This window comes from Oryza sativa, chromosome 8 (assembly GCF_034140825.1).
Source record: "Oryza sativa Japonica Group chromosome 8, ASM3414082v1".
NCBI lineage: Eukaryota > Viridiplantae > Streptophyta > Magnoliopsida > Poales > Poaceae > Oryza > Oryza sativa.
In genome coordinates this window covers 26575929-26647369 of record NC_089042.1, presented here as the reverse complement: position 1 = coordinate 26647369, position 71441 = coordinate 26575929, and the positions used below count along the sequence as shown (strand labels likewise).

The 71441-nt window shown below is 40.6% G+C and overlaps 5 protein-coding genes and 3 long non-coding RNA genes across 8 annotated transcripts in view; 4 read left to right on the top strand and 4 right to left on the bottom strand.

The window, feature by feature from the left end:
- Positions 1 to 194, bottom strand: part of LOC4346133 (squamosa promoter-binding-like protein 16) — a 5704-nt gene extending 5510 nt beyond the window's left edge. The window contains 1 exon segment of the mRNA NM_001422652.1: positions 1 to 194. This exon segment is cut by the window's left edge and continues 1024 nt beyond it. The gene's annotated coding sequence lies outside the window, so the exon portion shown is untranslated.
- Positions 195 to 32892: 32698 nt separating this feature from the next.
- On the bottom strand, positions 32893 to 36219 carry LOC4346132 (uncharacterized). Its single transcript, XM_015794924.3, has 9 exons — positions 35966 to 36219; positions 35727 to 35848; positions 35155 to 35208; positions 35034 to 35058; positions 34781 to 34903; positions 34539 to 34702; positions 34099 to 34168; positions 33453 to 33551; positions 32893 to 33171 (listed from the first exon to the last, which is right to left on the bottom strand). The coding sequence occupies exons 1-9, from the start codon at positions 36170 to 36172 to the stop codon at positions 33094 to 33096; spliced, it is 942 nt and encodes a 313-aa protein (XP_015650410.1). The 5' UTR covers positions 36173 to 36219; the 3' UTR covers positions 32893 to 33093.
- Positions 36220 to 38123: 1904 nt separating this feature from the next.
- LOC9272726 (uncharacterized) lies at positions 38124 to 48433 on the top strand. The gene is made up of 21 exons (XM_015794920.3): positions 38124 to 38614; positions 39152 to 39400; positions 40710 to 40815; positions 40905 to 41001; positions 41093 to 41364; positions 41676 to 41897; positions 42182 to 42309; positions 42961 to 43035; positions 43242 to 43313; positions 43746 to 43811; positions 43913 to 44024; positions 44557 to 44653; positions 45489 to 45648; positions 45728 to 45776; positions 45865 to 45947; positions 46520 to 46728; positions 46919 to 47005; positions 47099 to 47174; positions 47256 to 47312; positions 47636 to 47738; positions 48161 to 48433. Exons 1-20 carry the CDS (start codon positions 38228 to 38230, stop codon positions 47708 to 47710), a joined length of 2679 nt encoding a protein of 892 aa, XP_015650406.1. The 5' UTR covers positions 38124 to 38227; the 3' UTR covers positions 47711 to 47738; positions 48161 to 48433.
- LOC4346130 (65-kDa microtubule-associated protein 8) lies at positions 47833 to 52218 on the bottom strand. The gene is given in 12 exon segments (XM_015794922.3): positions 47833 to 48341; positions 48422 to 48496; positions 49841 to 49855; positions 49857 to 49915; positions 49986 to 50073; positions 50149 to 50300; positions 50396 to 50555; positions 50640 to 50795; positions 51133 to 51351; positions 51448 to 51693; positions 51777 to 51980; positions 52069 to 52218. Coding segments are annotated over 12 exon segments (1779 nt in total). The 5' UTR covers positions 52153 to 52218; the 3' UTR covers positions 47833 to 48020.
- A 173-nt stretch (positions 52219 to 52391) lies between these two features.
- On the top strand, positions 52392 to 53279 carry LOC136351440 (uncharacterized). Its single transcript, XR_010734543.1, has 2 exons — positions 52392 to 52696; positions 53036 to 53279. It is a non-coding gene; the product is annotated as an uncharacterized lncRNA (long non-coding RNA).
- A 2032-nt stretch (positions 53280 to 55311) lies between these two features.
- LOC4346129 (nucleotide pyrophosphatase/phosphodiesterase) lies at positions 55312 to 61119 on the bottom strand. The gene is made up of 10 exons (XM_015795028.3): positions 60826 to 61119; positions 59286 to 59377; positions 59045 to 59111; positions 58810 to 58929; positions 58425 to 58656; positions 57842 to 57923; positions 57331 to 57463; positions 56911 to 57116; positions 56690 to 56815; positions 55312 to 56156 (listed from the first exon to the last, which is right to left on the bottom strand). Exons 1-10 carry the CDS (start codon positions 61021 to 61023, stop codon positions 55541 to 55543), a joined length of 1872 nt encoding a protein of 623 aa, XP_015650514.1. The 5' UTR covers positions 61024 to 61119; the 3' UTR covers positions 55312 to 55540.
- On the top strand, positions 57017 to 57456 carry LOC136351441 (uncharacterized). The gene is made up of 2 exons (XR_010734544.1): positions 57017 to 57150; positions 57297 to 57456. It is a non-coding gene; the product is annotated as an uncharacterized lncRNA (long non-coding RNA).
- A 7419-nt stretch (positions 61120 to 68538) lies between the features above and the next one.
- On the top strand, positions 68539 to 69971 carry LOC4346127 (uncharacterized). Its single transcript, XR_001547903.3, has 2 exons — positions 68539 to 69039; positions 69495 to 69971. It is a non-coding gene; the product is annotated as an uncharacterized lncRNA (long non-coding RNA).
- The last annotated feature ends 1470 nt before the right edge of the window (positions 69972 to 71441 follow it).

Sequence of the window (71441 nt, the reverse complement as noted above, 5' to 3'; positions counted from 1 at the left end):
TAGTGGAATAAGGAAAGTAGGAGTAGTGGCAAAGATCTTGGAGCAACAATACCAAGGCCCAAGAGGGCAGGAACTGGGGGTAGTCAGTTACTCAGTACTTGCAAGAAACAACTGGGGGCTGTAGTGAAGGATGGTGTAGGGGAGTAGTGTGTAACTGTGTACATGTAGTATTCATGTACTGTGCAGTGCTATTATTTGCTGGGTTTCTGCTTCCCTTGCAACCATTCAATCCCTGGCAGGCATTTTTGAAGGATGAGCAGTAGTAGTAAATGGTGAAGAAAGGGGGGGTTGGCCGGGCCCTGCAGGGACCATATGCATGCTTTGATCTTTTTGCACTGCCATGGAAGGGGGGCTTGTGGTGCTTTGTGCTACAATTATTGAGGTGAAAGGTTGTGTTTTTAAAGCTCAAGGCAATACCATCCATTCCATTATTAATTTGACCTTTTCTCAATTATACTCCCTCCGTCCAAAAAAAAATCAATCTAGAACCGAATGTTGGCAGCTAGATTTGTCTAGACTCATAGTACTAGAATATATGAACATTAGGTACTAAGTTGGTTTTTCGCGGGATAGAGAGAGTACTTGTTTACTCTCATTTCTTAATAACCAAGAATTTCTATTTTTCATTTAATTTTTGACCATTAATTGCTCTCAAATTGTTGGACTATAAGTGAATAAAAGTTTTACCTCGCTTTAATAACATGATATCATTTGTAGTGTTTGTAATATTAGGAAAAAAGATAAGTGGTTAAAGTTTAAAAGAGAATAGTATCAATGTCAGTTATTTTAAAACAGGTGGGGTATATTTTTTTTCCCTCAGGAATAGTAGCAGATTTTTTTTCCCTTCTTCTTCTGATGAATGCGTTATAATACTGTTGTTGAGTGCTGTATGAATAGAACAGGTTTAATTATCACCAAACACCGGTTGTTGTTGTTGTTGCTTCAGCAGCCTAACCACCTTTCTGCCTGAGAAAGCTTAAAATAATCCACACATCAACTAAAGCAAATCAAAGCCGACAGATTGTTTCCAAGTTTGGTCATGCCTGAACCACACATTCTGCCTCCCTCCATTTTAAAAATCTCAACTTTCTTAATTGCCAAACTTGCCTCTGCACTTGCACCCATTATTTTTTTAAGTCCAATATAGAAACAATCGCACTTGCACCCATTATCCGAAAAGGACGCAAAAAGATATAGAAAAGACTCTTGCTCCTAGTCTAGCTAGCGAGTTTTTCTTTGTTTAAGCTATGAGTTGGGAGGATATACATAAACGTGATATTAAGCTAGGAGTTACATGTACTGACTAGTCTAACCCCAAAAGTTATTAGTTGAGCTTGGTCTTATAGAAAATGAATGACAAAAATAATTTGAGATAGGACTCTTATAATTAAAATCAGCTCTAAAATTAAGATTTAAATTTTAAATTCAAGCTCTAGTTACAAGACAATTGAACAACGACCAGCCAAACAAGCGTCAACCGAAATTCCTCAAATCTTTTGATTTCGGATACAATATTGAGTTGTATGTGTCGACCAGTTCAATAAAAGGTAAAGCTGACAGAAGAATGGCAGAAAATTTATTTAAGCTCAGAGAATTCGGTTTCTTTTTCATGTACAGTAGGATGAAGAAAAAGATGAGAGAATGATTAATTTGATTTGGTTTGGTGTGGGCATGGGAGAGAAGGAAGGTGGTGGTTTGGATGGGAGGCAGGAAACAAGACCTTTGAGTGACATGGGGCTTGTTTGTTTGCTCTTTTTAGGCCTCCTTGCAGCCTTTTCATTTCAGTATAGTAGGCGATAATGGCTGACATTGCACTGCCGTGTGATTACACACAGGTCATCAGTCATGGGAGGATGATTGGCCATGTGAAGGTCATCTTTCCTGCTGCTAGCTCCTTTCCTTTTTTTTTCTTTGGATTGCATGCATGCTTCTCCCAACTTTCCCATGCTATAAGAGAATAATATTATTACTGTGGTAAAATGTTTTTATAGGATTTTTACTAGTAATATTTCTTACTGGTTACTAGATTAAATCTTCGAGATTGCGGCTTTTGTCGTCTGCTTGCTCAATTACCGACATCAGCAAACTTTCCAATTTAAAAACTCAAAATTAGAGTTAATTTTGTTATTTTATTATAGTATTTTTGTAACAATGTTTTAAATTGTTACTAATCTCGTAAATTATAATTGGTTGCTTCGCTCATCTACTATGACTTATCGGTCACTTAACCTGTGCAACTTTTGCATACCAATGGTTTTCTTTACCCCTTTGTGATTGGAGGGGAGAGGGGATTCGATAACAATGTTAGGTCATGTTCTTCATAAAAGGTTAGGAACTAATTCTTTTACACATAAAACGGAACGATTCATTAGTACATAATTAGTTAAAGGCATTATTTGAAAGCTAATTAAGGAGCTGATTTATCCTGAGACAGGGGGATATAGTGTGTTTGTGCATGATTTACTCTACTCGGGTGCGCATCCTCTGCCTTTGTGGACAAAGGCAAAGTTTGCCGTTGCCTCTATCCAGGCCATCCATCGCGAATTGACGGCTGCATGGCTTGGCCTCACTTCATTGACTAGCTAACAACCTAATTAGTAGATAAATTATCTAGAGTATTGATGAAATCGCATAGTAAATTTGCTGATGAGACAGGAATCAACATATCTCGGCGCTAGATCATGGGACAAGCTCAGTTGCTTCTTCATTAGATGTGGAGTGTATTGTATCTCTTTGATTTATAAGTGCAAGACTAATTACCACTTAACTAATAATATCATGAGCCAATTGCACATCTAAAGACTTATAGACTAATTACCACTTAACTAATAATATCATGAGCCAATTGCACATCTAAAGACTTATATATAAATTTACGTATTGTTAAAAACGTAAAAGGGAATCAGTGAAAAATCAGACCACAAATTAGGTGTATTAAGCGATTTGATCAATAGCATACAGTTGATTTTATCCGCTAATTAATTGTGTTGTTAACTAGCCAAAGAAGTGGTGCCAAGCAATTCAGCCGTTTGATCCACGGTGGATGGCCTGGATAGAGGCAACGGCAAACTTTGCCTTTATCCACAAAGGCAGAGGATGCACACCCGATTTACTCTTGCATTGTGGGCGTTACAATTGGCGTGCACGTACTACACCAAAACACGCCGACGTGCGAGACGAGTTACGATCGAGTACGTGCCCTTCCATGCGATCTATCACCATCAAATCAAACCGATCGCCGACCATAGACGTACGGATCCATGCGTGCATCCACAACCGATCGACCAGGCACCACACTACAACTATATATTACTCATGCTATATATGTACGACCAAACTGTACCACTAGCATCCGACCACGTCTCACACACCAATACTTACGCTCGGTTTAATTTTCTTTATGTGAGTGTAGGAAAACACTTTTGCTATACATTTATCAACAGATATAATATAATTGTAACGTAGCTAGATCGTAACCTGTATGTAACTACAATATAACTTGATGTAACTTTCAGAAATCTTGCGATAACATGCTATTTCTGCGAAGCGGAGGTCACAGGACCAAATCCCCTCACTTTTGTGTGCTTTGTGATTTTTTTTCATCCCCTATTTTAAAGCAAATCTAACGGTTTTAAAATTATATGAAATTTGCATACAAGTTACATTATAAATATATGCAAGCTAGAATATAATTACACTACTATTGTAATATATTTACATCTGATAAATTTCTAGAAGGAGTTTTATCAACAAATGTATAGATAGTTCCGTAGAAAAATAATAAATTTGTCTATACATTTGTTGAGTCGAAAACTAATGAGTGCTTCCTCCGTTTCATATTATAAAACTTTCTAGCATTGTCCGTATTCATACATATGTTAATGATTCTAGACATATATGTGTGTCTGGATTCATTAACACCTATATAAATGTGGACAATGCTAGAAAGTTTTATAATATAAAACGAAGGGAGTAATTAATATGACACTGGTCGTACGGAATTTTGTCGGTGTCACCGGCGACGGCAAGCCTTGCCGCCGGTGACCCCAAGCTTGTGCCGCCACCGCCACCGGCGGCCGGCCAGGTGTAGGGTACGTGAGGTGTTTGGTGTTTTGTCTCCGGCGACAGCCAGCCGCCGGCCACTGCGAGCGTGACGCGTGTCCATATCCCACAGCATCTCCGTACACATACGGGGTGACGTCATCCACAGCTAGCGCACCCGGTACCGGTAGTACTACCGCCGCGCGTACGTCGAGCCAAATAAAAACGAGAGGTGGTCCCGTGGATCGGATCCGGGCCGTCGATCGCGCCATCGACGGTGTCACGTGGATCTTCCAATCCTACTACTAGTATAGTACGTGTCGTGTCTGCGTGCTGCTGGATGTTTTCCTACTTTCCTTTGGTCCAATCGCTATCCAATTCAGCATCCAGCTAGCAGCTTAGCTTTTGCAACGACAAGGTATTATTTCGTCAACTTGTGTGCACGTTTGTAGCTATAGCTTTGGGCTCAATCGATCACGACGTACTCTACTACACTTTACATAAGGTGGCCAAAGAGAGTGGTACTGCTACACCAAAGTGCAGCTATAGCTATTTTTTGCTGCTGTTGGCCATGTTTGTATGCAGGGATGATTTCAGTAGGAAAAAAAGTTCACTTCTTGTAGTAGTTCAACATAGCTAGAAATGCTCTCACATTTCGTAGATGGGGCCTAGATGATGCTTGGAGCCTACATTTCATAGGTAGAGAAGAGAGAAGATTAAAAAAAAGAAAAAAGTATATATTTTTTTTGAAATTTTAAGGTAGAGATAATTAAGAAAAGATAAAACTAGAGAGAAAAAGATGTTTTTTAATTTTTTTTTCCTATTTGACTGACATGTAGATTCTTATGACACATACTCACTCCGTCCAAAAAAAAACTAAACCTAGGAGGGGGACAATGAATCTGGACTACCCTTTGTCCAGATTCGTTGTCCTTAAACTAGGAAGGATCAAATTCCCTCCTAGGTTGAGTTTTTTTTGGACGGAGAGAGTATGTGTCACCGTGGCATGTCACATCAGCGCACGGAGTGAGATGGAGCCTGTTTGAACATGTATGATATCCAAGAAAAGTTTCGGGATACGGATATGCATTTTAAGATTTCATGGATCTAAACGTAAAAGTTTAGAAACAGTTCATATACTTCACTCGAGATCAGATTCATTTGGTGCTACCTAATTAATTAGGCTGAGTAGTGCAGCTGGGCATTATATATGATCTCTGCACCAAGAAAAGTACTGGGTAGCTACATATGGGGTTATGGTTTGTCCTTAACGAATTAATTAGTTCGAGAAACCGAGTAACTGATCAGTGCGTACATCTCTGATATATGCAGGTTAGTTATTAACCTAGTTTCAATTCATTAAGGACAAACCATTCATGCAATTACATTTGCTGGGTTTGTACACTGTACTCACATGCAACAAGATATGCCAAGAGCTAGGGAGTACTACAGTACTCATTAGTGATCGCTAGCTAGGTAGAGACCATGCATTCTTGCATCAAACCACCATTCTTGCAATTACATGCATGCTCAATCATCAAACCATACTACCAACAACCCAACAAGAAGGACGAAGAGATGATTAACTAATTAATTGATTAACCCTTTTCTGAAAGGCCGGGGTCCAGTCACCGATCATCAGATGACACACACACACACACACACATATATACTACTACAGTAGCTGTAGCAACTAGCAAAGCAAGTGGAACAGAGATGAATCTTTCTGAAAAGGGTCATTCGATCACCTCGTCATCTAGCTAGCTTAGCTACCTCAGCTACTGAGTGACTGAAAGTGACGTCGTAGCCATCGATCGCTCGCTCGCCGGCGATCGACGACGGCGAGATCTACCGTCGGCGTCCGTCGCCAAGCTTGCGGTGGTCGTCGACGACGACGACGGCGACGGCGACGTTGATGGTGGCACATGGGCATCGACCGATCGATCGCTTTCACGGCGGCGCCGGCGACTATTCAACGCGGAATTGAAACATAATAATGCATCGGAGCAGATGAGATCAGAACGAGATCGCAGCAATAGCAACAATCTGACGGCGTCCTTGATGGCTCTGTTCCCCCGATCGATTTGCTCCTCCTTTTTGGTTTTTTTTGCCCAATCGTTGGATCGATCGATCGATCCTCATCAATGACGATATGCTCATGCATGGACCACGACAAGGGCCTAGCTACCCTAGCTATAGCTATAGCTACTGTTTTATTGAGCGGAATTCGCAATCAGTAAAAGCTAGCAGCGGAGATAGCTCAATGCGATAATTGGATTGATTTGTCAAAGTGAGGCAGTACATGTAAACACGGCTCTTTACAATATCCACTCAATTAATGGGTCGATCGATTTCTTAGAAATAGAATCTACTCCCTCCCTCTAAAAAAGACAAACCCTGAATTTCCATGCTCAACGTTTGACTGTCCATCTTATATGAAATTTTTTACAATTAGTATTTTCATGATTAATACTTTATGCGTGACTTATCTTTTTAATTTTTTATAATTTTTTTAAATAAGACGGACGATCAAACATTAAACACGGAAATCTAGGGTTTGTTTTTTTTAACAGAGAAAGTAGATAAGTACATACCACATACTACCTTTATTCGAGAATATAAGAGATTTTGCCTACGTGATTAATTGCATTAGCAAAATCCCTTATGTTTTCTGACAAAGATAGTAGTACGAAACCACCATATCCATCTCGCGATCTGTGCTGCCGCTGTGGAAACCGATCGATCGACAAAGAGTCGTTTTTATAAGTCGTGATTGCAACTGATGATCATGAATATAGGCAATTAGCAAAAGCTCATTTATCGGTTTATAAATGAGAGATCGACCTGACGAACTCAATTAAAGTAGAGAGATTAAATTACGAGCTACGGCTCATCATCGATCATGCAGTAGCTAAGACGGCCACCAGCCGCCGGCGATCGTCGTCGTCGTCGCCCGGCGACATTAACTGCTCCCGGGCGTCTACTGTTCCTGTGTTGCGTGGCCGCATCCAACACCATGGATGGATGGGTGTTTCGCTGGAGGGAGGGAGGGAGAGAGCTAGGAGTACTAACTCCATAAAAAAGAAAAAAAATTTATAGCATCCCAAGATAAATTTAGTGAGAGGTAAAAATAACCAAAATAACCCTCATCAATGGAAAATATAGTAATGATGATAGGTAAGTAAAGGATATTTAAGGGATAAAACTTCTCATTTTATGTGTTGAAACCTGAAGGTATGTAGGGTGATAGAAGTTGGTTTTCCGCGGGATAAAATTTAAACTCTATAAGGTCCCATTTGTTTCTCCAACAAAAGTTGGATGAAGATTAAGATTTTTCGTGACATGCTTTTCAAACTGCTAAACGGTGTGTTTCGTGCGAAAACTTTCCATATGAAAGTTGTTCTAAAATATCATATTAATCTATTTTTTCAAGTTTATAATAATTAAAAATCAATTAATCGTACGTTAATACCATCTCATTTTACGTAAAAAACTTAATTTCATCTTCAGGAGAAAAGAACACCACCTAAATTGAGTTTTTTTTTTATTTAGGGAGTAGCTAGCTAGCTACCAAGGTAGGGCTACTGTGCCGGGAAAACGATGCTTCACTCGGTCACTTTCGTGACCACGTCCCAGAACGCCGCAAGCACAAGCTAAGCTATGATCCACTAGCCAAGCTTCAATTAATGTTCTGGGTTGTTCAGCTAGCTGTCGAATGCGATGACGATTTTTACCTCCTTTCGTACCAAAATAACTACGATAAAAAATATTATTATTTTTTCGTTTAAATCGTTCTAGAAAATACAATGCACACACCTAATATGATTAGATATTTTGAGGATAAAGGATTTAAAGAAAAAAGATGGTTATGTCTTATATTTGATAGGGAGGGTTGTATCTACATACTAAGAGATTGGGCGTTTTACTGATATTTGTATTATACTGAAAAGAGAAAATATCTCAAGTCTAAATTTTACTTGCTTATTATTTTTTGAAAAAATAATTAAAATACTTGAAATATGTTAATATTATCAAGGTGCGCGGCGTCACATATATGACTTTCACTCATCCAATATAATCATTTATAGTAGTATGTGGTCAAAAAGTGGGACAGCCATAGTTAATTAAAAGTGGTAGTTAAAGAACGAAGGAAGTATTAAGGGCCTGTTTAGATCCTCCAAAATATAAAAGTTTTGCAGTTTTGGACCATTTTTTGGCAAAATGAATCTAAACACTAGTAGCAAAAAATAGGCAAGTTGGCATTTGTCATTTGGGAGTACATAGCAGCAAATTTGGCCAAAAAAGCATAGGGCCCCGTGTATGAGAGAGGCACCAGCAATTAATGGTAAAACTTTACCATGCATCTAAACGCCAACCAACTTGTAAAATTACAATGCCAAATCTTTTGCCACCAAAACTTTTGCCAAAAAAAATTTGCCGCATCAAATTGATCTAAACAGGCCCTATGTTGTATTTTATTGGAATCCGTACCACACGTATACTTTCTTAGCCTTAGAATAAATTCATTTTTGGCTCCTTTCGTTTATTCTAAAATAAGTTTATTTTTCAGTAATTATTATATCGGAGTTGATAAAAGTATAAAGGAAAATACATTGAGAGTAAATAAAGTGGAATAATTACATTAGTATTTGATAATGTGGGTGTATTCTAGTTTCTTTTATTTGTATGGTTTATGTGGAATTGGCTAAAAAGTAAAGTTATTTTGAGATGAAGGGAGAACTCAAAATAAATATAACTAAAGAGCGTAGGTGCACATATATTCACTTCGTTGCAAATTGATATTCCGTATGAAAAGGAGCATCCCAAGGTTTTTATAGGAGCGAATTTTAAATTAGGTTATTATATTGAATTTATCCCTTTTATTCTTAATGTGTGAGTTAAATTTAGGCTTAATTTCTCTCTGATTTTATAGACTGTCATACATATGTTGTATGAATATTTGCAACTTATTCTTAAAAAAACATAACTATTTGGATAATGTTTGAGGAAACAAGAGGACATCCTCTTTGAGAGTTTACAAGTGTGTTTTCCCATTGTAAAACTGCCCAAAACCCCTACATTATGCTGTAGGACTAGTAGGTGTGTTTGGGTACTTAATTTGGTGTGGTCTAATTAATTACACGCTCTAGGGAAGTTAATTGTTATGGTGAGCTAGCTAGCTCATTAATTGTCTCGTAACAAATCAATGTGCCATTGTTGAGGAAGAAAAGCAAACAGTACCTGCAGCAAGCAAAACCGATCGATATGTGTCCTGGTTTTCCACACTGACCAGTACACATTTTCAGTTGCCTCCTTGCTTGGGAAGAAATTAACTACTGTTCCTACTATCTGACATATATATATAAGGACAGCTGATTTTTCAACAAGTGTGAATTCACCGCGCAATCAATAGATGTGTTCTAATCCTACTACGGGTGTGTTTAGTTCATGCTAAAATTGAAAATTTGATTGAAATTAGAACAATGTGATGGAAAAGTTGGAAGTTTTTGTGTGTAGGGAAGTTTTGATGTGATGAAAAAGTTGTAAGTTGAAAGTTTGAAGAAAAAGTTTGGAAGTAAACAAGGCCTAATTAACATGATAACATCGGACTTTTCAGGCAATCAGGCTACAGGAGCAGGAAGACATCTGCAGGTATACGTATGTTGCTTCCCGTGGATATTATTAGTAGCTGAATCCTATGAAAAAAATATGATAAGCGACTAACATTAGGAACGATCTCATGGTAGAGGGGCGGGACTAGAATTTAATTTCTCAAACCTATAGCTGGTGTACTATTATAGTTTACACATAATTGTATATTTAATTATCTTCAAGCTTTTGAAGTGTACAGTATAATTCAATGGGTGTTTAGGCTGTGTTTAGTTCACACTGAAGTTTAAAAGTTTAGTTGAAATTGGTACGATGTGATAGAAAAGTTGTGTGTGTATGAAAGGTTTGGTGTTATGGAAAGTTAAAGTTTAGAAAAAAAAAACTTTAAAACTAAACAGGGCCTAATTAGGTTCATGATCGAGTAGGACTACTTACGGCGCCCTTAACTGTCTTATTAGCTAGGTTAAGCTAATTACGTTCCGTTGTAGCAGATAAAGAGAAGAAATCTCTCGTGTGTTATCCACATCTTATGGAGAGGCGAACATGGGAAACAAAAATCATGGTGGCTCACATGATGACGCGGATTTCAGGTCAAGTATACGTACTAGTATCGATGACGTTGTACGTGTACACACAATACAATATATCATAAGGGTAGAGTTTACGTACGTGTATTTATATAGGTGAGTGTGTACATTGTGAGTGTCTGCGTTGTACTGTGTATTTTTTTTAAAAAAAATTGGTGTATGTCACATTCTCTTTTAGTTTTTTTTTTTAACGGAGGAGAACAACGCCGTAATACGCACCTGGTCCATTGTGTATAGTACACGATCGACGACGTGGCATGCAGGGACCGCGTGTGCGTGCGTACGTACGTCGCATGTGGTGGCTGGCGTCCGTCCGTGCGTGTCTGTCTCGACCGCCCGCGCGCGCGTGGTCCACGTGCGGTGCGGACGGCGCAGCATCGGTCGGTCGGTCGATCGGTCCGTCCGTACACGTGTGGGTGGTGGTGGTGCTGGTCCAGTGAACGAACCAGTTGGGCTGGACCTGGTGGACCAGATCGAGCGCCTGTCACTTTGTCTGGCTCTGCCACGACACAACGTGTGGAGATTATGGGTACCCCATACCCACACGGCATGGTTATCCGACTAGTTATAGAGGATAACTTATATGTATGGAATATGTAACAGATCATGACTTGGGTATTACGTTTCCCTGTATATTATGGAACGGCCTAAAGTCCTGGTTTGATAAGATTGTAGAGTAGATTTAGGAAACCGATACCATATTGGTTAAGGTTTCTATCTTGTAACCCTGCCCCCTAACCTATATAAGGAGGGCAGGGAGCCCCTCTAGGGGCATGAGACAACCTGATCGTCAGATCAATACACACTCGGCGGATTCAAATCCCCAAACAGGAGTAGGGTATTACCTCTCATTGAGAGGGCCTGAACCTGTCTAAATCCTTTGTCTCCGCATCCATCCACTTTTAGGTCTCGTGCGCTACCCCGTTTTATTATTGCCGAAATCATGTTTCGACAGTTGGCGCGCCAGGTAGGGGTTGCGTCGAGTTTCCTATCAACGAGCGCGATGGAATCAATTTCATGAGTCGCCGACTTCGTTTTCGCTTTGGGAGTTTTCACTTCCTTTCCGTCGACCACTTCTTCAAGCTCCTCTTCTCTGACTTGATCCAAATCAGTCAGGGGGAAACTCAATCTGATTTTTATCATTATTTATCATATTGATTTTTAATCTCAGATTAACCTCTTGCTATTTTTTGTTGTTGTTCGCATATAATTACGCGGCACTATTGAGGCGATTGATGCTGGTCATGGACTCGAGGCGTCTCAGCTTTCCGGTCGATCGGCCGCGAGTCCACTCTGCCGGCTTGTCTTCGCCACCGCCATTGCTGATAACAACAACGACTTCACCACCGGCCTGCCTCCGTCGCCGCCGATTGGTGTCTCCGCCTACACGGCTGGCCTATTATGCCGCCGCTGTTGGGCGTCTACGACTTCACCGCCGGCCTGCCTCCGTCGCCGCCGACTGGTGTCTCCGCCTACACGGCTGGCCTATTATGCCGCCGCTGTTGGGCGTCTACGACTTCACCGCCGGCCTGCCTCCGTCGCCGCCGAGTGGTGCCTCCGCCTACACGGCTGGCCTATTATGCCGCCGCTGTTGGGCGTCTACGACTTCACCGCCGGCCTGCCTCCGTCGCCGCCGAGTGGTGCCTCCGCCTACACGGCTGGCCTATTATGCCGCTGCTGTTGGGCGTCTACGTCTTCACCACCGGCCTGCCTCCGTCGCCGCCGATTGGTGCCTTCGCCTACACGGCTGGCCTATTATGCCGCCGCTATTGGGCGTCTATGACTTCACCGCCGGCCTGCCTCCGTCGCCGCCGAGTGGTGCCTCCGCCTACACGGCTGGCCTATTATGCCGCCGCTGTTGGGCGTCTACGACTTCACCGCCGGCCTGCCTCCGTCGCCGCCGAGTGGTGCCTCCGCCTACACGGCTGGCCTATTATGCCGCCGCTGTTGGGCGTCTACGACTTCACCGCCGGCCTGTATCCGTCGCCGCCGATTGGTGCCTCCGCCTACACGGCTGGCCTATTATGCCGCTGCTGTTGGGCGTCTACGTCTTCACCGCCGGCCTGACTCCGTCGCCGCCGATTGATGCCTCCGCCTACACGGCTGGCCTATTATGCCGCCGCTGTTGGGCGTCTACGACTTCACCGCCGGCCTTCCTCCGTCGCCGCCGACTGGTGTCCTCGCCTATACGGTTGGTTGGTCACACCACCGTTCATGGGCGTCCACGACTTCACCGCCGGCCTGCCTCCGTCGCCGCCGACTGGTGCCTCCGCCTACACGGCTGGCCTATTATGCCGCCGCTGTTGGGCGTCTACGACTTCACCACCGGCCTGCCTCCGTCGCCGCCGACTGGTGTCCTCGCCTATACGGTCGGTTGGTCACACCACCGTTGATGGGCATCGTCATCTACACCGCCGGCCTGCCTCCGTCGCCGCCGACTGGTGTCCCAGCCTATACGGTCGGTTGGTCACACCACCGTTGATGGGCATCGTCATCTACACTGCCGGCCTGCCTCCGTCGCCGCCGACTGGTGTCATCGCCTATACGGTTGGTCGGTCACACCACCGTTCATGGGCGTCCATGTCTTCACCGACCGGCTGGCCTTCGCCGCCGCCGACTGGTGTTTCTGCCTGCACGGCTGGCTTATTATGCCGCCGCTGTTGGGCCTCTACTACTTCACCACCGGCCTGCCTACGTCGCCGCCGACTGGTGTCATCGCCTATACGGTTGGTCGGTCACACCACCGTTCATGGGCGTCCATGTCTTCACCGACCGGCTGGCCTTCGCCGCCGCCGACTGGTGTTTCCGCCTGCACGGCTGGCCTATTATGCCGCCGCTGTTGGGCGTCTACGACTTCACCACCGGCCTGCCTCCGTCGCCGCCGACTGGTGTCCTCGCCTATACGGTCGGTTGGTCACACCACCGTTGATGGGCATCGTCATCTACACCGCCGGCCTGCCTCCGTCGCCGCCGACTGGTGTCCCCGCCTATACGGTCGGTTGGTCACACCACCGTTCATGGGCGTCCACGTCTTCACCGACCGGCTGACCTTCGCCGACTGGTGTTTCCGCCTGCACGGCTGGCCTATTATGCCGCCGTTGTTGGATGTCTACATCTTCACCGTTGGCTCACCTTCGTTGCCGTCGACTGGTGTTTCCGCTTACACGGCTGGCCTATTATGCCGCCGTTAGTGGGCATCTTCGCTTTCACCGTCGACCGCCTTCGTCGCCGCCGACTGGTGTCTTCATTGTTATTGATGGACGACTTTGTTCCCACATTGGCCACTTCTGCCATCACCAAGGGGAATATTACAAAGCTAAGTCATCATTTATTTTATTCTTTATATGATATTTTTCCTTTTCCTCTGCCTCACTACACCAATTGATCTTCCATTGAGTAGTGAGTCGGGGGCTACAGATGTTATATCATATTTTTCATAATATTTATCTTGATTGCTTGCGACATAATCTGAGTACAAAAGTACCTATCGAGTTATGGAGTTCTATCTTCCTATGCTTTCCGTTTGGTTTGCCAATGGATGGTTGCCTTTGGGCCGATTCCTAGCACCCGGGGGCTCGTTGGATGGACCGAGTAACGCAAGGCGCTAAGTATTATTCGGAATAAATCAAAAGCATAGAGATAAGATAATTTATTTTCTACTCTTAATAATTGCAAAAGTACCCGAGTAGTAAACTCCGATCCGTGAAACTTTGTTCCATTAATGACGAACTCATGTCACTCATATGCATGTTTGGGAAGTGCTTAGGCCGACTCCCAGTGCTTGGTGGCCATGACTAGTCGGGCAGAGTGTTTAAACGTAATGAGTCATCTGCTCGGGGAAATCAAAATTGACAAGAGGAGAAATACATATTTATAAATATTTTAAAATACTTGATTTTTTCTCGAGTATTATATTTATATCAGATACTACTCATCCTATATGTTTGTTCTGCAGGATCCAGATCCAGATATGCATAAAAGGGATTCATGGCTTTAAGCTTATCTCTTACGCTCTAGGAATGGATCAGTCAGAACATCACCACCGGCCGCCTCGTCCGCCGCCGACTGGTGTTCTCGCCTGCACGGTTGGCCTATTATGCCGCCGTTGTTGGGCGTCTACGTCTTCACCGACCGGCTTGCCTTCGCCGCCGCCGACTGGTGTTTCCGCCTGCACGGCTGGCCTTTTATGCCGCCGTTGTTGGGCGTCTACGTCTTCACCGACCGACTTGCCTTCGCCGCCGCCGACTGGTGTTTCCGCCTGCACGGCTGGCCTTTATGCCGCTGTTGTTGGGCGTCCACGTCTTCACCGACCGGCTTGCCTTCGCCGCCGCCGACTGGTGTTTCCGCCAGCACGGCTGGCCTATTATGCCGCCGTTGTTGGGCATCTACGTCTTCACCGACCGGCCGCCTCGTCCGCCGCCGACTGGTGTTTTCGCCTGCACGGCTGGTCTTTATGCCGCTGTTGTTGGGCGTCTACGTCTTCACCGACCGGCTTGCCTTCGACGCCGCCGACTGGTGTTTCCGCCTGCACGGCTGGCCTTTATGCCGCCGTTGTTGGGCATCTACGTCTTCACCGACCGGCTTGCCTTCGCCGCCGCCGACTGGTGTTTCCGCCAGCACGGCTGGCCTATTATGCAGCCGTTGTTGGGCGTCTACGTCTTCACCGACCGGCCGCCTCGTCCGCCGCCGACTGGTGTTTTCGCCTGCACGGCTGGTCTTTATGCCGCCGTTGTTGGGCGTCTACGTCTTCACCGACCGGCCGCCTCGTCCGCCGCCGACTGGTGCTTCCGCCTGCACGGCTGGCCTTTATGCCGCCGTTGTTGGGCGTCTACGTCTTCACCGACCGGCTCGCCTTCGTCGCCGCCGACTGGTGTCCTCGCCTGCACGGCTGGCCTATTATGCCGCCGTTGTTGGGCGCCTACGTCTTCACCGACCGGCTCGCCTTCGTCGCCGCCGACTGGTGTCCACGCCTGCACGGCTGGCCTATTATGCCGCCGCTGTTGGGCGCCTACGTCTTCACCGACCGGCTCGCCTTTGCCGCCGCCGACTGGTGTCCTCGCCTGCACGGCTGGCCTATTATGCCGCCGTTGTTGGGCGCCTACGTCTTCACCGACCGGCTCGCCTACTTCGCCGCCGACTGGTGTCCACGCCTGCACGGCTGGCCTATTATGCCGCCGCTGTTGGGCGCCTACGTCTTCACCGACCGGCTCGCCTTTGCCGCCGCCGACTGGTGTTTCCGCCTGCACGGCTGGCCTTTATGCCGCCGTTGTTGGGCGTCTACGTCTTCACCGACCGGCTTGCCTTCGCCGCTGCCGATTGGTGCTTCCGCCTGCACAGCTGGCCTATTATGCCGCCGCTGTTGGGCGCCTACGTCTTCACCGACCGGCTCGCCTTTGCCGCCGCTGACTGGTGTTTCCGCCTGCACGGCTGGCCTATTATGCCGCCATTGTTGGGCGCCTACGTCTTCACCGACCGGCTCGCCTTCGTCGCCGCCGACCGGTGTCCTCGCCTGCACGGCTGGCCTATTATGCCGCCGTTGTTGGGCGCCTACGTCTTCACCGACCGGCTCGCCTACTTCGCCGCCGACTGGTGTCCACGCCTGCACGGCTGGCCTATTATGCCGCCGCTGTTGGGCGCCTACGTCTTCACCGACCGGCTCGCCTTTGCCGCCGCCGACTGGTGTTTCCGCCTGCACGGCTGGCCTTTATGCCGCCGTTGTTGGGCGTCTACGTCTTCACCGACCGGCTTGCCTTCGCCGCTGCCGATTGGTGCTTCCGCCTGCACAGCTGGCCTATTATGCCGCCGCTGTTGGGCGCCTACGTCTTCACCGACCGGCTCGCCTTTGCCGCCGCCGACTGGTGTTTCCGCCTGCACGGCTGGCCTATTATGCCGCCATTGTTGGGCGCCTACGTCTTCACCGACCGGCTCGCCTTCGTCGCCGCCGACCGGTGTCCACGCCTGCACGGCTGGCCTATTATGCCGCCGTTGTTGGGCGCCTACGTCTTCACCGATCGGCTCGCCTTCGCCGCCGCCGACTGGTGTTTCCGCCTGCACGGCTGGGGCGCGTCTTCACCGACCGGCTTGCCTTCGCCGCTACCGATTGGTGCTTCCGCCTGCACGGCAGACTTATTATGCTGCCGTTGTTGGGCGTCTACGTCTTCACCGACCGGCCGCCGCATCCGCAGCTGACTGGTGTCACCGCCTGCACGGCTGGCCTGTTATAACGCCAACTGATGCTACCTTCTTCACGGCTGGCTACATCGCTGTCACTACTAATAGGCATCAGTATCTTCAACACAAGCTGCCTACGTTTGCCATGGCTGCCGACTGGTTTCTTCACTTCCATGGCTGCATGATTCTGCCAGTGTTGATTGGCCTTATCTTCTTCACCGCCGGTCGTCTCGTCTGCTGCTGACTAGTGCCCTCACCTCAACGTCTGGTTTATACAGCTACCACTACTGATGGACATCATCGTCTTCCGTTGCCGACTGGTTATGCCGCCGCCGACTAGTGCTTTTATCTTCACAACTGCGCGTCTTCGCTACCAGTTTGCTTCTGTTGCCGCCGACTCGTGTTCACTTCATCACGGCGATGCAACTTTGTCATCATGGTGGAGCGACTTCATCTTTATTATCTTCGGCACTGGCAAACTCTATTGCTGCTACTTCGCAAGTTTTACTACTTCACCAACCACGACGTCTTTGTGAACCTCGACATCTCGGCATGCAATGCCATGATATTTTACTACAACAAGTGACTCTCCAATATTCAGGATTTCTACTTGGACACCTTCAACACATATCTTCAATCAAGCAATGACTACTCGACGACAAGAAGCTATAATTCTCGACTCTATGTTCAGTTGTTTCCCAACTAACCAAAGAGTCGGGGGCTACACAAATATAAGGCTCAAAATTTGACAAATTTTATGTCAAGCTGAAGAAATCAATTAATCAGCCAATGAGTCAACTCCAGGAGTCATTATCTTCATCTTTGCTTCGGAACAGACATTCTACTTCAACAACTTCAAATATTTCGGTTTAGACGAGTTGGGCAACAACATCAACTCTCCTCCAATTATTTGTCTTCACGGTTGGCCTACTACGCAACTGCCGATAGAGGATCTCATCGTTATCATCGGCTGCTACATCGCTATTGACTGGATCACCGACATCGTCATCTTCATCAACATCTTGTCAAGCCTCATCAACATAGCCAACTCTGCTGCTGTTGATGGGAAACTTCGTCATCATAGTCGGCTATCTCTGTTGCCGCTAATCATCATTACCGTTGGATGCGTTTGTCACCGCCGATTATTTTCTTCATCTTCATGATTGGTGGATTTCGCCATCACCGTTGATGCGCGTCTACGTCTTCATCGTCGGTTTGCTTTTGTCACCACCGACTGTTCTTTCGTTGTTGTTGGGCGCCTACATCTTCACTGCTAGCTGACCTGACTGTTGCCGACTGGTTTCTTCACCTCCATGGTTATGCAACTTCATTACATTTGATTGGTGGTATCTTTACTACCATTGACATCTTCCGTTACTTCCGATGAGCAATTTCGTCTTCATGTTGGTCATTTCATCTCCATGCCGACTGCGTCAGTTATTGCCAATAGACAATTTTGACTATGACAGAAGGACAAGCTATATGCTCAGGGGCTCATCAACTCAAGCGTGAGGATTATATCTCCAATTTGGACTTGTTCCGGATACATTCCACATGGATTCATAGTCATGAGTCTATTTTCTATGTTCAAAGACTGGACCAATTATTATTCCCCGTAAAGGTTATCAACCGAATACTTGCGCCAGTCGGGATTCAATTATTATATTTATTTTGGAGTATCCCATAAGGGATAATCATTCAGATCAGAAGCTATTCATATGAGCTACACTTGGTCTATATTACTCGGAAGATTTATTACTCGGGAGCATGTTATATGCGTCATCCTTTAAAGGGTGTCGAAGGCATATTTTTTGGCCTAGGCCTAATATGTCTGCAGCCCATATTTTCAGGTGTGGCCTGTCACGTTCTTTTAGGGACTTAGGCACTTTTTGCTTAGGCCAAAGTGCGCGTGATCAAGTGCCCAATACCTTAAAATCCTTTTATACCGCAGTTACTCAACTTTTTAGGAGTTGGTACAATGCATCTTAAAAGGTGTCAAACAGTAAAGCTTTATATAGCTGCCCCGCTGACTTTTTAATATAGTCATGGTGCTGTTTGGGTTTTTAAGCAATTGATTGGATACAATATCGTTGCTTTTCGCCACGTAAGTGTGCATTTTTATTGACCAATATTATGGCTTAGGCTGATTATATATTGTGGTCATTTTCTAGGCGGTTGGTAAATCCTTTATGAGTTTATTTACTCGGATTTTACACCACATATGCCATATATTTCCAGGTGTGGTGAAACCATGTGTCTTCTAGGGACTTAAGCACATCTGTTAAAGCAGTGTGCGCATGGCGTATGCCCAATACTTTGGAAATTTCTTTATTCACAATATACAAGCTTCTTTATAGCTATTTTGCTATATCACTCATCATATTTTACAAAGCAGTTGGTATATCACTCGGATCATGTTATTTGGAGGATTCACACCGCATATGCTATATATTGATATCAAGTCACTTGGTTGATTACGATTATCAAAACCACTCGGTTGGTTGGATTATTTATTCCTTGACTATATGCTTGGTTTGTTCACTTAACCGCATAGTCGAGGGCTACACCTATTAGGTGCATCTAGTCGATGCACCTGACTTTATTTTTCAGCCCTCCACAGTCTTCAGATTTGGTAAAAGTACTCGGGAGACCATGGCAAAGATGATTGAAGTACTCGGCTTTGGAGTAATCTGGTTCGAGAGAAGATTATCTTTTCGACTGTGAAGGTCTCAGGGGCTACTGTGGAGATTATGGGTACCCCATACCCACACGGCATGGTTATCCGACTAGTTATAGAGGATAACTTATATGTATGGAATATGTAACAGATCATGACTTGGGTATTACGTTTCCCTGTATATTATGGAACGGCCTAAAGTCCTGGTTTGATAAGATTGTAAAGTAGATTTAGGAAACCGATACCATATTGGTTAAGGTTTCTATCTTGTAACCCTGCCCCCCAACCTATATAAGGAGGGCAGGGAGCCCCTCTAGGGGCATGAGACAACCTGATCGTCAGATCAATACACACTCGGCGGATTCAAATCCCCAAACAGGAGTAGGGTATTACCTCTCATTGAGAGGGCCTGAACCTGTCTAAATCCTTTGTCTCCGCATCCATCCACTTTTAGGTCTCGTGCGCTACCCCGTTTTATTATTGCCGAAATCATGTTTCGACACAACGGCTGGGCTGCCCCTGCCTGGTGCGCTCGATTCGCTCGACCTGCACTGCACTATACGTACGTACGTACTGCACCGGAAATGTATACGTACTCGATACTCCCATGTACAGTATGTACGTGGTGCACATCTTGTATAGTTGTGGGCTCTCCTTTTGTTCTAAAATATAATCATATCATTTTAGGTAAATATCATTTTAGGTAAATAGCTGATACAGTTCCTGGAGTTTCGCTTTAGACTCAATTTAGTCTTTTGGGTTTCAAATCGTCTAAACAAGTCCTCCAAATTAGTTATTTGGGTTAATATGGTCTTTGGAACCGCAAAAAATGCCACGTGAGCATGCAAGTCATCATCGCATATAGTGGTATAGATGAAATGGCCATTCTACCCTTATATACCATATACTTCATCCATTTCATATTACAAGACTTTCTAGCATTACTCACATTCATTGTTAATGAATCTAGACATATATGTGTGCCTATATTCATTAACATCTATATGAATATGGGTAATGCTAGAAAGTCTTATAACCTGAAACGGATGTAGTACAAATGAAAGAAAAAAAAGAAGATAAATGGTTCACATGTGTATGATCGTTTCAGAATTGCCACTTACGATTGCTGCAGCCAAGCACTGATCGCGTAAATTCCTTTGTCGGCCACCTATCCGCAACAATGCTGGGCCTGGGCTGGCATGTTATTTTTTTTGTTTGTCTTTTCCTTCTTTTCTATATGGTATATAAGGGTAGAATGATCATTTCATTCATACCGCTGCATGCGAGGATGACTTGGTATGCTCACATGGTATTTTTTGGGTCCAAGGACTATATTAATGGTTAATTTGGAGGACTTGTTTGGACGATTTGAAACATCGAGAACTAAACTGAGCCCGAAGCGAAACTCCAGAGACTATATTGGCTATTCACCAAATCATTTTTAGAATAGCGTCTAGTCAAACATTTTAAACTTTGAATATTATAGTAAAAAAATAAAAAAAATCAATCATGTAAAATTGGTATTACAATATTTATCATTAAACAAACTATCATAATATAACTCTTTTTATTTAAAACATCTTACTTTTAGATATATTATTGGTCAAACTAGCATTTCAAAGATTATGTCAAAACAAATACTCGCTCCGTCCCAAAATATAAACATTTTTTAACTTCGACACGATCTTTGGGATGCTACTTTGACCAACAAAATCTATAAAAGTAATATGTATTAAATAAAAAAAGTTGCATATTACTCCCTCCGTTTCAAAATGTTTGACACCGTTGACTTTTTATTACGTGTTTGACCATTCGTCTTATTAAAAAAATTAAGTAATTATTTATTCTTTTCATATCATTTGATTTATTTTTAAATATACTTTCATGTACACATATTGTTTTACATATTTCACAAATTTTTTTAATAAGACGAACGGTCAAACATATGCTAAAAAATCAACGGTGTCAAACATTTTGAAACGGAGGGAGTATAATAGTTTGTTTAATGATAAATCTAGAAACATCAATTTTACATGATTGATCTTTTTTATTTTTTATTATCAATAGGCAAAATTTAAAATGTTTGATTTGATACTATTCTAAAAATATTTATATTTTAGGATATAGTGTCTGTATGTTTCCAAGTTGCCTCCTGTAAATATTTTCTTCATCCATTCCATATTATAAGTAATTTTAATTCTTTTATCAATCAAATATTTTAGTTTAATCAAATTTATAGAAAAATATTTTAATATTTTAAATACAAAACAAATATATTATTAAGATATATTTAATCTTACATCTAACAAAATTAATTTAGTATTATATGTTGTTATTTTTTTAAAGTTAATTAAAACTAAAAAGTTTTAAGTAGCAAATAGTAAAAGCGATTTATAATATGAAACAAAAACAGAGGCAGCATACCATACTGTCTATACAGCTAACTTTTGTACCAACCTATATTCCTTTAACTTTTGTACCGTTTATAAACGCTACTTCTCCAAATATGCTAGTACTAATTGATAGTACATCTCGTCTCGATCACACTCTCTTATAAGCTCGTGTAGATATTACTCCCTGTGGAGATTATGGGTACCCCATACCCACACAGCATGGTTATCCGACTAGTAATAGGGGATAACATATATGTATGGAATATGTAACAGATCATGACTTGGGTATTACGTTTCCTTTTATATTATGGAGCGGCCTAAAGTCCTGATTTGATAATATTGTAAAGTAGATTTAGGAAGCCGATACCGTGTTGGTTAAGGTTTCTATCTTGTAATCCTGCCCCCCACCCTATATAAGGTGGGCAGGAGGCCCTCTAGGGGGCATGAGACAACCTGATCGTCAGATCTATACTACACCCGGCGGATTCAAATCCCCAAACAGGAGTAGGGTATTACCTCTCATCGAGAGGGCCTGAACATGTCTAAATCCTTTGTCTCCACATCCATCCACTTTTAGGTCTCGTGCGCTACCCCGTTTTATTATTGCCGAATTCATGTTTCGACACTCCCTTTCACTCTCTTTTTTCATTAAATCTCTTACCACAATTTCATAAGCCTAGCTTACTCCCTGTCTTTAAAAAGGACAATTATACCATTTACATTTTAGCTTTTTTTTTGAAAACCACATTTTAGCTTAAAAATACAATTCTATGGTATTATCTTCCCCCTCTAACCACCCTCATATAGTCACATATTTAAATTTCTTCCCATCTTATTATTAACAACCCTCCTACGACTCTCTCCTGTTCCTCACTTACGGATACCGTCCAAGTCATTTTTGTATCCCAGTTATTTTGTTTTTTTAAGTAATTGACAACCCATTTTATTTGCTGAACACATCATCCTACGTGGAGTATTAATTATGATCTGCAACACCCTTCCTTTAATTTAGATGTGTTACACTGCCGCATGCATTGATCGTTCTTTGTAGCAGGTGGGTACTCGGTTAAGGCTGTCTTTAGTTCACAACAAAATCGAAAGTTTGGTTGAAATTGAAACGATGTGACGGAAAAGTTAGAAGTTTGTGTGTGTAGGAAAGTTTTGATGTGATGGTAAAGTTGGAAGTTTGAAGAATTATTTTGCAACTAAACACGACGTAATTACACTAGCTAGCTCTCTAAATTATTAGTCCCTCCGTTCTACTCCATCCGTCCCACAAGAGTATTCCTAGTATCCCAAGGTAAAACTAGTGGAGAGTAAAAAAGACTAAAATATCCCTCATTATTGAAAAAAAAGTTGTAATGGTGATAGATAGGTAAAGTGTATTTAAGGGATAAAACTTTCTTATTTTATGTGCTAAGCCTGAGTTCAGATGAGGGGGTTCCCAACCCCTCTCCCTCGTATTCCACGCGCACGCTTTTTTAAACGGCTAAACGGTGTATTTTTTATAAAAAGTTTCTATATGAAAGTTACTTAAAAAAATCATATTGATCTATTTTTTTAAAAAAATAGCTAATACTTAATTAATCACGTGCTAATGGACCGCTCTGTTTTCCGTGTGGAGGAGTTGGGTTCCCAACTCATGGTATCGAACACAGCCTAAGGGTAGATAGAGTGGTAGAAGTTGGTTTTTTTGGCACAAAATTTAAACTCCATAAGTTGAGTTTTTTTAGACGGAGGAAGTATGATATAAGATTTACCCTTCTAACTTGTCTCACAATAATAATATATATAAGGGATTTTATTATCAAGAATACTTTATTTCCCATTTATCGAGTCTTTATAGTTTATTTTCCCAGCTATCTCTTGTGCTACTACCTAATTATCACCTTGTGTACTACGGCAAATTGGCACGTTCTTTTTCTACTCTCTTCATTTCAAATTAAAATATTCTCTCATATTCATATTCGTAATACTGGGATATGTCATATCTCTATACTAAATTTATTTATTTTGAAACGAAAAGGATACTTCCTTAAATTTTATTATATAAAAGTAATATACTCCTTCCGTCTCATAATATAAGAGATTTTGGATGGATGTGACACATCCTAGTACAATGAATTTGAACAACCGTATGTTCAGATTCATTGTACTAGGATGTGTCGCATCCATCCAAAATCATTTATATTACGGGACGAAGAACGTAGTTTGACTAGTTAGGTTTCTTGTTTGTGGAACGAACCCCACCCAGTTGAAGTTCTAAACTTGACACGAGTGCTCGCATTTATGACTATTTATTCTTTTAGTGGTAGGCAACGTACCCATGATAGTGAGGAGTCCGTGGTGACTTTATCAATCTCAAGATATGTGAGCTTAGTTTTCTGGAGGTGTGCTCATAGGGGTAGGGTGTGTGTTCATAGGGGTGAGTGGATGCGTGTTAGCGTGCCGATGACAAGTCATGTCACAACGCTGTTGATACGAAAAACACACACTAGCCTGGGAGATCTGCTTAGCTCCAGTGCAGGTCCAAGACGTTGATGAGATGCGGGCGTGCCAGTCAGTTTGATCCTGCAACTGACAAGATATGTAAACAAGATATCAATAAGCCGATCGGCTGACAAGCCGATGAAGTAATTCCAGCCGATACCGATACCAGCCGATAGCAATAGGGTTTCGAGCTATCGGCTATGTGTTTGATGTGGGGTCTGACAATTGATGTAGATAACAATATAAAGTCAATCAGCTGATGATGATATAATATAACAATAATATAATCCAGTAGAAACCAATCGGCTAATAATGATAGAGTAATCACTGATCCGAAGGTTAAAGCATACATCGGCTGGAGGTCTGATGTCATAAAATCCACAAGATTAGATAAACATGAAACCTTTGTTGTCATCGGCTAAATCCAACTTATATGTATATGCAATCCTTATAAACCGATGCAACGTCTAGTAACTTATCGGCTAGCACCCCGATAAAACACTAGCATGAACCTATCGGCTTAACAAGATTTATATTATCAACAACAATCTAGTAGGTCGAACCTAACCGATGCAGCACGAGATTGTATACGATAATCTAATACTCGATGAGCCGATAGATCTGTATAATGTGATGGATATAACAAATCTATTTACAACAGCATTGTGATTGTAGAGATATATCGACTAAGACAGAAGATCAGACTTAACTAAGACAGTTCCAACTAAACCGATGTGTCTCTAAACACAATGCAATTAGAGATAGAATTGAGATATCAGGTAGGCAAATATATCAACCAAACAAGAGCGATCCAAGAGATCGAAGCGATGCAGCCTTGAACAACACCAACGTGGCCAATAGATTCACCAGGGCCGGCGAAACGTAGGACTTACCCCTTCGCCGGATATCGAACTGAACCGATGCAGCCCCACATCGGGTGCCTAATTCCGCTGGATGATAATTAAAGACCTCGGGAAAGAGGGTGGCGATGCGCCAAGAGTAGTTGTATTGATCTAGAGATTGATAGATTATAGTGACCCTATGTGCACATATTTATACCCATGTGTAGATACTAGTCCTTGTCGGATAAGAAAGAAACTTTCCTAAAGATAAAAGGAAAACATAAATTCCTTATTGGACACTGAACACACTTTCCTAAAGATAAAAGGAGACTAACAAACTACTCCTAATTAATAGATAACTTGCCATGCCGCATCTCCCTTAAACTCGGACTCTTCTGGATAAATTTCCTTTAATTGATCCAACTCCACCAAGAACACAATTGCTGGCGATTTGACGACTCCCATCGGCCGATTCCAAGACTCTGAAGCCGATACTGACTCTAGGCCAATGATGACTTCGGGCTTACAAATTCTGGCGTTAACAAGCGCACGCTTGCATGCCCATCCATGTGTGCTATTAATTAATTAGGCTGTGTTTAGATCCAGGGGTGAAAAATTTTGGCGTGTCACATCGGATATACGCACACATTTGAAGTATTAAGCGTAGACTAATAACAAAACAAATTACAGAGATTCCGCCTGTAAACTACAAGATGAATTTATTAAGCCTAATTAATCTGTCATTAGCAAATATTTACTGTAGCACCACATTGTCAAATCATGAAGGAATTAGGCTTAAAAGATTCGTCTCACAAATTAGTCGCAATTTATGCAATTAGTTATTTTTTAAGCATGTATTTAATAATTCATGGAGGTATTTAAACGTTCGATGTGACATGGTGAAAAATTTCGAGGTGGGATCTAGACAGAGCATTAATAGTAGTATTAAGTCATGAAATGACGTATGGATGAATTAAATTCAGTCGTCAGACGGCATTAATTAACAACACTCCCCCGACGAGCGTAATAAAAATGCCCGACATTAATTAATTAACAATGTGCATAACTGTGTATATATATGCATGCTAAAACAGAGCGAGGCCAATTAGCCGTACGTACGTGATCGGTGAAGCTTCATGCATGTTACTCATGACATGACATTTCAAACCTAATTAAATTGACTGATGTGTCATGTACATGTGATAAATTGTGTATAACATAATTAAATTGACTATGGAAGCAGCAGCCAGGGGTGAAAATGGGGCGGGTAAGATCGGATCACAATCAGAGTTTTCATTACTGTCGGTAACCGCGGTTACCGCCATTACCGCGGGGTACGGTAATAGAAATACCGCAGTATCCTCCTTAATTTCAAATAAATTTAGAAAATAATTTGAATTTTTAATAAATTTTGCACGGTTTCGTACGGTTTTTCACGGTTACCGCGGTAACCGTGCTTACCGCCGGGGCGCGGTAACCCTGGCCCCGATGGTTTAGGAAACCCTCATCACAGCATTCTCATATCCTAACCTACATCTTACTTTAAATTCGGAATCGGATATGGGTAGTGTCGGATAACACATCACTCATCCCGTATTCTATCCCATATTAATTTCTTCGAATCGGATTCGGGAACGGATATTTTTTTATGTCCAACTCATGAATATTTAATGTAAGAAAACTATTAAAGTGCTAAAAAAGATACATCAAGGAACAAATTATATAATATTGCACGTGAGCTCATAAAAAATAGTGATTAACTAATCTTTTATTATGTTTATAGGTGAATTTATAATAGATTTTCACATATGTTTCATAATATGTGACATGCGGGCGAATACAACCCTTCCTGTATTCTAATCCATATATTTTTTTTACAGATTTGGGTTCGAACTCGGATAATATCGGGTATCCCATTTTCTCTCCCATATTCCTCCCGCAGGCCTCGGATCGGTTGGGCGGGCGGGAAATATCCGCCCCATTTTCACCCCCTAGCAGCAGCTACTATACCGATCGACCACATCACGTACTTATACGTATATATATACGTACGGACACAAATACAACTATATATGCAAGGGCAGATCCAGTGATTCATCTGTAAAGTGTGGACCTACGTACGTATCTACAGCATGCACGTATTCGTGTGTGTGTAATAGGTGTTAATCGAAGGACCTATATATACGTAATACTACTTCCATTTCAGGTTATAAGACTTTTTAGCTTTGTTCACATTCATATAAATATTAATAAATCTAGGCGCACATATATGTCTAGATTTATTAACATATATATAAATGTGAACAATGCTAGATTTATTAACATATATATTATAATATGAAACGGAGGAAGTAGGAGTTATGGTGCCCATCGGTTGGCTTATTTAGGGAATAAACCAAACGACATATTTGCAAACGAAAAATAATTTGTAAATAAAACTTTTATATATGTATTCTTGGCGAGCTAAAAGCAAAGGCTGAAAAATAAATTTCGATAAAAAACCTCAAAACCAACTCAAAATTTAGGGTTAAAAATTTAAATTTTGGCTGATAAGCATAACCACAATCGAAAGATGATAGGTGACGAATAAATTTTTGTCACGTGAGCGTCACAGATTATGAACTGTGACGAAATTTTATGTTTTTGTGATGTAAAAGAAGCGTCATTTATCATAAGATTTCTTGTAGTGAGGCCACATATATAGGTTGTAACCGTGTCATTGCATGATCTACCGACCACACGAGAGTATACTGCATGCATGCAGACGATGTATACGTACTCGTAAAGGAAGTCGTTTAGGACAATGTTTAAGTCAAACATTGGGAATATAAATTATGAATAACTCTCAAGTTGTTAAGTTTGAAAATATAAAAATTATATGAATAGATTTGTCTTGAAAAATACTTTTATAAAAGTATACATATATCACTTTTCAATAAATATTTTTATAGAAATAAAAAGTTAAAATTCTGTTTTGGAGACCGTGTCGCTAACCAAAACAACTTTTTTTATGAGTACGGAGGGAGTACACGGAGGTTTTAATTAATAATGACGGTGGTTCTGGTATTGTACGTGCATATGCATGAGATATCAGAGTACTGTACGTACTAGGTGAGATGGGCAGATCGCAATTAAAGGTTTGGTTTGGTTTAATTTGGTTTGGCCCTGTATACATTATACTAGTTTCTGATTATTGGACCACCCTCTGCATGCATATGCAGCTAGCAGTTTTTTGCAATGCAGATCGAGGCAGATAATATTTAGAGATGCAGCCACTACTGTACGTTACTAGTACTACTGTTGCCCGTGTACGTGTGCATGGGCAACTCGTTAAAAACCCTAGCTTTATGAGATGATCCAAGATAGGCCGGCTGGCCATCGATCACTATACCAATACAGGCTTAGAGCTAGCAGGGTACAATAACATAATGCAGGTATGATAATGCATGCAGGCTTATAGCTAGATAACTATTCTGAGCTCTTGAGGGGATGTTCCCTGGTTGTTTACATATCACTTAAATAGTTATGAAAAAATTTTAGAAGATGTATTAATATGTGATATATCACTCCACAAATATGCAACTTAAAATTCAACTTTCACATGTCACAACAAAAAAAAAGAAATTAATTTACAGCTAGTTAACGTATATTTATAGTCAAATTTTATTTTTTTTCGTTGCGATATGTAGAAGTTGAATTTTAAGTTGTATGTTTGTGGAGTGATATACTACATGTTAATGCATCTTCTTATTTTTAAAAAAAAATTATAACTATTTGAGTGGCATGCAAGCAACGAGTGAATGTTCTTTCCAGAGTGTAAAATTTACTCCCGATATACTAGCTCACTATTACTACGCTAGTGGATAATTAGATTTTAGCTATATATCCATGGCATGATAGTCAATAGATATAGCTAGTTTTTTTTTTTGAGTAATAGATATAGGCATATAGCTAGTTGGCTTTACTATTAGCTTTGCTATGTTCGGACATGTTAACTTTTCCTTGAATTCGTCATATTGGTGTACCTACCCCCCCTGCAGGTAATCTGCTTATGTTATGCTCTAACTAGTAAAACCTGCTTTATTTAGATGAGGGAAGAATCGTACTACACATTTGTTGGAAGGACGGACAACGATAATCAATTTCTCTCTTTTTCAACATGGCCATGGAAAGTTTTTTAAGAGTAGGTAAAATAGCAAACTATTAACCAACTATAAATATATTTTAATAAGATAAAAAATGAGAGAGAAGAGCAGCGAGCTACAGATCTGTAGCCAGCTGTAGCACGGACTCCAAGACGCAATATGTGTATGATATGTGGGACCATATATTAATACACTACAAGATAATTGAGCTATTGCCACCAAATTATTACAGCAAAAAATAATTCGTAGCAATATATTATACTATTGCAATGATAATTTTTCTGTGGCAAATAATTATTTTTTATTGCAACGATCTACAATCGTTGTTTTATTTAGTACTTTTGTTGCAATAGAAAATGAGATATCGCCACAAAAAATCGTACTATTGTAAAAAACATGTTCTATCACCACAATTTTAATTTTTGTAGCAATTTATATAGTACATGGTACTTTTCACTATTTTTTGTTGCCACGATCAACAAATTCGTTGCAATAAAAAAAATTGTTATCTCATAATTTAACTTAATTTTTTCATATGGACACGGATTAAGACAAATTTTATATAGAAATTATAGCTCTCGACGAGATCTACAATTTTATAGGTGATAACTTTTTCATTTGAAATCTTTTAGATATTCAAATATATGATTCAAATCTCAGTTAACTAGGCTCAAATGGAACGATATGTATTTTCCAACAGAATTGATGCGTAGGTGAGTTGGTAAAGGAGAGCACACCTGAAGGACAGGTCTTGGGTTCGAATCCTATCTAAGACACAAAATCAAAAAGATAAGTAGATAAATAGATAGGATGATAGATTAATATTTGTACTTTTAATTTGGTACGTAAAACTAATGCTACATATGGAGTGGTGGCAATAATTTTTATTACAACGATGCGAAGTGTTGCAATATGACTTTTTGCCACATCCATTCCGTGGCAACATCTAAATTTATTACCACAAAATAAAAATCGTTGCAATAACCTATTACCACGTTGTTTATTACCACGGCTAGCAACGATCTTACAATTGTGGCAACATGTATCTATTGCCACACTTTTAGTATTGATGCCACGATTTTTTTTGTGGCAACAAATGATTTTTCTAGTAGTGATAGTATAGTAAACAACTATTGTATAACTTGGCTATTAAATTGGCTATAGATGAATTGGAGCTAGTAGTGGGCTATACTATTAAAATTGCTCTAATATGATTTGACAGACGTTTCTAGGGCTCTTATTCGTCCGAACACTTGACCCTGACTCCACATTAACGACTGTCCTTCCACCCAATTCCCCACATCCTTGCATCGCATCTCCAACCCCTACCTCCACGCATCCAAGGGTGCTACAAGGCTACAACACTTCCAACTTGTTTAGTTCCAAAATAATTCTTCAAACTTTCAACTTTTCCATCACTTCAAAACTTTCCTACACACACAAACTTCCAACTTTTTCGTCATATATTTCTAATTTCAACCAAACTTTCAATTTAACCAAACTTTCAATTTTGGTGTGACCTGAACACAGCCGTCACATCGCCACCACCAGAGTTCAAAAACAAAGCTGGGACGTAATCCCGGGCGTGACGAGTAAAAATCCAAAATTTAACCATTCTGATTTGCCATGCGTGCATCGACGTGTTTTTCAAGCTACTAGCTACTAGTAGTACGATATGTTTAATGTTCAGGCACAGTTCGAAATCTGCATGGATCGATATCGATGCATTCCATTTAACATCGTATCGTCGGACCAGGTCTCGGTTCGCAGTGGCTGAAAAAGCACGAGGGGTTGTTTAGATTTAGGGGTGTAAAGTTTTAACGTGTCACATCGGATATTATATAGGATGTCGTATGGGGTATTTGGACACTAATAAAAAACTAATTACAGAATCCGTCAGTAAACCGCGAGACGAATTTATTAAACCTAATTAATCCGTCGTTAGCAAATGTTTACTGTAGCACCACATTGTTAAATCATGGAGTGATTAGGTATAAAAGATTCGCGTCGCAAATTAGCCGTAATCTGTGTGTTTAGTTATTTTTTAGTCTATATTTAATACTTTATGCAGGTGTTGAACGTTTGATGTGATAGGATGTAAAAGTTTAGAGTGTGATCTAAGCAGGCCATGAATCACTAACGAGGCAACAGCGGCGTGCACTGTGGAATCGACCAATTGATCGATCGATCATAGGTCTCGGTGGATGATGAATTTGGATTGGCGGCCGGCAAATCACGCATGTAGCAAAAAGGAGGAAGCAGCGAACCAAAAGTCGGACACAGGCATGTCTGAGATAGATACAAATTAACGGCCGGTCTTTGTAGGCAGTCAACACCTAACAGTAGGATCGATCTAAACCTATAGATGTAAGGAGACATATATACTGTGTATCTAACGTACAGTACACTGTATTACAACATATATAAAACTAGGTGATACCTCGCGCTTTGCTGCGGGATTCATGTATGAGTATATGTTAAATATGTCGAAATGATGAAAGTTAATGTTGAGAAAATAATGCGAGGAAGATGATTTGACACATATTTGTTGATCTCTGTAGTATAATATTATAGATGATGTGTTATGCTTACATGAGATTTAAAATAGGCTAGAATAGTAATTGGTAGTAAGTGAAGATGTGGCATGCTTGTATAGGTTTTTAAATGGGCTAGAATAGTAATGCTAGTGGATGATGATACGGCATGTTTGCATGTTGAACTTTAGCTTCTAATAATTATCAGTGGGTATCAATTATATAGAAAGTATATATACTACTTTCGTCTTATTAAAAAAGCAACTTCAGACTAGGAACCTACGTTCAGATTCATGTTTAGAAATTGGTTCTACGTTCAGATTCATGTTTAGAAATTGGTTCTTTTATAGGACGCAAGAAGTATATTGGATAACCTCCATCATCGGTATAAGGGTCGTATGGTGTCAGTGCGGGGGGTGCCGTCACTATTCAGAACCTTAGAAATTAGAGACCCCAAATCTTAATTACATGAAGCAGTACTAAGCATACTTAATTAGTGATATGGTTAAAATATTAAAGCCCAGAAGGTCCGGAGTATGACCCAGAGCTAAGGCCCTGTTTAAAATTTTTCACCCTCTCATATTGAATGTTTGGACACATGCATAGAATATTAAATATAAACGAAAAAATAACAAATTATACATATTACGTGTAAATTGCAAGACGAATATTTTAAGCCCTAATTGCTCCATGATCTGACAATATGGTGCTGGTAATGATGGATTAATTAGGCTTAATAAATTCATCTTGTAGTTTACAGGCGGATTCTGTAATTTGTTTTGTTATTAGTTTACGTTTAATACTTCAAATGTGTATCCGTATATTCGATATGACACGCCAAAACTTTACACACCTGAATCTAGTCACAACCTAAAAGTGGAACTTAAAGAGTAATACCTAAAGCTAAATCGATTACCATAATCACATTTTACAAGTTTTTGTGATTTGCCATCTGCCTTTCTACGTAAAACAGTCAATCTCACCTACTTCTAGTAGAAACATTTTACAGTTGGGCCGAGTTTAGTTTCAAATATTTTCTTGAAACTTCCAGCTTTTTCATCACATCAAAACTTTTCAACACACGTAAACTTTTAACTTTTCTATCACATTATTCTAGTTTCAACCAAACTTTCAATTTTAGCGTGAACTAAACACACCGTTGGTAGAAGTAACAGTGCTAGCTTCCCTTCATGGCTTCATACAATACCGTTGATTCCTCGGACCCACTTACCACAAACAGAACTATACAGAACATTAATTACTACTCTGTATTTACTACTCGGCCCTTAATTACTCTGCGGGCCTCCCCAGCTCTACAATTTATGGGCTGGCCCATCTGTCTCCCAGATATAAGATGTGCCCCTTGCAAAAAGACATTGATATAAGATGGACCAAGGTGACAAAACGAAAAATTGAGGCTCAGTGAACTGAAAATAATCTGGTGAACTATGTCGATTCCTGGTTACATTCCCTGGCATATTTACAACATGTAGTATATATACTGGTCTAGCTGAGAGTAGCAGATTCAGGAGTCAAAAGACCAGGCTCTGGTGAAGTAATTACAAGTTTACAACCTCCTATGATAGGACAGCCGAAGAGTGACTCAAGCTGCTTTATACGCAAATGTTGGTCGCGACTCTTGTTCCTCATCTTCCGCTACCATCCAATCTAGCTTAGGGCCCTAAAGCAGGAAAAGGAAGACATAAGGGCCTCTGTGCATTTATACAAACCGCATAAAATGCAGTTGAAGCATCCAGTATTAGCTAATTATGCCAATCATAAGTCAACGAAATAGGTCACAAATATGAAATAGATAAGCATTACGAGATAATACATAACGGTGTGTTTAAATGCAGTACATATCATTTGCCAAATGTCAGGGGATAGAATGAGAAATTTCCTTTTGCTTGATAGTATAGTCATATGGTAGGATAACTTTAGTCCATTAATGAAAATGCATACCTTTCCCTGACGAATGATGGTAGGGTAGCTTCCCGTCATATCAACCACAGTAGACGGGTCAGCAATTCTAGTACCTCCATCGACAATGAAATCAAGGCCCTGAAAATGGAATCACCAATTAATGAAGCGTATCACGCCAATTTGTGTTTCAGCATGACCCAGGAATGGGTACACAACTGCACATCAAAGTAACGCAGAATGGACGCTATGATAGTTTTACTAGACATTCCAAGCAGTTCGTTACAATTTTTACCTTTTTACATATAATTACATCAATCATATTTAGTAAAAAATAGCTTCATGTGAAAATAGCCAGCAACTGCAACTAACAGAGTCACACCCACAATTGTTTTGTAAGTCAGGACTTTTTGCTTCAGTTACTACCATACAAGCCAGAGCTGCAGAGCAGATCATAGAGACAACTTGTATAAAAAGCCTAGTAGATGATAACTATGAAATCTACAATAACGGGTCAGCATGTACTAATAACAATATCACCTATAATTCTTTATAAGAAAACAACAAATGACACTCTTTAAAAGATCAATACAGTGGAAAGTGTAACGCCATTGATACACAAAAGCTCTTTTAATAAGATCATAATGTGCATAGTTTCTAGTGTATTGATGGAAGTGAAGATATATACCTGTTGCTCATATATATCAGCAATGATAACCGGGTCAAGTATCCATTCATCCTCTGACAGAGATTTGACACTGTAAATACAGGAAAAGGAGTATGACTATGAGTATATTGTTTAAGAAAGAAAAGTTGATAACACGACATCTCGATCATTATCAATTCCTCATTCCTTTCAAACGCTAAAGAAACCTAAGCTCCAGAAATTACTAAAAAAAAGAGAGCACAAGAAATCTCCGTTCGTTTTTAACTGACAAGACCAAAACAGAGAGGTACATATGCACGATATAGTATTGTGAATGTTCAAACATGCCAGCAGAAAAAATAAAGTACTTTCTCCAAACTATTTGATGGTATTATAATTCAGCAATATAACACAGCATGTCACTACATAGAGCAGGAAACAAATAAAGTAAATAAAAAAAGGTAGTTACAGCCTAGACCAACCTTGTGCAGATCAAAGGCTCATCAAGATTTTGCAATATTGCTTCACATATGGGGTCATCTGGAAGTCGGACACCAACCTGCCTCCTTTTCGCGTACCTAGTAGATGATCCATGCCTTATGCATTGTTTGGGCAATTCCTTGGTTGCAGGTAAAATAAAGGTGTACTGCACAGGATTAAATAAACAGGTCATTTGTGAAGTACTACAAAACTATGGCCAAGGGTGAAAAGAAGATATGCTTACAGGCCCAGGTATTACACGCTTGACAGCACGAAATATGTTAGCTTGCCCTTGGTTAGTGCCTCGAGGAAATCCGGTTGTGTAGGTATCAATGTCTCGTAGCGAGCGGCACAAGATGCTGAGAGGCTGCACAATTCAGAACTGGTATAAATACACAGAATCTACAAGTAGGAGGAACTGCTCCCAGGTTGTGTTTTGCTTGAGAATAATCATCAAACTCGTACAAAAACATTTTTTACGTCTTTGCATATCTTGCCTTTGAATCTCCAATGCCTTTGATCCTGAACAAGATAACAAATCACAAATCCCCGTTAGAACTGAAATGCATGCTTGCTTCTGTTATTCAACATACTAACAGATCAAAGGCTCAGTTGTACCTGCGAAGGCGCTCGACAGAGTCATTGTTACTGAGATCACAGACGATGGAGTAGCTGGAAAAAATGATACTATAGGTATTATTTATGTTCCCAGTGCATTATGCAAAACAATAAGAGATGGAAAATTCAACAGCACATTTATGTATCTAAATATGGTCAAACAAAACGCACAACGAATTAGGACCAATGCAAGCTACTACTATCAGTCTTCTATAAGTTGATTTTGAGTGGAAATCAAGGCTTAAATCACAACATTTGCAGAGAAACTATTCAGAGATTGCTGTGTCTGCCCATTGACGAGCATGTACTTGAATGGGCATGCCATACTTAATATTGAGTGGAAATGAAAGGCTTAAATGACAACATTTGCAGATAAGTTATTCAGATATTGCCGGCGTCTGCCCATTGCCAAGCCAAGCATACACTTAAACGGGTGCACCGTGGGTATCAACTATCAACCGCAATTCTGCAAAGTCGCGGAACGCCACCTCACTAAACTAGACAGTGGCAGACTCCTAGACAAGCAAAGCAACCAGACGAACACGCGGTGAGACTGAAAGCGGTGGGCGTACACGGTGTCGGTAGGGATGATGCCGACGGCGCCGCGGTTGATGAGTTCGACGACGGGCTCCAGCTTCCACGCGTCCTCGCCGGATGGCTCCACCTGCACCCGCAGCATCCCGGCATCCCCTCTCTACACACGCCCCCACCCCCACCAATCACCACCACCACCACAACACAAGTTCAGCACACTGGAGTTAGCCGCGACGGCGACGAGCAGCGGATAGAGAGAGAGAGAGAGAGAGAGTACCGTGAACTGGCGCTGGGAGGCGTACTTGAGCCGCTTGGGGTTGCGCTTGTGGAGGGCGACGACGGCGAAGGAGGCGCGGTGGGGAGGAGGCACCGCGGGGAGGCGGAGCTGCGAGGAGGAGGAGGAGGAGGCGGCGCGGCGGAAGGGGAGGCGCGAGGAGGACGCGGCGGCGGCGGCGGCGGTCGCCGTGGCGGTGGCGGTGGCCATCGGAGAGGGTCGGGGTTGGGTTGGGTTGTCGCCGAGTGGGGGAATCCGCCGCGGTTTATGCCGTTCTCGTGATCGAATCCACGGGCGGCGCGTGCGTTGGGCCTTGGGCCGCACAAGGCTTCACTCAGCCCACGTATTTTTCTCGTGGGCTCTACGGTGAAGTCCACGTATTTTAGGAAGGAATGAACTATGGAAGAATTTTGTAGAAAGCTTATAGGAATTGTCAGCATGAAAAAAATTCCAATGGAAACCTAATTGTATTTTAGGAATTACTGTTCGAGATGAACGTTTCAAATCTACAATTTTAAAGAAAAAAATTGCAAAAAAAAAACACCCCAAATGTCATCCCGAGTTGAGTTTAAGGTTATCTCCTTGTTGCATATACTCTTTAGAATTCACATTGATTTGGGATTCCTGCTATTGTTTGGTGTTTTTTCCCTCTTCATGCATACTAGTATGTTGTATTACCTAGCATATTCCTTAATAGAAATGGCCTTAAACATATTTATTTCTTAGCAATACCAATACTTATATTGAATCTAACAAAAAAAACCTAACAAATGTCGAACCCTGCGAAACAAACGCAACAACTCATCTCTTCGTCGCTTCGATGTGTAAGAGTGGAGACTCATGATCACCGTCGTTCATTGACGTGCTGAACATTATGACTTTTATGAGTAGGCATGCATCTGCAACGGCAATATCATCAGCCCTGTCTGATATGAATGGCGACCACATCTCCTTACTCGTGAGCGTATGTGGGATTTGCAGCTATGATGATGAGCTAAGCATATAGGTAATTGGGTGAAAAAGAAGAAATAGAAAAAACATAGCATATAAAAATGTACAACAAAGAATTACAAAAGCACAGGACAACCGTTGGAATGACCATTTGATTGGGTCGCAGAAAAAACATTGAAATTTGAGGAGAGATAAAGAATTAAAAAAAAATCTTTTCATGAGATTATACCTCATGTTAAATTTCCTCTAAAATTTGTATGGAAAGATACATTCCGAATTTTTATAGGGTTCGTCTCTCTTTGATTCAAAGGACTACTAGTCTATCAAACAAAAAGGCAAAGGCCCTCTTCGTTTTTGAATTAAAATGGCATATTTTTCAAACTGCTAAACGGTATATTTCGTGCGAAAACTTTCTATATGAAAGTTATTCTAAAATATAAGATTAATCTATTTTTCAAGTTTGTAATAATTAAAACTCAATTAATCACATGTTATTACCATATCATTTTACGTGAAACACTTAATCTTCATCTTCAGGAGATTCAAACATCACCAAACTCTACCTACGAGTTCGTAGTTAGGATTAAATTTTTTTTGGGATGGATAGGGTATGTAGGAAAATTTCATATAGAAATGAAATCCTCTAAAATTCATATGAATTTCATTTGAATAAAGGAGCCCGAATTAGGAGAGAACATTTGTAACAAACGGTCATATAAGAGAAAATAAACTCAGGGTTTTTTATGATTTCCCCAAATTTTTGTAACGAGATTCGATAAATTTCGAAAAAAAATGTGTCGAGCCGCGGCTAGGTGAAAATTCGCATACATTTCACATTGCCTTACGAACACAAACAAACCCTCCCGGCTTGTTTGGCAACTTGAGAGAAGAGGATTGGGAATTTACACGAGGGAATTGATGGTGAGATTAAGATGAGAATTTAATTTTTTATTACAGTCTCTTGTTTGGTAGAGGTGGTGGAAATTGATAGGGAGTTTAGTTGAAGATTAGATCATTAATGAAAACGGATGGCTGAGATTTGTTTAGCGAAGTAAATGAGAAATTCCCTCCCAATTACCTGCCCCTACCCAGATATTGAAAAAGAGGGAGTTCATTTCTCAATTCCCCATCTCTATCAAAAAAAATCCTATATCCTATAACCAAACAAAATGGTTAATATAGCATCATCCTCTGAAACTCCCAATCCCTCGTAAAACCCCCTCCAACCGTCCCAAAACCACACCAAACCACGCCACGCCCCCCTCCTCCGACTCTCCGGCCACCGCCCGCCGCCGGCCGCCCTAGCCGGCGCAAATGCCGGAGCCGCAGGCCATCCTCCCGCTCCGCGCGCTCCCGCCGGACGCGCCGCTCCCGCCCCCGCTCCCGGCGCCGTTCCACTCCCCGTCCACCCCCGCCGCCGCCACCGCCACCGCCACCGCCACGCCCGCCACCGCCACAGCCACGCCGGCCACGCCCCCCAACCCGCCCGCTCCCCCCGCCGCGCCGCCGCCCACCTTCTCCTCCTCGCGGCCCCCGCACCCATGGGAGATCGCCGCGCGCGCCTGGCTCGAGTCCTTCCCCGACGGCCGCCCGCCCACCGAGGCCGAGGTCGACGCCTACATCGACGTCCACCGCCCCGAGCTCCCCTCCCTCCCCCGCTCCCAGCTCCACCAGCGCCTCCTCGCCCTCCGCGGCGACCAGGTAACCCCCTTCTCCTCGTGTTACCCACGGGAGATTCGCACATTGCTTACGGGATTATCAGGTGTATCCATCGATTTTAAGTCAAATTGGATCGATTAGCTTGGGCACTTAACCATAATGGAGATTCTGGTAGCGTCTGGGTTGAGCAATTTTTTGTATCAGTCAAGTGGAGTCTGTTTGTGAATGTTCAGTTGCTTGATTGCTACTAGTCATGGAACAGGTCTGTCAAGTATTAATGTATGTTATCATGCTAGAAAGGCTGATGGACTTCAGCCCTTTGAAATGGATCTGTTCAGTGTTGATATGGCTGATTTGCCTTTCTGAATTGCAGAATAGCTGAACTGGGACAGATTGGAACTGTTAGAGCTAATTAAACATTTGAACTCTTTGCCTCTTTGGTTAACGATGTTTGTGAGCTTCCTAGGGTTTCTATCATGTAGAACTGCTGTTCGCCAGGCCTGTTGGATTTAGCTGTTTACCAGATTTTTCCAATTGATCACTGATTCAGACTGACATTTTATTTTCACCTATGCGTAGGTTTTAGATGCAGACCAAAGTGCTTTCCCGTATAGGTTCCAGCGGACTGATCTTTGGAAGCCTGTGTACAAGTGGTTGGAATCTCTTGAGCTAGAGTCGCTAGTTACATCAAAGGAGATATCGGAGTGGCTTACATCAAACCCACAGATAATGGACAGGTTGGTTGAGAAGCATTCAAAATATCATTTGATACACTACACCCAGAGGATGCACTTGAAGCTTCTGAAGAAGAGGGGGAAGATACCGAAGGTACATAATTTCTGATCCACTTTGATGGGGTAGTGCAAAAAAATGTTATATTTTCGCTCTATTTCCTAAAGGTGTTGCTAAGCAAAGGATAAAATATTTATGATTTTTTCATAAAGGCCTATCAAAAGTTAATTATATTTTCTAGTAGTTGGTATCTTCTTATTGCTGAATGTTCTACCCATATTTAGCACCCGAGTATTCTTCCTTTTTTCATTTTATCTCTGTTTCTATTATTATTAGCTTACGATAGCAATTGGAAAGAACCTATGGCACACCGATATGCAATATAGTTATATGGCTGTAATGATACAGTAGTTTCCCTAAAGCACCAATTTGGCAGTTCAGATGTATGTGTGTGTGTATTTAAAAGAAGGAAGTTGATAATGATGGGTAAGAGTTAAGTGCAGTCGATACCGCACATGTAAGATTAAACATTAGTCTGTAAGTAGGAAAAACTGTTCCAATGTTCCATAGAGCATAGCACAACTTCACAAACCATAACATTATGCACCTCAAAGAAATAGATATGTGCAGTAGTTTGTGTCTTTGGTGAGGGTGGTGGCAGACTGGTGGCTTGAGAATGGTAATTACAGTTAGACACTGGGCCTCAATTAGCGAGATTTTATGTCTATTGTACCATATATTTATATGCTATTTCTACATACAAAGATCTGGTTATATTGAGGTGTTGTTATGTCACTTTGGCGGAGCATTTGTCTATCATACTAAGGCTGAGTTCTTTCCCAAACTTTCCCAATTCACCTCCCTCGTTTTCCGCACGCACGCTTTTCAAACTGCTAAACGGTGTGTTTTTTGCAAAAATTTTCTATACGAAAGTTGCTTTAAAAAATCATATTATTCCACTTTTTTTAAAAAAAATAGTAAATAAATTAATCATAAGAAAATGCGTCGCTCCGTTTTATGTGCGCCCAACCTCACCTCCCGAACACAGCCTAAAGAATCCAGTCTCCTCCAAAGGAGCACCTATTATTATTTTACAATGAAGGAGCACTAGGTTTTTTTTTTTCAATTGGATTACTTCAGGGCTCAGGCAGTTGCTTTTCAAGGAATTATTTGAAGTAATTGTATCTCATGTAGCAATTTGATGCCAGTTTATTGCATAGACTCATGCACACTATATTGCAATCATTTTTCTATTTTCACAAGTGTCTCTTTTAAATATATCTTGCTACACCGTTGGTTCCTTGCAAATAATTATTTTGTCCTTGCTCTTACAATTCTTGAATTGGCATCTTTGTTGTCCCTTTTCTAAGATGCTAACTTTACATTATTTGCATTTGGTCAACAGAGTCTACAACTTTCTGCGGCTAGAGCCACGGTCCCAGCGAGTGCTTCTCCAGTTACCCCACAAGAAAGCACACCAACTGTGAGGAAATCTCTACCTCCAGTGACAGGTTATCCTTTCAATGATTTTGCATTTGTTTCTTGAAGTGACGTTTTCTCATGGTCTTCTAAATAATACAGCATCCTATTTGTTTTCCAGGTGTTAGTGCAAGCAGATTTGTGGGCGGCGATGCTCCTATAAGGGACAAGAAGATGTCACTATCCAAAAAAAAGGAAGCTTTCCTTAAATATGAACTGTACGTCACTCTTAGCTTAGCTAACCCTGGGTTATACCTCTGTTTGGTTTTTTTAATTGCTTGCACTAAAATATTAATAGTCGTGTTTCAGTTTGACAGACTTGCAGAATCAGTTGACCAGTGTGTTGTTAAAGAATCGCCGCACTGTTGCTATTAAAGAAACAGATTTTCAGAAGCCAGAGACTAATGTAAGTATGCAAGAAGGGGCTGCTACTGCAAGCACATCAACCCCTACAGAGGTGACGAAGATTTATTGCAACGAACAGCCAAACCAAGGAGCAGCAGACAATGAATTTGGCCAGAAGAGAAAAAGGAACCCTATAATTGTAACACCTGCTTGGTGTTATAGTGAAGCTACAACAGGTTTGTCCTTTCGCTTGGTGGAAAGATTAATCATCTGTTGTTCTATTTGATACAAGCTGAGAAGTACTACGTCCTATTGGTCCAACACATTTTCTGTGAAAGTTTGATTTGTTATTTTGTGACTATGCTTTCATATGTCCTACTGGCATACTGGGATGCACCTAGGAATTCTGGTGTGTTGCCATTTTCTTTTCACATGTTCATCCATGGCTACATAAATTGTATTGAAGCTCTGCATTTTCATCAGCTATATGATTGCAATATTTTATATTTGTTGCTAAAAAAAAATCTGTATCTACTTGTGGTGACAGGAACTTTGCAGCATGAGCAAAATTCTAGTTCACATAGCAATGGTGCAAGAAGTTATGATATTTGGAAGGGACATGTTAATCCATCGTTTCCACAAAGATCCATTAAGAAAAACATACTGTTCTGTCTAGAAGGGCGTGAAGCTGGTGCCAACTGGTCTCAAACTTGTTCAAATGGAGGTCACGCTGGAAGGAATTGTGAAAGATGGAGCCCCTTTCTTGAAGGTATGCTTTGTTTGTTCTCTAAATAATATTCCCTCCGTTTCAATTACTTGTTCTAGGATTCATTTTTTTTTACCAAAATAATTGTCATTCTCACATCTTAGTTAGGGAACAATGTAATTTGACACAGCTCCTTAGTTAGTGTGAGATTTGCTAGAATGAGAAGTAATCTGAAACAGAGAGATTGTATTATTCAGCACTCAGCAGTTCTCTGTTACTTTGAATCTGTAGTTGTAGTTTCCTTATTTTTAATATCATAATTGATTTTTGTTGATTATTTTTATTAGGATGGAATTCACCTGCGGTCCAGTTTGAAGGTCCTGCTGTACATGTCGTGAAACAAAGTTACCTATCTTGGTGTCCGACTTCATGTGCTTATACGTCAAGCGCTCCTTCTGCTCAGCCTCATGACAGGGTATGGATCTCAAATTAATTTGCATGGCACTATGAAGTCCAAAGAGTTGTCAGCTGGCAGTTTGCTCTGGTCTTCTTTTTGGTTATGCAATTTCATTTATTCTTTTGGTGTACATTTACATTGCATTCTCCATTATGCTTTTAAGTTTTAATTCAACACACTATTTTCTAATTTTTCTTCTAGTATGCTTCCATTGGAAAAGGTGAAAAAAACATACTGTCTACATCTACATAGCTTGGCAACTTTGACAGGTTGCTATATTGACATCATCTGGCTGGAGTTGTATGTATGTATGTTGTGATGTTGACAATATTAACAGTGCTAAAGTTTTATATTGGAAAATGCAGAGGTGGGGAAAATTATTTTTGGGTTGTAGTCTTGGATGCTTCCAGAATTGAAAAAACATTTCAAAATGTTGAATATCCGGTCTACCTTTTTCCTATATCTCATTGAGGCCATGAAGAACTCATATGCAGCTCACTTAGCATATTTTTGTTGGCTCTATACATGCATTTTCGTTTAATACCAAAGCAGAAAGCCAAAATCTCTTTGCGGAACTAAATTAACGTGATTGATCGTCTAGCTGTGCTTGATTATGATAATTTTTTTTTAATCTAACCTATTTATTTGTTTTCTATTGTAATGGCTCAGCAAGGTGTACGCAAAGTTCTTGATGTAAAGTTTCATCCAGAAGGGTTGCCTCAGCTTGTCTCTTGCTCTAATGAGGTTGGTAATAGAACTGTTCTTGGTGCATTATCTAGTCAATATTTTCTAGCAGAGAGCAGAAATCTTCGATCCGAAGAAGAGGCCTGGAAATGAGTGTGATATTCTTTCTGCGTATTTTGATGGTTACCTTTGGGACATCATTACAGTGTCTCCATAATTATTGGATTGATTTATTCATAAATCATAGTGCTATTCCATTAATTCAGGCACCGAATGAATTGTTGCTTTTCAATCTTCTTTCTGGAAGAGCTACTCAACTTAGAGGCCACAATACCAAGGTATGCTGAATGAGTAATTTGTATATTTACTAAATATTTTCTGGGATACTAAATCCATAAATACCTTTCCTCCTTTTTGCATTTTTGCTTAAAAAATATATATGCTATCCTACCTGTACCTGGGATAGAAAAAACTTTATAGAGTTTAAGTCCATGTTCATGGAAAATACAAATGATTTGTTTGTCAAATGTTCAACCATGTCTCTTCAATCCTTACATCATGTCTGTCTGCCCTGCATATGTACTTCAGTAATTAAGTGAATAATGATGTGGTACTACTGCAGCATAAGAAATTTACAGTTACAATAATCATGCACGTGCAACAAACATAGCTTTCAATTCACAGAGGCTGATTGTTTGAGAGTTTTTTTGTACTTATAGGTTTTTATTTGTTGCTTTTGCTATGCTGATTATTTTATTTTATTTCCTCAGATCCAGGCTACCGCATTTGCGGTGAAAGGAGCAAGCATAGTATCTTGTGGTTCTAATCTATTAAAGGTAACTCAAGACTTTTATTTTCTTTCTTCAGTTCTAATTGTTGCTGAAATAATTAGCAGGAAAACATTATGTTGATTTTTTTTTTCATATATGGACTATAGGTATGGGATTGCATTACAGGGTCTTGCCTCTATACCTTAGGTGGTGACGATCACAATTCAGTGGGACATACTCAAAAAATTAATGCTATGGCTGTTAATAAATGGCAATCCTGTAAGCTAATTCTTTTGTCAGCCTTTCTGTACTGCATCTAGTAGATTCCTACATCTGTTCTGTTTCCGTATGACAGGTGTTAGTTTTGAATTGTGAACTTTTCAAGTGATTGATCTGATAATACGTGGGAAAGAGGCAAAACCTTGACTTAATGGGTTGTATAGGCCAATTCATTCTACATTAGTACATTACAGTTAACAATGTGTTACTTAGCTCATCTTGGCACTTCACTGATTTGGTACCTTCCCTATGCCTGTATATAGTATTGTATTTTCTGCATACCCTCTTATACTATTGTTTTATGTGTTTCGGGATATCTATTATAAATAAAATGAATGATCACTGGGATAAAAAAATTTCTATTGGTGCCCTAAGTATTTTAGCTCTTTTGCTTTATATTTGTTACTGCGTGGAACTCTGCTTATTTGCTGTATTCCAAACCTTGTTCTGCTCCGTCAAATTCTTTATACATATCTATTTTTTATTTCTAGTTTCAGTAATATTAGTTCTCTAACACATCGCATGTTCATAGGTCTTGTTGTCACTAGTGGAGCAAAAGGTGATGGTAAGCTTCTACTGTGGAATGCTTTGAGAGGAGAACTCGCTTCTGATCTAAATTCAAACTTGAGGTAAACTGGAACTTTCCTTATTCCGTCATTTATTTGACTTTTGTTTAGTGTATGCTCTTCTTATCCCAGCCTACTCCTTTTGTCTAGCGTTGTGTCACTCCAATATTCATGCAGTGAAAAAGATGCGCGCGCTATGCGCTAATATGCACATAAGTATTTAAAGTGGTCGTATATTATTTTGAGTAAAATACAAGCTGTTTAACCACTTCTCACATGAGCTTGGAAACTAGCTCTTGGCAGTTTTGTCTATAAGGGTTAGTGAGCGAATGACACTAATGTACAATTGCACAGAACCTTATTGTTATTGAGCTGATTTTTTTTTAATTCAGCTTAATCAGGTCCTTGGCTACATAACTAGGTAGAATGCTTTTGTTGTGCAAAATATTGTATGTCATATTTTGCAATTATACTGTTCCCCACATATAATTGCCACGCACAGTGGAAAAACTTGCCTATCATACATTCATACTATAAAATATTATCTAGTTTATGTCTTTATGATCATTTTTGTTTAAGTGGTAACACCAGTTAAAGCTAAATGCATGAGGATTTTGAAATGTTTACTGCTATACTCATTATCTACGTATTCTCTACTAGGTAGCCTTGGGCAAAGGAAACTTCTTGGTTATCTTTATTTGTGATCCATTTATTTTTTTCATCCACTGTTAATTTTGTTTTTGCTCAATTATGCAATCTATTTATCGATAGGCGTGGTGCAAACTTAAAATGTCCCTGGTTTGCATGTCTCAACATATTATTTTTCCAGTTAAGCTTGCAAATTTCTAATTCATCTTAATGTAGCTGTCAAACCTTGTCAACTTCTGTGTTGATGTAGGTCCCAGGATATGGTCTATCCTTCAATTGATACAATGGAGTTCTGTAGTGAAAATCTTCTAGCATGTGGAAGTGATTGTGAATATGGAGGTTCAGCTGTGGTACAATTGTGGGATATTGAGTCTCCAGAATCGTACCTATCTTTCTCTGCCAGTGATTCTGTATGTACTTTTATTATTATTTTTGCTGAATGTTCTAGAGACTAGAGCTGAACACAGCATTAACACATTGTGTTTGCAGTATATTACTTCCCTTAAAACCAACCCTGCTGGCAACACCATTATCACAGGTTGTATTTTCTTTTCTGCTGTATTCAGTATACATCTATCACTGTCTCAGTATAGACTATTATATATATTGTTAGCTCCAATTTGCAGGTTCTGGTGATGGGACTATTGGTCTTTTTGATATCCGTGCTTGTTCTGCAATTAATCATTTGTCAGTGGGACCTGGTTGTGAGGTAGTCTCTTTACTGCTTTCTGTGGGTTACCAGATATATACTAGTGGGTTGTATCCTATTTTGAGTAATTTCTCTTGAATATTTGCTTTGATTTACGGGTGAGTGTGATGTTTGTTGTTTGCACTTTTACTAAAAGCTGATATTGCCGTAGCATATAATTGATTGATTGCTGAGTGGCTTGAATAATTATCTGATTATTCTGCACTATCTGAGTCCTCATTTATCCTTGCAATTTTTGTGCCTCAGTCCCTTTGGGATCCCCATTCAATGTAGTGAAAGAAAATTATCGCAACTTCAATTGTGTTGTTTGGGAATTCCTTTTCGCTCAACCAGCACAGGCCACAACTCTAAGCATTGAATTTTTCTTGTTGTTTAGTACATGGATTACTTCACACATCCCATGGATTTGGTACATTTGCACATAAGTTGTATTTGTTGGATGTTGTTGCATGGATCATCTGCACCTATCATTGGCTCATTCCTGAAAGTGTGTCTTTTAGTATTTCAATATCTTAATTTTACTGGCATATTTCTTCCCGGAGAATTGATATTAAATGCACTGCTGCTTTTAGGTCACATCTGTTTCATTTAGCAACTGTGGTACCTATTTTTCGGCTTCTAGCACATCAAACAACACACTGGTTTGGGACACAAGAATAGTTCCATTAAACCAAAGCAGGGATGTTTCACGAAGTAAAGACATGCGTTTTTTCCGGCCTTTGCATTGCCTGAGCCACGGCAAGCAGATGCCTACTGCAGAATATACAAGTCAACTGCCCGGGTAATCATCAAATTTAAGTGTCGAATTATTGCATCTAGTGATAATTTGTTGTTTAAAACAATGTTTATGGTTATGACCTTTGCGGGGCTCCCTATATTTATTTTGAGAATTAGTAGCTTAAATAGCATTTTATTGTCTATTTTGATGAACTCTTTATGAATTTTGAGAAAAAGTATATTCGTTGTTGCAGCCATGTTGATGAGGGTGATCAGGGGGTGAATGCGATGCAGTGGTTGCATAAAGAACCTGTACTTGTTACTGTAAGCGGTGATGGCAGGTGAGCAAACAATACAATGATGATATGCATAGCGACCATTTCTCACTCTATTTTTATCGTACTTACCAAAAGTGTTCAACTATCCACCTGCAGTGTTGGAATGTGGGATGTTACTTTAGGTCAACCTTGTGTCAGACATATCTTAACGCATAATCGATGTGCTAATGCGGTAAACTTTCCAATATTCTTCTGGGTAGTCCTTTAGCTTACTCTTGCAGATACTTCAATTTTGTCATTGTACGGATTTCAGGTTGCTGTTGCTCCTAATGACGAATACATTTCCACAGGGGGAAGTGACCAAAAAGTTGTGAGTTGCTTATTTCCCCCTTTACTAGTTTGTTACGATGCTCTGTGTTGCATGGCTATTTATGAAGATTATATTTAAACATTATAAGAAAATGGGAAACACAACACCAAAATTTTCTTGATATGGTTTACCAGGGATTGGCATAAGTCAAAAACTCAAGATTTACAATTCATAACTTATTGCATCAACTGAGATGAATTTTTGCCTTTATATATGCTACTGAAATCACATCAAATGTTTGTTGATTCTGATAAAAGTGTGACTGTTCACCTTGTTCTCTTTTTTTTTGCGGCTCTAGTTGTTCATGTTATTGGTTTTTGCAGGTTTTATATCATAGTAAAAGTGGGTGTGCCCACCTTAATTGGCGTCTCACATATCCTCTCCCAGGAAATGATTAATGTACTGCCATAATTTGTAGAATGAAATGTAAGTTATTCTTTTGTGCTTTCTGATGTTGTTGAACTTGCAATTAGCTGGTACAAAAACAGATAAGGGAACCATTAAAAAATAGCTAAAAGTGTAAGGATAAAAGGATTACTGTATGACAAGGCATTAAGGCAATAATTACATGGTTATGGTATCAATGCACACATTGTCTAGTGTCTACTGCTATTCATTTTTAAGCTTCGAACAATGGTGCTATCTTCACACACCAGACATAACTTACCGTAGACATCTAATGGACCAAATAAGAACTTGGAAAAAAAATCAAATTGGTGAAACGCCTTGTTTTATTGCGGAGAGACTTGGTGTTTTATCTTCATAAGAGATTGAGATGCTTCTGTTATTTCCTAGCGCGCGCTGCATACTTCTGTTCCTAACTTTTCTTATATGCACATCTTTTTCAGCTGAGGAATTATCTGCACTAGGTTGTTGAACCATAGTAGGAAGTCTGCTGCTCCAAATAGTACTTGAGCCAGGGCTGGTATTGAAGCCTCTGCTTGATGGACGACTGCAGCTTGTGTTGGGTCTTAATATAAATGAATTCTCATGCCTCCTTGCAAGTTGAGTCTGTACCTTTTTATTCTCCTGTAAAGAGAATCTTGATGAATTAAACAACAATTTGACTGATAATTTTCTGTATCACCAATCGATTAATAACTACTTACCCATTGCCTGTATTTTTCCTCTTCCTTTTCCTTCAGTGTTAGCATGTAGTCTTTCAGCATGGCCAATAGGGGAAGCTGCAAAACTGAATGTTAAAAAGTCTTGTTCAAGAAATTAAGGGACTTCTATCATTTGAAACCAAATAGTTGACATTTAATCCAACTTGTGTGGTTATTTAAATTTTTTTGCATGCGGCTATTCATAAAATGTTATTTTATTGGCAAAGTAAAATGTATCAATGCCAAAATACATAACAAATTAATTCACAAAGATTTGCTAACCAGCATTCTTATCAGAATATTATAGTTGAGTATACTATTATAAGCTATACACTGAATACTTCAAATACACCGCTATAAACTAGTGCATAACTGCATATTGTTTAGGTCTTGGTAAGACAAGGCCTTCTTTTTTGTCATAGAGCATAAGTTCAGGGTTATAATTATTTTATTCTTCATGAGCTGATTGATGTTGGTTGATTTGCTGTGGAAATTGGTATTGTACTCCTAGGAGCATGTACCTGTACTCCTGCTTATACCACTTATATTAGAGTATACTCAACTACTCAAGGTGGTAGAGTACTTAATTGGTTTGTTTTAAGTATATGCACTCTAGGAATATTAAAGAGGGTTCCAATATGCTACAGGTAATGATATCTTATTCATGTTATTGTGTGGATAGTCATATCTCCTGATGCAGAATACCATCATATCTTTGGGATTATATCTCTTCTCTTCCAGTAAAAAGCTTATCATTGTTGTTTCTCTCCGCATATGCAGCTTCCTAGAGGCATGCCACATGGGCCTTTGCTTGTGTGTCTTTGACAAGGTTGCTTCCACTAATATGAGGGCCACTTTACTAATTGTGATTTGCCAGAAGTTTTTTTTTGCTTTTCAGGAGTGAAATTAGAAGTAGAGAAGATTCTATTATCTAACACTATTTTGCTGTCATGCATCATATATGTGCTAAGGTTGATTTCGTACTTTAATGAAAGCTTCGGAAGAAATGTATACTAACATAGAAAGTTTTCGTAATGATTGTTCTTCTAAACTAGACATTGTTGTAATTTAATATGATTGTGCATGGTTGACAACTTGATATTATCAAATATTTACCTTATTAGGAAAATCATTTGCACATTACTTCCCAGTCTCAAGGAAGGTTTTCCTTTTAAGGAAACAACCTTGTTAGTTGTTACTTTTATAAATCGGTGCCAATAAAGGCATTGGTTATCCCAGTAAAAGATAATTCTGGCCATTTAGATTGGTTATGGTAACAAGTACATGGTGGCATACTGGCATATCAAACTTGTAAAACTGAAACAGTTTATGGAAGATTTCATATTAGAGTAACTTCTAAATCGAAATGTCTTATGAAGGATTTCATGTTTAGTAATTACGTTTTGAGTCAAAGGTTCACACCTCGTCGTAGTAGAAAGACCTTTTCCCTCTCTTGTTCCCAGATCTCTGTCTTTGCCATTAAGAGTTCTACCAGGCCTGCACTTTTATAGTTAATATAACATATATGCACTAACTTTTGACTCTATTAGGTAGCTTTTATACTTACCTGGGATTTTGTTCACAATGATTCTAGCACGCTCTGCACGCTTCAAATGCTTATGTGCTCCTCTGCTTATCGAATACCTTCTCTCATCCTGCATAAAACATTGTAGTTAGCTCAACATGATGTAGTCTTGGAATTTTGGTATGGCAGGAGGCAAGTACGGCACCCTGCTGTATTCTTCTAGCCATCTCTCTTCATCACATGAAGCCATCCATTTTTCAACCTTGTCCATTATTTCTTTACGACTTGTTGCCTCCTCTTTTACTTTGTATATATATTCATCCATTGTCTTTAGTAGATCATCATGGTCCACATCCCCTGTTCATATTTTTCGCAAGTACTGTTATTAGTCAATGTTGTAGAAAGTTCTTTGTACTTTAAGATTATAATGAAATCTAATTGGCATCACACACCTGACATTATCACATCCATTATTTTGTTCATCTCTGTCTGGTAAGGCATATCCATGTGTGACTTCTTGCAAATTTCCTTTATCTCGGTTTGCTTTATCATGAAGAGCTCTTTCATTTTGCTTGCCTTTAGATGGTCTAGTCGCTGAACTTCAGATTCGATCTGTTTCATGCAATAGTGGAATGAAACTACTATATGAGCTTTAGACAGTATATTCTTCAGTATTTCATTTTTTGGTTTGTTTACCTTCTGAATTGTCTCGAGTGTGAGGCTTCCTGGGCCTAGCATACTGCTTCCTGAAGTCATTGAATATATCTTAATTTCACCATATGGCCTGCGCTCTTCCATGTTAGTATCCAGAATATTCCATAATTTTGTCAATGCTTTCCCAAGGCTATGGAGCTGCATGTTAATGCCTACATTAGTGTAATATACATGGTACTGTAGCAGGGTCAGGCAGCTCGGCTTCCTGGCCTAATGCCCATGACATTTGTGCAAACATTTTATGTTCCTGCGACCGTTCATCGTATGCTTGTAAATTGTATTAATTGTAACCCTGAAATTTTGGTGTATATCTATTATATATTATTAAAACTGGGTGCAAAGGAGCCCCCATGCCTGCTAGTTCGAAGCAAATATAGCTGCGCAAACATGTGATACATTTTGCTAATTCTAAATTTCTAATTATTACATCGGTTCGGTGCATTATAGAAGTATTTGCAGAAGGATAAGAAATCACCTTGTCCATTCTCTGGTTCTTCTCTTCTTTAAGTTGCTGGACCATGGTGTTGAGCTTGTTAAGAATGTCATCACTGATGTTTTTTGTTTGTTGATCATTTGCGCCATCTAACAAGCTTGTGTGGACATTAGAGAGGATCTTTGAGGGATCCATCCCCATAATCTTTGCGTAGTTGTGAATGAGAACCTTGTACTCTTCAACTTTGCACAGGCGATCACTCTGGAGTAAATAAAATTCCAATAGGTAAATCAGATAACAGGGAGCCTGAATTGCTCTATATTTGACTCTAGAAGAATTCTTCTGTGCTTCTGGTACCTTTTCTCTTTTAAGCCTTTGCAGTTCACTTTGGTGCTCCTCGAGTTTCTTTAGTGACAGATCTTCTTGATTCACTGTGATGGCTTCATTCTCAGGGCGTCCTGCTATTTCAGAGGCAATTCTTTGTATCTCAGTTTGAACCTCTCTGAACTGCTTCAGTCTGGCTTCTTTTCTCATCTGCATTTCTTGCAGGGCTGGTGTGATGGAATTCAGCTGCTCCTTTAGCGTACCTGTCATTTTCTCAGGCTGCATAAAGAAATTTCAGGTCAGGTTCTTGCTGTTTTCTTCAATTTGATTATACAGTATGGTCTTTGAGATGAGAATGATACTCGGCCTGGGAATGATCTTTCTCCAAGAGAAAGAAGTAGGTTGGTAAATTCTGCCTCGGATTCAGCCAACGCTTGATGCAGTTGAATCCGAGACATATTTGCACTATTTACTTTTCTCCTATAAACTTCCTGGCATTCCTGCTCTATCTCTTGAAGTATTCTCTCTCTTTCATTTTCTTCTTGCCCAACTTCATCCCATATCATCTGAAATCGTTTGGAGTATGATAAGCCAAATAATCTTCAGCTGTCATGCTACAAAACTAGATGTTTTGAGAAAGAGGAATGTGTGCACCTTCAGTTCTTGAAGCAGGTAGGCACATGAGGACTCTGGCAGTGCTGCACAGGGAGCTTTTCCAGTCATCTTGAGTGATCCCATCTTCTGGAAATCCCAAGGCGAAGATTGCTGGGAGCAATTTAGTTGGATGCACTACTTGGTTAGGGGATGCATTGGAGCGCAGAGATGTGTGTAAGTAGTGAGTGTGTGGCAGAAAAAGCTGGGAAACACGTTGGTGCTGCGAGTGGCTTTAGATGCTGGATTTGCTTGCAAGACAAGTAGCACATACGTGGTTGGTGTCACCGAGCTGAAACACAAAGCCTGAAGCTTTGTGAAGAAGAGTCTTGACAGTTGCTTTGCTTTGTTGCTTCTTTATCTTTTCATTATTAGCCCCTATAGTTTCAAGAAGTTGAGCAGGTATGGTCTTTTCACGCATTGTCATATAGTATAATGTAATGGAAATGTTAAACAAAAAGATGAGGGTTCTAAGTCATTGTGATGGCTGCTCTTCATCTTCAGCAAATTGAATTCTGGAGACGTCCATCTGTGCTAGAGCTTGCAACTGAAGCCTGCAGACAAATGGGTGCTACTTTATTGGACGTGTGGATTGTACTGAGAACGAAACCCTACTTCGTGACCGCTTAAGGTAACAGATCAATTGCTTACTGGTAGGCAATTAACTGCAGGTTAAGAAATAAGAAGGTAATTCTCGTCTGCATGTGCCAGTTATTATTTATAGCCACAGGATATCAGCTTAAGTTGTTTACGGGAATTTCAGCTTAGGAGCAATTCGGCGTCTTGTGCATTCGCTAAGTCTAATGGCGTGGCTTTCATTCTCGTGTTGGTCTGTCACATCGCATTATGGGACTAATTAATATAAGATGTATAACAATGTCTTATCATCATATCGTCAAATAGCATTAAGGTGAAATAGCATAAATCATGAGAATAATATGTCAGTTGTGGGCTGCCCCGGCTATTTCAGGGTTTGCAAGTTGGGCAGTTGAGATTGGACACCCCAAGATCGCGAAAAGAATTTGCGCCAGTATAATTTGTTTTATGATTACCTTTAGCAAGCTCTTAAGATGAACTTTTGCTACCTTTAACCAGCACATGTTTTGGTGCTGAAATGGTAGTGGTTTTTGCTACATAATGTTGACATGGTAGCGAACTTAACAAATAAAAACAAAAAGGGGTAATTGTGTTCTTGTCCCTATTTACAACTGCAATTGTGATTTTACCCTTGTATTTTTAACTTTGTGATTTTACCCTCACTATTTTGAACTGAAGCTCAGGTATGCTCCTGTTCCGTTAGCAGGGCTTAATGGTGTTAACTGACAGGTAAAAGGACATCTATGCCCTTGCAGATTTGGCTTGTGAGGACTTTGTGTTTTGGCTGTGTTTCACGATTACAGTAGAAAACGGAGGTATGAACTTGCCCTGCATGCTTAATTATTTTAACAACGAAATCCAACTTTGTAACTACACAAGAAATGCGATTCTCCAGCATATGTTTAAAAAAAATCAAGGGATTTATTAATTAAGAAACACTATGGACCGAGGTATGAATTCAATGCCTCAATGCCTGACGTATGAACTTGCCCTGCATGTTTAATCATTTTAACAATCAAGGGATTTATGAATATGCAAACAAGAAACACTACTCTCATCTCTTTCTTTCAACAACAGAATAGCTTTGTTGGTCCTGTCCAGTTTAGGAACCAACCAATAGTCCAAGGCAGTAAGAAAAATAAAAACTAAAGGGGGAGTGACAAAGAAGAAAAAGTAAAAGACAATAAAACTCAAATGTTCCTCTCCTCCTCTCCTTGCTGTTCTTCTCCTCCTTGTCACCATCATGCCTCAGGCGAGCTCCTCGCGGCCATGCTAATGGAGGCAAGGCAGCCTAGCTAGCTACGCATATGCAGCAGTACGTATGTACTCGATCATCTGCTGTGCAGCGGTTCGGGCACTATAGCCGAGGCCGATGCCGACGAGCCCAGTGACCACCACGGCGGACGGCGACGGGCTAGCTCAGCTTGACATCGCCATTTCGCGCCGGCCCAGCCTGCTTCACCCCGCGCTCCTCCGCGACGACCGCGCGCTCCTCGCTCTCGCTAGCCCGCGTGTGCCGCCACCGCTCGCGAGGGTTAGGAATCGGGGACGGAGGTCGGAATGGGGTACGGGGATCGGGAGGAGTCAGCAGTGGCTTAGGTTGAAATTTTTGGGATAGAGATGTCTTTTTACATTTTGCAAGTCAATTTCTTATTTTCTTAAACTCATTTAATCTGAGTCCACCTAACAGACGTTAAACAGGGGCAAACAGACCATTCAACATCAAAAAGTGAGGGCAAAATCACAAAGTTTAAAAAGTAAGGGTAAAATCACAATTGCAAATAAAAGTAGGGGCAAGAATACAATTGCCCTAAACAAAAAAGTTTGTGAGAACACCATATCATCCTGCTACATTCCTCCTCCCTTCCCATCTCCATCTCCTGTGCAGCTAAGCCTGCTAATGGGTTGGATGGGAATGGGTCTAATGGATTGGTTTTCAATTTGGCTTCACTTGGTATGGGTGTAAACGGGTTGAGATAGCTAATGGATTGGATCGGCTTGGGTGAGGGATGGATGTGGGTTGGATTGGATTGGTTTTTGGACATAAGTTTTGGATTCAATTTGTAGGTTAGTCTTTTTTTTTCTCCCTTATAGTTGACTGTTTGGTTCCACATATAGATGGCCAAATAGGCTGCCTGGCCCGGCATGGCCCATGCACGACTAGGCCTGGGTTGAGGCTAGTCGGGCCAGTATGGCCTGACCAACACCCAGGCCAGGCTGGGACTGCCCATGGGCTGCACCCCTGGCCCAACAAGACTCGGGCTATGCCGGGCTGGCCCAAAGGCACGATAGCCCATCGTGCTTCTCTATTAAATAAGGATTTTTTTCTCCCTCATCTCTTTGGGCTATGTGGGCCGGGCCGTCAAGCCTCGGGCCATATGGCCATCTATAGTTCCACGTATCTGTCAATGCCTAGGTGCTTACTCTCTCTGTTTCATTAAAAAAAAACTTCTAAATTTAAATCTGGACATAGGGGGTGTGCTTGCACATATGGACTTCATATTATTGTCATTTCAACCAAAATCACCTTGGTTTTAAGTGATTCGGAGGGTGTCCGGCGTAAATAGTTGTTTCTATAATTTATTCATTTATGGGCATTGTGTGGACTCAGAAATTCAGATTGCCAATCTTATTAGACATTTGTGCCCGAGCAGCTAAGCAATTTTATTGCACAACATCACCATCCATGAGGAAGAGAAACACGATCGAGCCAAGCGATCGACCACTACCACACCTGATCGAAATGGTTGAAGAAGAAGAAAAAAAATAAAACCCAACTCGATCGACCGACCGATCACTCTTTCTCAGCTGCCAGCATTTTGACGATGAGGCATCAACTCATGCATCCTAATAATGATCCTTTCCCTTGTTTCATTCATCAGGAGGCGAGCGTGGTGGGGAGGCAGCTGTCGTGCACGCAGCTGAGCACGTCGCGGTAATCCCTCTCCACGGTGAAGGAGTCATACACCTTCCCATCGCTGCTCTTCTTGTACTCGAACAGCAGCGACGAGTGGTTGAACGCGGTGAGCTTGACGAACCCGAAGTCCCGGTCCCTGAAAACGCTCCACTTGGGGATCGCCGAGGTGTAGTCCGAGAGGTGGCTCCCGCCGCCGCCGGCGACGACGAAGATGGTGCCGTTCATGGTGCCGGAGTAGCGGCGCCTCTCGCCGGAGACGCACTGGCTCTGGTACATCGGGCACGTCCGCTCGTAGTTGTGGACGTGGCCGAAGAAGGCGACGTCGACGCGGTGGCGCTGCCACAGCCGCTGCAGGCTCTCCCTCCCTTCGGGCTCCTCGAAGGAGCCCTGGTCGGCGTACCACCAGTTGGAGGAGTAGCCCAGCACGCGGTGCGCCGCGAAGATGAGCCACGGCTGGTGCTTCCGGTCCACCGTCGACAGGCACTGCTCGATGAACTTGTACTGGTCGGTACCCTCCCTCCAGTCGTGCTCCGAGTCCGCGATGCAGAACCGGAACATCCCGTAGTCCACCTTGTACCTGTGTCGTGTTCGTGTATGCACCGACCAGTTCGACCCAAAAAGCTTAATCCGATAGAGCATATGATAGAAAAAAAAGTTTAAACTGATAAAGCATGATCGATAAACAATTTACACCAGCCAGTTCAACCAAAAAAAGTTTAAGCCGATGGAGCGATGATCAATATACAATTTACATATGTCGAGAATTTTGTGGTCTACTCATCATACGTAAAATCGCAATCAGTTTACACAAAAGCTTAAACTAATGAAGCGGGATTGGATAAACAATTTATCAGCCTCATCTTTTCACTTATGCTTATACTTATTAGCCAAAATTTAAATTTCCAACTTTAAATTTGAAGTTGATTTTAGGGTTTTTTTCATTGGAGTTTATTTTTCAGTTTTTACTTTTAGATCGCTAAGAACACGTATATAAAAGTTATATTCACAAATTAATTTTCTTTTGTAAATATACCATTTGACTTATTCACAGGCTTTTGTGGCCTCCTCAAACGTGAAATGAAATATATAGAAGTGGGCTACGAAACGTACCAGAAGTTGGCTCGATTCTCGGCCGGGTAGTAGTACATGGTCTCTGCCGGAACGCCGCACTCGCCGCCGGAGTCCTTGACGTCGAAGAACCCTCCGGTGTTGGGCCAGTCCCTCTCATGGTTACCGCTGCATCAATCGACACGAAAATGCCAAATGAATATGAACAAATGCCTGAACATTTGTTGAGTTTGTCTGAACATTGCACAATAACAGATACTAACCTTGCAATCATGTAGGGCTTCTTGGCGGTGATGGGGGCGACCTGGGCGGTGAACTGGTCCCACTGGGAGATGTAGCCATTGGCGTACGGAAGATCACCGATGTGGAAGACAATGTCGTAGTTGTCCAGATCCTCGACCAGCCTGTCCGTCGTGTTCAGAGATCCTGGCTGGTAGTTGGCGAACTCGTTTGATCCGTCTCTCTCCGCCTGAAATTGCATATATTCAGATCAATCAATTACGGTATTATTACACTATATATATAACAGCTGTGCAATTTGTCAAAATGCATGTCACATAAGAATTTATTCCGTTTTATATGGAGGAGTAGTAATTTCTGATTGATCTAGAGGCAAATGTTGATGAACGGTTTCTGAACATTCTTGCAGGCTTTGCTCCTTCGTCAGAAACGAAAATTTTCACCTTGCCCATGTCGCCGAAGACGATGATGCGTTGCAGCGAGTTCTGGCCAGGGAAGGGTGGCGCCCGGAAAGTGTATTGCTTGCCCCAGACAATTGATCCGTCAGAAAGTTCATGCCCAATCTTGTAGTAGTACCTGAAATCACATCATACGTACATACATACCACAGTTCTGAATATACAATTGTTCATCATGATTTCACATAATTAATTAACTCTTGCTGCTGCACTAATCACCTTGCAATGATCAAAGATTATTTTATAATAGTACATACAAAGGTTTCTTTTCCCTGGATAGAATAGAATATAAAAGCATAAAAAATATGCACGCTTTCCTAGCTCCTAAATAGTAATGTGATTTTTCATATACTTTCTACATATAATTTTTTAAAAGTATTATTGTAAATCATTTTCCAATTTTATAATAGTAAATTCATTCATTTGTATACTTAAATCATTCATCTATTTCAGCATTCCATACTATTCAGTCCTAAAGATCGAACATGCCACTTACTCTTTGTTGGGCCACAGGTCTCTCAGGAAAGCTGTGTGGATGAACCCGGGGTCTCTCCACCCAACAGTGCGTGCCGGCTCACCTGAAAAGCATACAAGCTCACTCACCTTTACAAATTTCTTTTTGTTGATCGTTTATTTTTGTACGGCTTAACCAATAATTCGTAGAAAGAAATGGAGCGGTGTGGTACATAATGTGATTATTTTTATTATTTATTGAAATTTTTAGTTTTAAATTTTAAAAATAAACTATCATAATACTTATTTCTAAAATCTAAATAATTTTTACCATGTCATCTCGTCTGGCATGCCACTCGTAGCAGACATGACAGCTTTATAATGTTATTGTCCATGGTAGCATGATGAAATAATATTACCACACCAGCCGAACCGATATGGCGAAATAACGATATCATGTTAGCTAGACCGGCATGACAGTATTGTTTCATCACGCTAATCTAGTTGGCGTGGCTAAAAGATTTTAGTTTGGAAATAAGTTTTGAGAGAGTTTTTCTTAGAAAAATTAAAAAGTTTCAGAGAGAGAGAGAGAGAGAGAGAAAATCTAAATATGCGTGCGTGCGTACCGCACATGCTGCCGCGGTTGAAGGTGAGCGTGCCGGCGGCGGTGCGGGTTGGAGCGGCGGCGCCGGCGACGACCATGCCCCACTCGACGAACGGGTACGCCTCGCTGATGTCGTAGCCGCTGGTCCATGTGACGGTCATCTCGTCGTACGACTTGCCCTGCGCCAGCCGAGGGTACACCGGCGCCTTGGGGTTCTTGAACGATATCGCCTCCGACACCGCCACCAGCTTAGGCTGCACATCAACAACAACGCCGTCGATTTCATCTCATTTCATCAGAGTTCTTCATTACATATATTGCGATTAATTGCATCAAGATTGATTAATTAGTTGCAGTTTTAATTAGTTTCTTTCTTAATTGGGTTAATCGATCATAATATCACGTACGTTTTCCAGGCCGCCGGTGAACAGGGCGAAGGAGAAGTCGTAGCGCTGGTTGATGAGCTGGAACCGGATGCTGCCCTTGCCCCAGTACACGTAGTTCGCCGAGTAGTTTGCGAATTGATACTGCATGCGCAAATCAATTGATTCGTTAATCATCCATAAACATGTTCATCATCAGTTCATATGTGCAGCAACCACTTGTTAAGATTCAGGTTCAGAGAAATTGCAGTTAATCCACCTTTATTGGTGCAGTGCAGAGCAGCGGCTCATCCGGGTATCTGGAAGGATTAGGGCAAGAACCCGAGCTGCACAAGTGACACAGATTTAACAGTTTAAACTAATTTCACGATCAAAATGTGTCCACTGATGAGTGAAGGAAACTAATTTCACGATCAAATGTGTCCACTGATGAGTAAAAGGAACTACTTTCACGATCAAAATGTGGAAATTTGAAAGGATTTTGTTGTAATTAGTAGTACATGAAATCGGCCGGAGAGAAGACAGCAATCCAGTCGTCAGCGGAAGGGTTTGCCCAGCCGTATTTCACCGTGACCCACTCTGTGTCTTCTCCCTGAAGAACATGTAGTGCATTCAGTATGCCAAATTGATTGATGTTGATGCAAATTTGAAACTCCTATACTTTTATCAAAATTTCACATGTTTAATTACCACTTCTTATTTAAACTTATTTATTGTTCATCGTCTTCTTTTTTTCAAGTAAGCTAGCTGTTACGGAGTAGAATATTATCACCGGTGGCTAGGGGCGGAGGCAGGCCTAGGGTAGCTAAGGCTTAAGCCCTTGAACTGCCTCCAAAAACTTGCTTAAATTTTGTTAATTCACCATATAGTATTTTTTTTTGAAAAATTAATACTTCATTAGTCGAGTTCTATATTTTTAGTCTTCTATAATTTTTTGACTCCGTCGCCGGTGACAGTCTGTACAGCAGACAAAAACTCCGAAGGGCCCAACTCGAAGAATTCATGCTCTATACTCTTTTCTCACTAAGCAACAGGTTACAGTAGGTAAAAAAAAGTTCCATGCTAAATGCTCGTTAATTAAAGAAACAAAGTCAAGGTGCGCCACCTCTGGTTAGTTCTTGCGTGACAGCATCAAATTAAAATGATCAAATTAAGTGTCTCCTACTTGCACACGCTGACCTTGATGCTTCATGCTAAGATGCCTTAATTTATTTTTTGCTAAGTGCTAAGATAAATCACAGAGAAAATAAACAGAAGTACCAAAAAAAATTTATAGTAAAATTTCCATATCTTTATATTTTTACTGGTTTAAAAATCAATACTGAAAAATAAACTACGATTGAGAAAAAAAAAACTCTATTTTACGGAATAAAAAATTAATGAAAACTTCTTCAACTCAACTTTAAGTTTTAAGATTTAAATTTTGGTTGTGGCCTATAAACCAACAACAAATTAAATGATGAGAGATACGGTTAGCCGTGATCTGTACTACAGTATACAACATACAATCTGCCGTTAGCTGTACATGCTGACAATAACTTTTTTTCTTAAGAAAAAAATAAACTTTTTTTTGTGCCCTACTAGGATAATAAATACTATTTGAACGGTAGGGGTTTGCATTTAAAATGCAAAAAACAACGTGCACCCGACCGTTCCCCCATCGCGTGAATTAACACACCACGACGAAATCTATGCTGTTCTGCATTTCTGCTCCGGTGGTCACTCGTGTCGTCTACCTGGCGATGGCGAATCCACCAACAGTCGCACAACTCAGATATTTTCACTTCTTGGTCAGCTACTTCAGTTAGCTAAACACACCACGCATGCATATGAAATGGGGATATAATATATAGGAGTAGATCGATTTGGATTAATCAGCTTAACATAATCTGCGTGATCTGAGTGCAAGAATTTCGCCAGATTCTCTGCTCCCCGGATCTATATATTTCAATTCAGGTCTCAAATTAAAACATTAATGATCTCTCTCTCTCTCTCTCTCTCTAACCGACCATGGCGGCGGCGGCGGTGGCGGGCGTGTACCTGGTCGCCGAGCAACGCCGGCGTGGCGCTGACGAACGCGGAGCCGTGGAGGTCGACGGTGGCCTTGTGGACGGCGATCTTCGACAGCGGCTGGAACCCTTCCAGCGACGACGACGGCCGCGACGCGCTCGCCGCCGCCAGCAGCATCGCCACCGCCATTGCCACGCCTCCTCCTCCTCCTCTCTTCCTACTAACCATGGCTAGCTTTCTACAGCTAGCTAATGCAATCTAACTACCTCTCCTGCTTCCCCAGAAGCTGGAATGGATGGATGATTCGCCATGGCCATGACCGTGTGGTGATCATCTTATACACGCACGGCAGGAAGCAGCTTCAGTGACAGGTGGGGCCCACTCGTATGGACCTGCACGTCAGTGACACACGTTCCCCCTTGACATGTGTGCATGTCAGAGGAGCCCGTTACACACAGTGGACTACACTAAATTATACTAAGCCGTTGATTTTTTAATTAACGTTTGACCACTCATCTTATTTAATTTTTTTATGCAAATATAAAATTACTTATATCATACTTAAAGAATATTTGATGATAAATCAAGTCATAATAAAATAAATTATAATTACATAAATTTTTTGAATAAGACGAAAGGTCAAACGTTTATCAAAAAGTCAAAGGTGTCGTGCATTAAAATACGGATGTAGTACTTATTAATCGTCGGCGTGGAGCACGTTACCTGCTTAATTTGGACATTGATCGTCACCTCTTTTGGGATTATTTGTATTTGGGGTCTCTTCAATCGTCTCAACTTGTCAATTTGTTTAAGGCTGCTGAACAAACGCAGATCCAAATATGGCATAGGCAGGATCTAAAGTGGGGGAATAGGAATGATATTTAACTCTTGCAGCTTACTTGGAGTATGATATATACTCCCTCCGTTTCAAAATATTTGACACCGTTGACTTTTTAGCACATGTTTGACCGTTCGTCTAATTAAAAAAAATTGTAAAATATGTAAAACTATATGTGTACATGAAAGTATATTTAACAATGAATCAAATGATATAAAAAGAATAAATAATTACTTAATTTTTTTTTGAATAAGACGAATGGTCAAACATGTACTAAAAAGTCAACGGTGTCAAACATTTTGAAACGGAAGGAGTAGTTATTATTTTATTATACATCATGTGTAGTTGTTTTTTAATTACATGATGCACACTCACAGAAACAATAAAAAGCACTCACATCATCACGAGTGGGACACTTTACCATACACTTAGGAGTCGTACCTAATAATAAACTCGTGAATCACGCTAAATTCTTATTATTAGTCCAAGTAGTATGTTGGAAACCGTGTCTAAATGCATGTTTATATTTGTGGATGCAGACAGTAATATATAAGTCATCAAATAATATATCTCAAAAGCTTACATCACTAGTATGTGCAAGATATTAATGTTTTACATGTATAATTGTATAAATGATATTAATTGGTTTGAACGACTAGAAACGTGTTACCACATTAATCTTAGAAAAAAAAAGGTTCGCACCATTTGCTTCTGGTGAGTCTAAATTATTTTTTTTTGCGGGGAGTCTAAATTATAATATTTAGATTTGATTGGTATGGTTGTATATGGAATATAATCATAATTATGGGAAAATAAGTAAGAATTGTCCCAAGAGTTTAATATAAATCTAATCATGTTTTTAAAATTTAGCTTCACACAAAATTGTGTGAGAAAATTCACTAGTTTATATACATTTGTGATTAATAACATATAATGATAAAATATCTGTATTAACAAGTTAATCCGGGTTGATATCTGAACTATAAATGAAAAGGAAGAAAACAAGGAGAAACAACTTTGACTTCTTTGTTACTCCTATAGTTTAGTGGTACTAAATATTTTTTAAAATAACCCACACAAGATAGTGCGAAGTTTTATACTGATATAGCAGGAAATAAATTATAAGATTATAATAGTAACTTAAAAAAACCAAACACGCCACCACCACGAGTTGATAGCTCCTAGCTCACACAACCTAGACCTACAAGGAGGTCACAAACGCCCGGGCAAACACCGGAACTACACAACACCAACCCAACCATCGCTAAGCGTGATCGATTGTCGCTAGATCTAAAAGGAGGTCGCAAACGCCCCACTAAACACCGAAACCACTCAAAAAATTGTAAACGATCTTTCGATTATCCTTTTGCAGAGGGGTTGAGAAGAGGAAGTAGGTGAGAGAGAAGATTATCAAGTCGTTCCTCGTGCGTAGGTATAAAATAGTTTGATTCTCTTAATTATTATACTTTATATATATTATCCTTATGTGCTGAACTCCTCAATTATTGCAGCAAATACGACTGATTTGGGTCACTTCAGGTTTGGGGCGTTTTTTTTGACAAATTGGTCCTTGCAGAAAACTTATTTCGAAACTAGTCCCTACCAAAAACTATATCCAGAAATAGGCCGTCGGATCAGCGCCAAAGCGGTTGGCGCTGAGGTTGTTCTTATCTGCGCCAACGGGACTGGCGCTGACATCGCGCCAGCGTGGCGGGCGAGGCGCGATGTGGCAGGGCCTCAGCGCCAATGCACTTGGCGCTGACACCTTGCACACCCTAAATAGACCGATGTGCGACAATGAATTAACGGTGTCGCTCGTGGTGCAACGGTAAGTTTCTTTCTTGCTATATCTGAGGACTAGGGTTCGAATCCCAGGTCAGCCATTTTTGTTTTTTTTTAAAATCATCAATCTACGTGCGTACATATTAATGATGATCTCCATTTTCGTTTTTGTCTTCAAATCTTCAATGTACTTTTTTTGTTTAAATTAATTTTTATTAAAAAGAAATATCACATTTAGTACAAATTTAAAAAGTAGAAGAATGGATTAAAAAAAGTTTAGAGACAACTTTTAAAAGAAATATCACTTTTTTATAAAAAAGAAATTAGAAGAATGGATTTAAAAAAACTTGAGTTTTTTTTTTAAAAAATAAACAACAAGTTGAGAACTAAGGGTAAGTTTTATTCTAAAATGTCACGTGTTTTTTTAAAATTAAAACAACACTTGAGCTTGTAAAAGAAATATCACTTTTTTAAAAAATATTTAAAAGGAATAACACATTTAGTACATATTTAAAAATAAAAGAATGGACTTAAAAATACCTGAGCTTTGAAAAAGTTAAAACCGCAAGTTGAGAACTAAGTAAAAAAAAAGTTTAGTAAAAACATAAAGGAGAGGGTTCGAACCCTGGTCACTGTAACGCCACCGTTCAAATACCTACCACTGAGCTAAGCCAAACCTAATTGTTGCTTTTGCTTTTGCTTTTATTTAGCCAGTATAAAGGCCAGCGCCGCTGTAGAACATATATTCTGATATTTATATTTATATATATTTAAAAAACAGAGAGCATCATTAATCATTTATATGTACTAATGTACGCACGTAGATTGAAGATTTGAAGAAAAAAAAAGAACAAACAAGGCTGCCGTGATAGGGAGTCGAACCATGGTGCTAGGGTACACAAGCAAATGGTCATACCATTGTACCACAAGTGCATTGCTTATTAATGGCCGCGCATCCTTTTAATTAGCCTGTACAAGGGGTCAGCGCCAAATACATTGGCGCTGAGGCCCTGCCACGTCGCGTCTCGCCCGCCACGCTGGCGCGATGTCAGCGCCAGTCCCATTGGCGCTGATATGAACAACCTCAGCGCCAAAGAGGTTGGCGCTGAGCCGACGGCCTATTTCTAGATATAGTTTTTGGTATGGACTAGTTTCGAAATAAGTTTTCTATAAGGACCAATTTGTCAAAAAAACGGAGGTTTGGGCGCTCTTTTTTGTGTAGTTTAATTAATCGAAGGTACAGATCACGCCTGCCTTTGTTGGTAGTACAGGCCTATTTAGTTCGCGAAATAAAATTTTTTTAAGTGTCGCATCAATGTTTGATCGGATGTCGGAAGGAGTTTTCGGATACGAATAAAAAACTAATTTCATAACTTGCCTGAAAACTGCGAGACGAATCTTTTGAGTCTAAGTAATCTGTCATTAGCACATGTGGGTTACTGTAGCACTTGTGGCTAATCATGGACTAATTAGGCTCAAAAGATTCGTCTCGTGATTTCCTCCCTAACTGTGCAATTAGTTTTTTTAATCTATATTTAATGCTCCATGCATGTGTCGAAAGATTCGATGTGATGTATTTGGGAAAAAAATTTGGGAACTAAATCAGGCCTGCCTCCGTCCGAAAATAAGTGCAGTCGTGAGTATCTGTGTCCAACGTTTCACTATCCGTCTTATTTAATAAAAGTATGATAAAATTAAAAAAATCAGTCACACATAAAATATTGTTCATGCTTTTTTATCTAATAAAAATATTAATCATAATTTTTTTTAAATAAAACGAATAGTTAAATGTTGGATATGAATTGAATAGTGCAAAACTGTAGTACTTATTTGGAGGGAGGGCGTACTGCTTTATGCTTCTTGCTAGCTCTTGTCGTTGTTAAATGATGAGAGATACGGTTAGCTGATCTGTACTACATATACAGCATACAATCTGCCGTACATGCTGACAATAACTTTTTTTCTTAAGAAAAAAAAAGAAACTATTTTTTGTGCACTACTAGGATAATAAATACTATTTGAACGGTAAGGGTTTAATTTGTTGCATTTAAAATGCGAAACGACGTGCCCCATCGCGTGAATTAACATACCACGACGAAATCTATGCTGTTATGCATTCTGCTCCGCTAAAAAATGTTCGGTGGTCATTCGTCGTCTACCTGGCGAAGGCGAATCAACCAACAGTCGCACAATTCAGATATTATTTTCACTTCTTGGTAGTACTTCAGTTAGTTGATTTGGATTAATCAGCTTAATATAGTCTGTGTGCTGTGAGTGCAAGAATTTCGCCAGATTCTTTGCTCCCCGGATCTTCAGGTCTCCAATTAAAACAAGTATTTTTTCATGATCTCTCTCTGAAACCGACCATGGCGGCGGCGGCGGTGGCGGGCGTGTACCTGGTCGCCGAGCAACGCCGGCGTGGCGCTGACGAACGCGGAGCCGTGGAGGTCGACGGTGGCCTTGTGGACGGCGATCTTCGACAGCGGCTGGAACCCTTCCAACGACGACGGCTGCGACGCGCTCGCCGCCGCCGCCGCCGCCGCCAGCAGCATCGCCACCGCCATTGCCACGGCTCCTCCTCCTCTCTTCCTACTACCCATGGGCTAGCTTTCTACAGCTAGCTAATGCAATCTAACCACCTCGCCTGCGTCCCCAAGAAGCAGGAATGGATGGATGATTCGCCATGGCCATGGCCGGAGTGATCATCTTATACACGCACTGTAGGAAGCAGCACAGGTGGGGCCCACTCCTGTGGACCCGCACGTCAGTGTCACACGTCCCCCCTCAACATATGTGCATGTCAGGGGAGCACGTTACACACCGTGGACTACACGGTGAGTTTGAAGAGGTGATTGAGAAGATACGTAAAACGAGATTAACCATTAGCGTATGATTAATTGAGTACTAACTATTTTAAAAATGGATTAATATGATTTTTTAAAGCAACTTTCCTATAAAAATTATTTTTTACAAAAAACGTACCGTTTAGTAGTTTGGGAAGCGTGCATGCGAAAAACGAGGTGTTTTCTGACATTGGATACAGGTATACACATTTAAAGTATTAAACGTAGACTAATAACAAAATAAATTATAGATTCCGTATGTAAACTGTTATACGAATTTATTAAGTATAATTAATCCATCATTAGTAAATGTTTACTTAGCACCACATTATCAAATCATGGCACAATTAGGCTTAAAAAATTCGTCTCGCAATTTACATATAATCTGTGTAATTAGTTTTTTTATCTATATTTAATACTCCATGTATGTATCCAAATATTTGATGTGATAGGATGAAAAGTTTTTGCGTGGGAACTAAGCATGACCTAAATCTTTATACCGATTTCAGGATTATAATTCTAGCATGTTATTGGGCCACGTGGCAACCTGATAATTTAGCTGAACAACTCCAAATATTTTTCACGTGTCAATTATGTCGTGTCAATAAGATATCTACCAGAATCTCTCTTAGAAAGCTCCTGTGATTTGAGAGCTCCGGGCCAATTGTCGAATGGTTAACCCCGGCACATGGGATTCACAAATTTGGTTCCCTCTTGCAAGAGGCAGCTGGGTCATGCCATACACGTTGAGTAGGGAGGTGACGACCCAATCCGATAGTATCTGAAACGGATGGTTGGGCTATAACCTTCCTAAGAAATACAAGTTCTAAGTAAAAGATCTAATCTCTGTTTTATAACATGTAGAAGTAGATTTGTTGTATCAACACATGAAAATTATATCATTTAATTTTAAAACAAAAAAAATGTACAGATGGATAGCAAACCAAGGATCCATTTCTAAAATAAAAAAAACATAAGAAGATTTAAGCACCACATCGGTTATATTAAAGGGTAATTTAAAACCATGCCATTATAATTTTGCAACCTGCCCCCAATTGTACCTCCCACAACGATTTTGGAGTCGCGTGTTCGATCGCCGTGCTATCCACGTCGCCCCGCGCGCTGGAAGGCGGAGGGGTTTTTCGAGCTGGCAATTTTCAAAAAAGACCTTGGTTTTATATATAATTTATAATAGGTCCCTCACTATATGTTTCTATGTTCTGTATTCTTATGTAAAAGCCCTCCACAACCTACTATATCTTATACGAAGAAGGAAAAAATGGGAAAATAGGGCTGCGCTCTGATAAACGAAAAGTGAGGGGTTTTTCTGAAAAAAAGAAAATCCCTACCCACCCCACCCCACCCGAAGCCCTAGCTGCCACTGTTCCCTACCTTTCCCCTCTCCTTCTCTCGCTCTCTCCTCTTTCCTTGCGACGGGCGACAGCCGCCGCCCGGTCTTTCCCTCCACCTGGCTTGCTTCTCCTCGTCGGCGATGATCTCTCCCACACCACAACACGCCATCCTCTGCTTCCTGCTGTCTCATCGCCCCTCTCCCACTCCGTCGCAGCGTCGCTGCCCCGACCCGAGGATGCACCACCTTCAGATCTGGCGGTGGCTAGGGTTTGGCTTGGAGTGGTGGCTTGCAGCAGGCCGGACGCGGGTGCGCAGCGGCGGTGCAGCAGCTGGCGCAGTCGCAGCATGCGCAAGGCAGCAGGTCGCCGGTGCGGACGCGCGGAGGCAGCGTCGACGCGCAGCGTGCGGGCGCAGCAGCAGCTAGCAACAGCCCAGTGCACGGGCGCATGGTCGCGTCCTGGTCTGCTACTGCTACTCTACTCAAGTGCTCACATGCTATTTCTAATCAGCTAATGGCACTAATAAGTGAGTATTCCCTATTTCTCTGTAGCATTTAGGTAGACTCTGGACTCTAATCTATTTATCTTTTGAATGAGAAACAGAGCCTTCTATTTAATAGTTTTTTATTTACTGATAAACTTGCAAGAGAGAAGAAAACAACATTGTTTAACTACTTTACAAACCCAATTGATGAGAGCACAAACCAACCAACAAGATTCGAATAGATTTTGATCCTAATGAAATTCTTTTCAGCACGATGAATGACAATGGAGGATATGTTGGTGGATGCAGTTACATTTGTTTCTTTGGTTTAAGATTTGTTTCCGTTGATTTGTCACTAATTTGCTACTTTGCATATATAGCTGGCTGCTCACTTGACTTTTGGCTAAGGCCTAAAAGAATGCACTTTGTGCTGGCAAAGTACTCCTTTTTTTTTTCTTTTCTATCATGTGAACATTTAATTTGACTTGTAAGAGGAAGGGGAAAAGAAGGGAGTAAGAGGCAGTTTGGTCTCAGAAGAATGCACTTTTTTCTTTACCCTGCCTCTTACGGTTTGTGGCTGCAATGGCTAGCAGTGTATCTGGTTCAAGAAGTCTTATCGACGTTGTTCCATTCTTCTGATGACCACACTGGATCTGGTCATTTGTTGCATGATAGAGGATCCATCATGGTGTATTCATGTAGTCATTATCTCCATGCTTTCCTTCATGCTCAGTGAATGGAGACTGAAGACTGAAAACTGGTTGGTGCTCTTGCAGGTGAGATTGAAGATATAAAATTGGTCAGGGCTCTGGTAAGCTTTGTAATGGAGAAATTTTGCAGCTCTAGCTGTTTGTTTCATAGCTTCTCAAATTGCTGGGAAAAGGTAGAGATGAAAACATGATGGCTAGAGCTACAGTGTGGACCAATGATGGCACTTGGAGCTGGGTAAGGACCATTGATGATACTAGAATTTAGAGATGTGTTTGCGCATGCTATACTCTACATGTTTTATATTTCCATTGCCTTTTTTTTCCTTTTCTTTTTTCATTTCTTCTTGAAGGTATTGGGTCAGAGAGAGCCAACTTAGGTTTTAGTGTACCTTTATATTGGTAAAGTCACTTGGTTATTCAATCTAGGTCCAGAGTTCGGAATCTGAACTACACCTTATCTTGGCTGTATAATTAATGGGCCCCGGTGAGTAAATCGTTGAGTTCTGTACCGTGACTAAAGCGATGCAGAGTATAAGAAATTCAGAATAAAAAATTCAGAAATTCCAGTCATAAATTCAGAATCAGAAATTCCTAACCTCGAGACATGGTCAAAACTAATTAACAAGTTTTAAGGAATCAGTGTTGAGGTTGTGTTCTGCTCTTAATGTTTGTTTTAATCCATTTTTGCAGTACCTGCGTGACTATTCCATATTTTCTGCTACTGGATAGAGGCCTTTGCAGAGTACCTCCGTCGGTATGGAAGAAAATGTATTGTTACCGAGTTATACGGAGTATTTGTTATTCCATTGGATATACGGAGTACAACTTATCTGTGACTGTGACCACATGTGCATAAGTTGGTTTAAAACTTTAAATGGGCTTCCCTGAAGACATCGTGAGGAGTGCTCTGAAGATTGTCGACGGCGACGAGAACATGATTCTTGAAAAGCTCTGCTCTGTCTGAGGCCCTATGGTCGATATGAACTGTAAATTAAATCCCCATTTGTAATAAGACAACAGTGCTTGCTAATGCTCATTTTCTGTCTTTTCAGTGTGCCCTTTATGACACCTGTAAAACCTATTAGCTTGAGGCACACATTATTTTTGTTACAAGTATAATGGTTATGCCCATGAATAAATGGAAATGGTGTGAATTGAGGTTAACAATATGATGGTTCCAAGAGCTTTTTGTTTGTGATTCTTTAGCCAGCTGATAGGGCGCGCAACGCGCGCGGTAATGTCTAGTGTAGACTCAAGAGGCCTCCCACTGTGCTAGATTACCAGTCACAAATCCATTTTTGGCATCAAAGAGAACATCACGTGATTTTTATTTCCCTCGAAATTGTAGCATTACAATAGGATAGTTAATTGAACCAACGAAAAATATTTATTGGTAAAAAAAGGGCTACTCAACGAAGAAAAAAAATCAAATGACCATATAAAAGAAATTAAATCACAAATCAATATAGAAAAAAATATTTTTTATATATAATTTAGACATATGATGTTGTGCTCTATGAGCTTTGGCATTATCAAATATTGGCGCGGTAGATAACTGAACCAACTGAAAAGATATGCCGTTAAAAAAATGCTAGTAGAATATATAATGAAAAAAGAAAATCAAATGACAATACAAACGAAATTTAATCACAAATCAATATCGAAATCAAAATATAATGACAGTCTTTTGCAATTTGCACAGATGGTTGTATGCTCTATAAGCTGATTCATGCCTTTGCATGTTCTCAAATTTCTGTCATGCCCTAAATAATATTGACAAAAGCAATTGATTTATAATTATCTACTAAGGGTTAAAAAAATATTTAATTTTCTTCGGTTACACGAACAGGCTAACTAAAGACGTGTCAAATGGCTCGCCAATTTTCTACTAGTAGTTATACTTAATCGTCGGCGTAGAGCACGTTACCTGCTTAATTTGGACATTGATTGTCACCTCTTTTTGGGATTATTTGTATTTGGGGTCTCTTCAGTCGTCTCAACTTGTCAATTTGTTATGGCTCCTGAACAAACGCAGATCCATATGTGGCATAGGCAGGATCTATTAAGTGGGGAGTAGCTAGGAATCTATACTTTCTATAACGTTATAATCCACTAACTCTAAAACTTAACATGCAACCATGCCACATCATCACCCACTAACAATAATTACATATTCAACCTCATACAAACACGCAAGAGCATCAACAATCTATTTAATTCTACAAATTAACATGCAAGCATATTCAATCACCACCTCTCACATCATTTCCACAACAATTTTATGAATCTCTCTATCATTTTTATAATATTGAATATATACTTATCAACGTGTTATACATTAAAGTGTGAATTTCATTTGTTTCATGATAAATATTGATAAGCCCTGAGATTTGATTATTTTTTCTTTTTACTCCTAGCTGAATTGTAACAAAAAATAATATTAAAAATTACTTAGTAATTCCCACAGCAAAGCGCGGGGAATCCCCTAGTAATATTTAACTCTTAGGGCATGTTCAATGGTAGATATTAATATAGTTTCTTAAACAATACAAGATTATTTAGAGACCGTGTCTTTACAATTGTTGAGACGACAAAGGTTCTAACCATTAACTCAAAAAATATTTCTCTTGTTAACAT

Coding starts and splice junctions, on each gene's coding strand:
- LOC4346132 (XM_015794924.3), bottom strand. CDS start 36,172: ATGGCCACCGCCACCGCCACGGCGACCGCCGCCGCCGCCGCCGCGTCC. Junction 35,209..35,726: donor ATCATCCCTACCGACACCGT/GTACGCCCACCG, acceptor CATTTTTTCCAG/CTACTCCATCGTCTGTGATC. Junction 33,552..34,098: donor CTGATATATATGAGCAACAG/GTATATATCTTC, acceptor TTCCATTTTCAG/GGCCTTGATTTCATTGTCGA.
- LOC4346129 (XM_015795028.3), bottom strand. CDS start 61,023: ATGGTTAGTAGGAAGAGAGGAGGAGGAGGAGGCGTGGCAATGGCGGTG. Junction 59,378..60,825: donor CGGCGTTGCTCGGCGACCAG/GTACACGCCCGC, acceptor CATGTTCTTCAG/GGAGAAGACACAGAGTGGGT. Junction 57,924..58,424: donor CAACCGCGGCAGCATGTGCG/GTACGCACGCAC, acceptor TATGCTTTTCAG/GTGAGCCGGCACGCACTGTT.
- LOC9272726 (XM_015794920.3), top strand. CDS start 38,228: ATGCCGGAGCCGCAGGCCATCCTCCCGCTCCGCGCGCTCCCGCCGGAC. Junction 41,898..42,181: donor ATGGAGCCCCTTTCTTGAAG/GTATGCTTTGTT, acceptor TATTTTTATTAG/GATGGAATTCACCTGCGGTC. Junction 47,006..47,098: donor ACTGTAAGCGGTGATGGCAG/GTGAGCAAACAA, acceptor ATCCACCTGCAG/TGTTGGAATGTGGGATGTTA.